The following is a 72089-nucleotide window of genomic DNA, read 5'->3' on the forward strand; positions in this document are numbered from 1 at the left end:
GGTTCATCAAAATAAAAATAAAATTGTGAAAAATAAAAACTCTTAAAAAAACGATGCTTTTACGCTTTTCACCCTTTTACTAACCACTAACCCAACCACCCACCTTTAGCCCAAGCCTAACCCTTCACCCAAAAAGTCCTCTTGATATTTACAAAAGTATATAGTTAAAAAGGAGGAGGATTGATTGCTTGGCAAACTTATAGTAGGAGTAAGTTCCATGCCGCTCTCAAGTGATTCACTAAAAATACACATTCGGCCGAGTGTTGAGTGATCCCCCGTGAGGTATGTGAACTTGTATATAAATGGAATTTTAAAAAGGCACTTATGCCCTAATAAGTAATTTATCTTATGAAACGTTTTTAATAAATCATGACGAATAGGATTGTAAATAAATAAAAATAAAACTTGATAAAGAATCTTGGAGATCCCGACACTCTATGACAAGCCCAAAAAAATAAAAAAAATAAAAACTTCTCTTCTACCCATTCCATTTGGGAGTGAAAAAATCACATTATAAAGAGTTTTGCTTGAGGACAAGCAAAGATTCAAGTGTGGGGTTATTTGATGTGCACAAAATGCAACATATAAATTACATCAATTATGGCATAAAACTAACCCTTTTTAGTACTAATGTTGGAAAAAGTGTGCTTTTGTCTTCCTTTTGTATTTTCAGGATTAAATAAGCTCAAATGAACAAAAGAAGCAAAAAGACAGCTAAATCTAACATAAATACAAGAAAAGGAACAAAACGTGGCATGCCCGACCTCCCGACAGCATCTTCCCAAGCAAAACAAGAAGACAGAAGCCTGAACACGCCCCGTGCTCAGCGAGCACGAGGGCGTGCCCAAGTGTCAGCAGAAAAGACAAAGTGGTAGAAGATTCCATCGCCCACCACGGGGCCGTGCTCAGCGGGCACGGGCCGTGCTCAGCGGGCACGGGCCGTGCTCAGCGGGCACGGGGCCGTGGTCAACTATAAGATTCGCAGAAACAAGGCAAATCTTGACAGTACAGATATGCTTCTGCACACGGGGTCGTGCTCAGCGGACACGGGGGGCGTGGTCAACTAATGCAGACAAACTGCATTTAATGAAGAAAGAGAGGAGGATGGACACGGGGCCGTGTCGAGCGGACACGGGGCCGTGCCCGAGCTTCTGTTCAGCCTATAAATAGGAGTGCTTGGAGCTCTTGCAACTCATCCCTTGGCACACCACCTCTCTCACACTTCACCCACCACCCACCACCATCACAACACCATCATCCACCACCATCATCCATTGTCCATCATAGAGTGTGTGAGTCATCTCGGGATCCAAGATTGATCGTAAGAGTTCTTGACAATCAAAGGCCATGTTTGCCTAAGTCTCTTAGATCACTTGGTGAAGACAAGTGTTTAGTGTAATACTTTTTTATTTTTAATCTTTTGCACTTTTTAATTGGTTTTGTATTAATGACTTTAATTACTAGTTTCTTATGTTGAAGGTGATTCTTCCTTATCGTTTGTCCGTGGTGTCTTGGCATTATTTTACTCTCTATAAATAATAAAAGATTTTCACCATTCATATCTCCACGGTCTATATGGAGGTATGTTGGCTACCTGGTCGGGGATTAAGGGAATGGTTTGGTAAGAGTCTTGCCATTGTTCAGTGTATAGATCCTGCAAAGGACCTGGGTCAAATTTAGTCGGACCTCCTTCAATACCCAACGGTATTGGATGGCGGAGGTCCAAACTCTTTGATCCCCTCATAAGTTAAACTACTATTAAAACTTTAACCCGGCTACTTAGGACTGTATCCTTGCTGACTCAGACTACTTAGCCGAGGGTAACGTCGCCTTCAAAAGAGGGGCCTACCACATTATGCATTAATAACTTAATTAATTATCTTTCAATAATCCGACCCTTTAGGATTGTATCCTTGCTGACTCAAACTACTGGGTTGAGGGTAACGTCGCCTTCAAAAGAGGGGCCTACTACAATAACTAAAATAATCTCTTAAACAAGTGCAAAAGTGCGAAAATAATCAAAGGTTACACTACACACGAGTCGGATCCAAGTGATTCATCTTGTCTATATGTTTTTATTTTTATTTTATTTTCAGCATTTTAGTTAGTTTTATTTTTCTAGTTTAAAAACTTTTTTCTGACATTTTGATTTGATTAGACGTTGAGGATAAACCGGTACTAAAAGCTCTTGTGTCCTTGGACGACCTCGGTATCTTACCAACACTATACTACGTCCACGATGGGTGCACTTGCCGATATGTGTGTTTAGTGTTAGTGAATATCGTGTTTATAAATTTAAAACTTGGCTAAAAAAGTGTAAAAGGGGCTTAAAATATACACCTAAAAATATACACACTTCACGCACATCAATTAGCATTGAAACATAAACAACATTTCAAAAAAAAGTTAAAAAAACTCCATTGAAACAAGTAAATAATGACAAACGTCGTATCTGTTGCATATAGATAAAACGCCATTGAAACATAAACGTCATTAAAAAATTACTTTGAAAAAAAGGCCATTGAAACAAGCATAAAGATCAAAACGCCATTTCTATTGAAATTTTGTTTGGAACGGAATCATAACGCCATTATTTAGGGGAAGTGGACAATGACAGTCGTACCCCTGCATATCCTTTAGCGCACTATACCACGTGGTCAGCCAGGATCCGTTTTTACACTTTTCACTGTTTTCTCCTGATCCTGTTCCTATATATATATATATATATATATATATATATATATATATATATATATATATATATATATATATTATGTTATAATAATAGTTAAAGTAAATTGTTATTTTCATCACTTTGGTTTGACAAAATTTGTCACTTTCATCCGGTATATGTGAAATGATTGATATACCCTTCATTTAACTAAAAAATTTGGATGACGTTAGTTGACCGGATGAAAATGAGAAGATTTGGAAAACACGAGGACTCGGATGCGAGAAAAACAAGTATTAGATGAATGTGATAATTTTCACTAAACCACAAAGACAAAAAATAACACTTTATTGTTATAACCTTTTATATAATTTGATATTAGTTAACTTATTTTGGTATAAACACTCAATTTTGTTCAAAATTGATTGTCTGTTAAACATTGCTAAGAACCCTCATTTCGTAAGACCAGGTAACCGAGTAATGACAAGTCAAACGACATGGATAAACTGCATGAATGACGTGACTAAAAGGAAAAAGAGTGAATGTGTGAGCTTCTTTGTGACACTTCGGATCTTCCCGGACAACCTTTCAATGTAACATGTGTGTACGTAAACTATTAAGTGAAAAATTATGAATTGCTTGTTATTACGTGTTGTGTGCATATATGTACGTATAGATATATATATATATATGTGTGTTATATATATAGGAGCCGAAACCCGACTCGAGACCCGGGATGGTCTCGAGTGAACAGTAAATTGGGCCGGTTAGGGCCAAAGCCCATCCTCAACCCACTCGATATATATACCGGCCAACCCTCACCATTCTACCATTTTTGCAACATTTTCTCTCATACTCTCCTCTCATCTCTCTCACCAAAACCCTAAAACCCTCACAAAGAATCACCTCCCTCCCCTCCCTTCTCCCTCTCGGATCAACCAACATCAAGAGCACCCTCGGTTCGAACTCGGAATCATCACTCGAAGGCTTCATCCTTGCACCAACTTGAACACCTTTGTGTCTCACTTGAATCGGTTAGTGTTATTATGTTCACTAGGTGTTTGTTGCACAATGTTGATAAATTGCCTTGAAATGTTTGCATGATTGATTGGTTATTTAGTTGTTATTTGTTACTCTTGTTTGAGAAAATAGAGTGCTTTCCGGTTGTTATAATGTTTGGTTAGATGTTTGGTTAGATCGATTGTTGTTATACGTTTCGGATCATGTTAATAAAAGATATGTTATATTGTTTGGGTTGAATGGTTTTTGTTATCCGAATGACATTAAAGGTTTGGTTAGAGGGTTTATACATAAATTTTGGGTTGTTTATTGAGGAATGTGGTTTGAATGTTGTTTGAATAAATGAAGAACACGTATGAAGATTTGATGAACATTCAAATATGCTAAGTTTGATCCAAATTGTGCACAAAACAGACAGGAAAACATGTTTAGTGGGCATAGTACGATGTTTCATGAAAATGCAATATCATTGGTTAGTACAGGTCAGGTTCTAGAAGATCTTCAGTGCACGTAATCACGGTTGCGAGTCGCAACCTTTGGTTGCTACTCGAGACCACAGTAAGTCTTGTCGAGATCTCCCGGTTGCGAGTCGCAATCAACGTGTATCGAATCCGGTTGCGAGTCGTAACCACTGCTGCTAAGTCGGAACCGCCGGTTGCAAGTCGGAACCTCTGGTTGCGAGTCGTAACCAAAACGTGATGAACCGAGACCTCGGTTGCGAGTCGTAACCTCGGTTGCGAGTCGCAACCACCCTTGTCTCGACTGGACTATTTTGGTGTTATTGGGCTTGACTGTTGGGCTTTCTGGTGACTGGGCTAAGTGTTGTTGCTGCTGATTGTATGTTTAGGACTGACCCAATAACCCAACTGTTTGTTGTTTGTATGCATGCTAAGTGTTTATACATGTTTGCCATACGTGTTCGCTATGTGTTTATTTGTACCCGACTTGACCCATACTTGGTAACCATGCTAGGACGTGGTGACCAACATACTTGACCGAGTAACGTAACATACCGAGCAACCCAAGGTGAGTTCACAACCTAAAAGCATGCGTCCCGGTGGTTTGGGACACGAGACGAAACAACCCTATCCCCTTGTAAAGGGGATACCATTCACTTTCCTTCCCTAGTTACTGGGAACAAACTTACTTTCTCTTCCCTTGTATTGGGGAAACCTTTTCGTTAATTACTGTTTATACGGAATGCAACCAAACGGCACTAAACGCAACTCTATCACTCAAGTCCCTACTACATAATACCGATTAGTCGCCGGGGCCAGGCGAACGGGTTATTAGTTGATAGCGCTATTTAGGTTTTACCAACCTCACACCGTGCCATGGTATGGGATCGGTCGTGAACTAATGTACTCAGGCATCCGTCAATGATGATAGAACATTGACATCGGGGCATCCTGCGGAAACGCAAACGGTTACCTAGTGTTCGGTATTGGAAAAACAGTTTAGTCGCTAACTTTTGGGGTAGCTCCCCATGGCATGTATAAACGGATAAATTAACTGGTGAAACGAGTTTTTGGTAATTAAAACTGGACAACTAGTGAACTCACTCAGCATTATTGTTGACTCCTTACTGCATGCTTTGCAGGTGGCCAGTGACTGGAGCAGCTGCTTGGGATGTGTAGTGGTCGTCTGCCCGTGTGTTGGGCATTTATCATGCTTACCTTATGAACATTGTTTAAAACTGTTTATTTATGCTTCCGCTACTTTTCACTCTGAACTTGAAACATTGAACTCTAAACTTTACACTTGCTAATCGTATGGTTAGTAAGCACTATTTGAATATTAAATTTAATCATTCAGTATGATTGGTGGCTGGATCCTGGTCAGTCACGCCCTCAAAGCGGGTGATATCCGCAGGTGGATTTTGGGGGTGTGACAGATTGGTATCAGAGCCATTGGTTATAGTGAACTTGGTTTTAAAAAGGGGAAAATCTTTTTGAGAAAAACCAGACTATAACCCGTGACTCGTGACGACACTACACTCCAAGTGCAAGGCTCGACTTATCTGACCTCATAGCTCGGACCCATATTTGCTTGCTTGTTTGTCTTATGCTTCTGCTTTACTATACGTACTAGTTTGCCTGATTAGATAGATACGCCTCCCCTCTTCTATCTTATTCTCGCTATGTTACGACACCACACTCATACTATGTTTTCTAGTTATGAAGACAATGAGTGGACGCGGACGAGGAAACGTCAACATGACTCAGGCTCAGTTCACTAACCTGCTCAACACGGTGGCTGCAGCTTTCGCAGCTCACCCTATAGGTCAGCCTGCGCCTGTGCAACCATGTGTTTGTACCTTCAAGACCTTCATGGATTGCAAGCCTCTTCCATTCAGTGGCACTGAGGGTGCCATAGGTCTTCTGCACTGGATCGAGAAGGTCGAAGCTGTTTTCGCTGTCTGCGAGTGTCCCCCTGCTAATTGGGTGAAGTTTGCTACTGGTACTCTTGAGGGAAGCGCACTTTCATGGTGGAAGGCGCAAATTCAAATGCTTGGTTTGGAGACTGCAAACGCTACTGCATGGGAAGATTTTAAGGATATGATCAAGGAAGAGTACTGTCACAGGGATGACATCCACAAACTCGAGGACGAGTACTATGAACTCAAGATGGTTGGGTCAGAGATTGAGACCTACACCAAGCTGTCCAACGACTATGCTGCTCTTTGTCCAAACATGTCCCGACCCATGTACCGAAGGATCGAATTGTACATCAAGGGTTTAGTCCCGGAAATCAGGAGCCATGTAACCTCGGCCAACCTCACTGCCATACAGCCCGTGGTTCGTCTTGCCCACAAACTCACTAACCAGGCCATGGAGGAGGGCAGGTTGCCCAAAAGGATCAGTGCTGCGGAAGGAACTTCCAGTGATGGTAAACGAAAGTGGGATGGAAATCAGGGCAAAGATGCTAACTCTATTCAGGCACCAGCCCAGCAAAGGAAAACTGACAACAACAAGGGCACTCAGCAACAGGGTGGCTACCGGGGAAGCTACCCTAAGTGCAATAAGTGTAACAGGCACCACAATGGGGCATGTAACAAGGGCCAGTGTCAGCGATGCCACAAGATGGGGCACGAAGCCAAGGATTTTAGAAGTCAGTTCCCAGCAAGGCAGAATCAGCAACAACCCCAACAGCAACAGCAGCAGGGAAACAACCGGGCATGTTTTAAATGCGGGGCAACAGGGCACATGCAAAAGGATTGCCCTGAACTGAATCAGAATCGCAACAATCAGGGAGCTGGGAACAATGAGCAAAACAACAATGCTGGGAATGGCGCAAGAGGAAGAGCTTTCGTGATTGGAGCTGGAGAAGCAAGGAACGATCCCAACGTCGTGGCGGGTAAGTTCCTACTTGATGATCATTATGTTTCTGTGTTGTTTGATTCCGGTGCCGATGCCAGTTATGTATCCCTTCGCATTAGTAAGAAACTTAAGCACCCGCCCGCATTATTAAGTTCTAAGCACATCGTCGAGATAGCTAATGGTAAGAACATCGAGGCCACGCACATGATCCACGACTGCACACTAGAACTGTCTGGCCACACGTTTAGTATCGATCTTTTCCCCGTCAAACTTGGAAGCTTCGATGTCGTCATTGGTATGGATTGGTTATCCAAACATCGCGCTGAGATCCTCTGTCAAGAGAAAGCAGTTCGTATACCTCGTCGTTCTGGCCAACCCCTCATCGTTCAAGGCAACAAAGGTGGAGAAGTCACAGGCATTATCTCGCTCCTGAAAGCCCAGAAGTGTTTACAAAAGGGGCACACCGCTATCCTAGCACTTGTCACCGACACCCACGATAAGGAAAAGAGGATTGAAGATTTTCCGGTAGTACGCGACTATCCCGAGGTATTTCCTGAGGAACTACCTGGACTCCCTCCCCACCGTCAGGTCGAATTCCAAATCGAGCTAGCTCCTGGAGCAGCACCCATAGCTCGTGCACCGTACCGTCTAGCCCCTGCAGAACTAAAAGAACTCTCCACGCAATTACAGGAACTATTGGATAAAGGATTTATCCGTCCCAGTACATCACCCTGGGGAGCACCAGTACTTTTTGTCAAGAAGAAGGATGGCACATTCCGAATGTGCATCGACTATCGTGAGTTGAACAAGGTTACCATCAAGAATCGTTACCCTCTCCCGCGTATCGACGACCTATTCGATCAGTTGCAAGGATCGAGCTACTACTCCAAGATTGACCTGCGATCAGGCTATCATCAGCTGAGAGTTCGTAATGAAGATGTCTCCAAGACTGCGTTCAGGACCCGTTATGGTCACTATGAATTTCTCGTTATGCCTTTTGGAATGACTAACGCACCTGCGGTTTTCATGGATCTCATGAACCGAGTGTGCAAGCCTTACCTCGACAAATTCGTGATTGTGTTTATCGACGACATTCTGATCTACTCGAAAAGTCAAGAAGAGCATGAACGACACCTACGCCTTATTCTGGAACTCCTTCGCAGCGAGCAGCCGTACGCCAAATTCTCTAAATGTGACTTCTGGCTTCGAGAAGTCCATTTCCTCGGCCATGTAGTTAATAAGAACGGAATTCATGTTGACCCAGCTAAGATCGAATCGATAAAGAACTGGCCTACGCCTAAGACTCCCACTGAAGTTCGCCAATTCTTGGGTTTGGCAGGCTACTACCGCAGATTCATCCAGGGATTTTCAAAGATTGCACAACCCCTCACTATACTCACTCAGAAAGGCGTCGCCTACAAGTGGAATGAAGCGCAGGAATCTGCTTTTCGGAGGCTTAAGGGTAACCTCTGTAGCGCTCCTATTCTCTCGTTGCCTGAAGGCACTGACGACTTTGTGGTTTACTGCGATGCGTCTATTCATGGGCTCGGTTGCGTGTTAATGCAACGCGAGAAAGTTATCGCTTACGCCTCTCGACAACTCAAGACACACGAAAGGAACTACACAACGCATGACTTGGAACTGGGAGCCGTGGTTTTTGCTCTTAAGATATGGAGACATTACCGGTACGATACCAAGTGCACTATTTACACCGATCACAGGAGTCTCGAGCATATCTTTAGGCAAAAGGAATTAAACATGCGACAACGTCGATGGGTCGAACTCTTGAATGACTACGAATGCGCCATCAAGTACCATTCGGGCAAAGCCAATGTCGTGGCAGACGCCCTCAGCCGAAAGGACACTGTACCGAAACGCGTGCGAGCATTGCAACTTACCATCCAGTCTAACCTCCCTACCCAGATCCGAAATGCTCAAGTCGAAGCATTGAAGCCGGAAAACATCAGGGCTGAGTCTCTGCGAGGGTCGAGGCAGCGACTAGAACAGAAGGAGGATGGCGCTTACTATGTAACAGGGCGCATTTGGGACCCTCTCTATGGAGATTTACGTGAACTCGTGATGGATGAAGCCCACAAATCCCGCTACTCAGTACATCCTGGTTCGGACAAGATGTACCACGACTTGAAGACTACATATTGGTGGCCTGGTATGAAGGCCCACATAGCAACATATGTCAGCAAATGTTTGACGTGCGCAAGAGTCAAGACAGAATACCAGAAGCCAGCGGGCCTACTCCAACAACCAGAAATCCCAAAATGGAAATGGGAGCAAATTTCCATGGATTTTGTTACAGGACTACCTAGGTCTCAACGCGGAAATGATACTATTTGGGTAATAGTAGATCGATTGACCAAGTCCGCACACTTTCTGGCCATTAAAGAAACTGACAAGTTTTCTACCTTGGCGGAGGTTTACTTAAAGGAAGTAGTTTCGAAGCACGGGGTGCCAACCTCAATCATTTCCGACCGAGACGCTCGTTTTACTTCGGAGTTGTGGCAAGCTATGCACAAATCCTTTGGCTCACGTTTGGACATGAGCACTGCTTATCACCCGCAAACGGACGGACAGTCCGAACGCACCATCCAGACCCTAGAAGACATGCTTAGAGCGTGTGTGATCGATTTTGGCAAGAACTGGGAGAAGCATCTACCGCTAGTAGAGTTCTCCTACAACAACAGCTACCACACTAGTATTCAGGCAGCACCTTTTGAGGCATTGTACGGTCGTAAATGCCGGTCACCTCTTTGCTGGGCAGAAATCGGTGATAGTCAAATCACGGGCCCAGAGATGGTGGTAGATACAACGGAAAAGATTGCCCAGATCAGACAACGCATGGCGGCAGCTCGTGACCGTCAGAAGAGTTACGCTGATAAGCGTAGGAAACCATTGGAATTCCAGGTCGGTGACCGGGTTCTACTTAAAGTCTCACCCTGGAAGGGTGTGGTTCGCTTTGGTAAACGGGGCAAGCTTAATCCGCGTTATATCGGACCATTCGAAATTACCGAGAAAATCGGTAAGGTTGCTTATAGATTGAACCTGCCTGAAGAACTGAGTGCGGTACACAACGTATTTCACGTATCTAACCTGAAGAAGTGTTTGTCAGATGAAACGCTCGTAATTCCTTTCAAGGAACTAACTATCGATGAACAGCTACACTTTACTGAGGAACCGATTGAGATCACGGATCGAGAGATCAAAATCCTCAAACGTAGCCAGATACCTCTTGTACGAGTCCGTTGGAACTCGCGGCGTGGCCCAGAGTATACCTGGGAGCGGGAAGACCAGATGAAGCACAAGTATCCCCGGCTATTCCCTAACGAAAACCCCAGCACTGAAGCTACAACCGAATTTCGGGACGAAATTCCAAACTAACGGGGGGATGATGTGACACCCCGTTGAAACGCTTTTACTTACACTAGCTTGACAGTGGCTGCCTTAACTTTCGGGACGAAAGTTCTCAAAACTTGGGGATAATGTGACCCTTCGGATCTTCCCGGACAACCTTTCGATGTAACATGTGTGTACGTAAACTATTAAGTGAAAAATTATGAATTGCTTGTTATTACGTGTTGTGTGCATATATGTACGTATAGATATATATATATATATGTGTGTTATATATATAGGAGCCGAAACCCGACTCGAGACCCGGGATGGTCTCGAGTGAACAGTAAATTGGGCCGGTTAGGGCCAAAGCCCATCCTCAACCCACTCGATATATATACCGGCCAACCCTCACCATTCTACCATTTTTGCAACATTTTCTCTCATACTCTCCTCTCATCTCTCTCACCAAAACCCTAAAACCCTCACAAAGAATCACCTCCCTCCCCTCCCTTCTCCCTCTCGGATCAACCAACATCAAGAGCACCCTCGGTTCGAACTCGGAATCATCACTCGAAGGCTTCATCCTTGCACCAACTTGAACACCTTTGTGTCTCACTTGAATCGGTTAGTGTTATTATGTTCACTAGGTGTTTGTTGCACAATGTTGATAAATTGCCTTGAAATGTTTGCATGATTGATTGGTTATTTAGTTGTTATTTGTTACTCTTGTTTGAGAAAATAGAGTGCTTTCCGGTTGTTATAATGTTTGGTTAGATGTTTGGTTAGATCGATTGTTGTTATACGTTTCGGATCATGTTAATAAAAGATATGTTATATTGTTTGGGTTGAATGGTTTTTGTTATCCGAATGACATTAAAGGTTTGGTTAGAGGGTTTATACATAAATTTTGGGTTGTTTATTGAGGAATGTGGTTTGAATGTTGTTTGAATAAATGAAGAACACGTATGAAGATTTGATGAACATTCAAATATGCTAAGTTTGATCCAAATTGTGCACAAAACAGACAGGAAAACATGTTTAGTGGGCATAGTACGATGTTTCATGAAAATGCAATATCATTGATTAGTACAGGTCAGGTTCTAGAAGATCTTCAGTGCACGTAATCACGGTTGCGAGTCGCAACCTTTGGTTGCTACTCGAGACCACAGTAAGTCTTGTCGAGATCTCCCGGTTGCGAGTCGCAATCAACGCGTATCGAATCCGGTTGCGAGTCGTAACCACTGCTGCTAAGTCGGAACCGCCGGTTGCGAGTCGGAACCTCTGGTTGCGAGTCGTAACCAAAACGTGATGAACCGAGACCTCGGTTGCGAGTCGTAACCTCGGTTGCGAGTCGCAACCACCCTTGTCTCGACTGGACTATTTTGGTGTTATTGGGCTTGACTGTTGGGCTTTCTGGTGACTGGGCTAAGTGTTGTTGCTGCTGATTGTATGTTTAGGACTGACCCAATAACCCAACTGTTCGTTGTTTGTATGCATGCTAAGTGTTTATACATGTTTGCCATACGTGTTCGCTATGTGTTTATTTGTACCCGACTTGACCCATACTTGGTAACCATGCTAGGACGTGGTGACCAACATACTTGACCGAGTAACGTAACATACCGAGCAACCCAAGGTGAGTTCACAACCTAAAAGCATGCGTCCCGGTGGTTTGGGACACGAGACGAAACAACCCTATCCCCTTGTAAAGGGGATACCATTCACTTTCCTTCCCTAGTTACTGGGAACAAACTTACTTTCTCTTCCCTTGTATTGGGGAAACCTTTTCGTTAATTACTGTTTATACGGAATGCAACCAAACGGCACTAAAGGCAACTCTATCACTCAAGTCCCTACTACATAATACCGATTAGTCGCCGGGGCCAGGCGAACGGGTTATTAGTTGATAGCGCTATTTAGGTTTTACCAACCTCACACCGTGCCATGGTATGGGATCGGTCGTGAACTAATGTACTCAGGCATCCGTCAATGATGATAGAACATTGACATCGGGGCATCCTGCGGAAACGCAAACGGTTACCTAGTGTTCGGTATTGGAAAAACGTTTTAGTCGCTAACTTTTGGGGTAGCTCCCCATGGCATGTATAAACGGATAAATTAACTGGTGAAACGAGTTTTTGGTAATTAAAACTGGACAACTAGTGAACTCACTCAGCATTATTGTTGACTCCTTACTGCATGCTTTGCAGGTGGCTAGTGACTGGAGCAGCTGCTTGGGATGTGTAGTGGTCGTCTGCCCGTGTGTTGGGCATTTATCATGCTTACCTTATGAACATTGTTTAAAACTGTTTATTTATGCTTCCGCTACTTTTCACTCTGAACTTGAAACATTGAACTCTAAACTTAACACTTGCTAATCGTATGGTTAGTAAGCACTATTTGAATATTAAATTTAATCATTCAGTATGATTGGTGGCTGGATCCTGGTCAGTCACGCCCTCAAAGCGGGTGATATCCGCAGGTGGATTTTGGGGGTGTGACATTCTTAACGGGCGTGAGGAAGGTTTGAGGTTTCAATCAAGGGTCCTAATAATAATAGATGGAAAAAACTTATTTTCACATGGTGTATACGAGCCGTATAAGGTTATACGACCCGTATAGAATTAAATAAACTGACAAAATCTGTGCTAGCAGACTTTGTCAGATTATTTAATTCTATACGGGCCGTATAACCTTATACGACCCGTATACACCATGTGAAAATAAGTTACCTGGTCATATACAATGTATACGATTATTGTATACGGGCCATATAATCTTATATGGCCCGTATTCCTCGAAAATGGGATTTGTCTCAAAGTAAAAAAAAAAGTCAACTATAGGACGGGAGCTATCAACGCGGGGATGTGTAAAAAAGGGTAAAAGATGAGATTTGTTTCAAAGGGGCAAGTTTACTTTAGATTCAGATTCAGGAAGCAGATGTGTTGATAACTTTCACTATTTGTTTGTTTCAAGTTTTGATCATTTGTAATGATGTATTGATATGATTGATTGAATTAAATGCATGTATGGACTCAAGATAAAGCAGTTGGTATGTGTTTATATCAGCGTTGTTTTACATTTCGAATAACTACACAATGTAAAAGTGGAATTTGTAATAATGTTTGGGAATTAAACGCATGTACATGACCAACTGCTTGAATCCCTTTCGTTTCTCATGTTAGGGAGAATGTTTTCGAAATTGAAGGAAAAGGAAAAATGGTTGCTGATGGACTCAAGATAAAGCAGTTGGTATGTGTTCTATCAGCGTTGTTTATCATCCTGTGTGAGCATTAGAAGCCCGACAAACAGTCTTGCAATTACTTCTTAGGGTAAAAAACGATTATATCTTGGACGAGGTTTAATATCTTTAATCTATTAGAACGATCCTTGTTTTGTCACGTTCATGCGTTTAATTCCCAAACATCATTACAAATTCCACTTTTACTTTGTGTAGTTATTCGGAATGTTTCAGATCATCTTTAGTAGTGTTTGTTTGAGAACCTGATTCGGATTTAAACAATGCATGCCTTATTTCATCTTTTTTACTTTTTTCTTCGATTTCAACAAATCTTTTCAATAATCAGCAAGCAAATACCCAATGGTTGCGGTTTACACATTCAATCTTCATTGCTTCATTAAAATTAACAATGCGGTCTCGATTGCATATGATTGTCTAAAGAAGCGCTTTTATCATGTGTCATATGATTGTCTAAAGAAGTGCTTTTATCATGTGTCATCTGATTGTCATTCCGAATAAATAGAAGAAGACGTGTCGGGTTCTTCTGCTAGTTATTCAGAATGTTTCGAATCATCATAGAAGATGTGTCGGGTTTGTATTTCCCATAGCCACCGTTTCCGTAGTAAAAAAATGGTTGCGGTTTGCACATTCAATCTTCATTGCTTCATTAAAATTAACAATGCGGTCTCGGTTGATGTGTCATATGACTGTAATAAAACAGAAGCTATCAACGCGGGGATGGGTACAGAACCCGACATGTCTTCCTGAATCTGAATCTGAAAGTTAACTTTGACTCATAAAACCCACTAGCAAAAGAATAACTTTTATCATGTTAGGGAGAATGTTCTCGAAATTGAAGGAAAAGGAAAAATGGTTGCTGATGTTTTTCAGTATTCGGAGTTTGTTGGTTTGTTTCCAGCTAGGGTTTAGAATGGTTGAATGAATGTTGGTGATTCTATAATATTCATGTGGCTGTTAGCTGTACCCATCCCTGCATTGATAGCTTTCATTTTATTACAGTCATACGACACATCCCCGCGTTGATAGCTTCCGTTTTCTAACTAAACCCTTGAATCCCAATGCTTCTCTTAAAATATTTGTTTCTTTCCTTTTCATGAGGTAAAACCAGTTTCAAGTTGAATCCACGATCAATGTATGTTGGTTAATTGTAAGTATTGCTTTTGCGTTAACACGCCTCATTTCATCTTTTTTACTCTTTTCTTCGATTTCAACAAATATCTGCAATCTCCACCTGTACACTTTCAAGATCTTTCACATCTTTCAACCTACTAAAACACCTTAAACCCCTTCTTTTCTTCCCAAAACCAACCCGCAACAAATTTGACAACCGTGACAGCTTATTATCATGTGTTGTAGTTTGGAAAGATGACCGAATATGGATCTGAATAACAAACGATTGCGGTTTGTATTTCCCATAGCCACCGTTGCGGTTTGCACATTCAATCTTCATTGCTTAATCTGATTGTCATTCCGAATAACTAGCAGAAGAACCCGACACGTCTTCTTATCAGATTGTCTATTCGGTCATACGACACATGACTGTTTAATCTTTTTAATCTATTAGAACGATCCTTGTTTTGTCACGTAAATGTGTTTAATTCTCAAACATCATTACAAATTCCACGTTTACATTGTGTAGTTATTCGGAATGTTTCGAATCATCATAGAAGACGTGTCGGGTTCTTCTACTAGTTAAAGCGTTAATGAGGCGTGAGCCCTATTGTCGGATCTGTGACTCCATGGAAGATGTGATTAAGGTAAGCGGAAATGGTGATTTCCCATAGCCACTGTTTCCGTAGTCAAAGACGGTTGCGGTTTGCACATTAAATCTTCATTGCTTCATTAAAATTAACAAGGCGGTCTCGGTTGCATATTTTACAGAGATCTTTAAGTACGGATCCTACAGCTGCATTTGGAACAAGAAGTCCAATAATCCGTTCATTACCTATTGTTGTCTCAACAATATGAATGCACGCAACGAATTTGACAACTGTGACAGCTTACTAAAAGTACAAATCACCACCAATCCTTTCCTGGTCAAATCACACAATATAAAGTTTAAAGTTATCGTGTGTTGTAGTTTGGAAAGATGACCGAATAGAGATCTGAATAACAAACTGTGGAAAACTTGTTTGTGTCGGGTTCTTCTGCTAGTTATTCAGAATGTCTCGGATCATCATAGAAGACGTGTCGGGTTCTTCTGCTAGTGGTTTCTATAACCAATTTCGAGAACATTCTCACATAGATCGTGGATTTAACTTGCAACTAGGGGTGTGCATGGGTCGGTTTTGACCAAAAACCATAACCATAACCGTGATGTCGGTTATTGGATAACCATAATCGATCGGTTATGGTGGTTATGATTATTCAGTTTTGATGGTTATAGTGGGACGGTTATGGGTGGTTAACTGTGTATTTAGCTTAGCTAAAAGTAGCTTAATTTTTTTAACATGGAATAAATTGTTATTGCATATTTGTATATATTAGTATATTACATAGTATTAAAAAATACATATAATCTATAATATTAATACCAATTATTATCGAATATTCCGATAAAGTGATATGATACATTCCATAAATTCAAATAAACATTCAACCAAAACCACAAAATGATATGAAAAACCAATAAGTACTAAAAATCTTCAGTCAAAACATCAAATACTAAAAATATGATGAAAAGTCCTAAATCCTACAAAGATTTATTACATGCCGGTTCGGTTTGGTTATGGTGGGTATGGAAAAAATGATAACCATAACCGACCCGCTACATTCGGTTTTCAAAAAAACCATTAACCGACCCACTGGTTTTTTATTTGGTTCGGTTTTTTCGGTTCGGTTTTGTCGGTTCATTCGGTTATGGTTTGGTTAATTCGGTTTTCTGCACACCCCTACTTGCAACATACATCAAAGCTTCATGCAACCGAGACCGCCTTGTTAATTTTAATGAAGCAATGAGGATTGAACCGATTTGGAATTGGAGAACCGTTGTGTATTTGCTTACTGATCTAGAATTGGAGAACCGTTGTGTATCTGAATCAGGTTCTCAAACAAACACCACTAAAGATGAGTTGGTATTGAACCAAGAATATGAAGATCACGGTGCAGACACGTGGGAAGAAAGTCACTGGACTGCCGCAGATAAAGTCAGATGTGATCAAACTTGGACATCAGACGTAAATCTTGAAGCAAATATGTGGTTCCCAATTGGTTATAGAAACCACTAGCAGAAGAACCCGACACGTCTTCTATCTAGTCTAATACTTGAAAATGGATATGATCGTGTGAAGATCTTTATCTATCATGTCATCGACCAACTGCTCGAAATCCCTTTCTTTTCTCCCACTGACAGGGGTGCTGGTCTTTTCTCCCACTGTGCAAACTTCCTAAAACAACATTCAAGTAAATGAAGTTTCAGTCTGCACACATTCTCACTCAACGAATGTTAAGGTTTCGTTTCTTGATTTCAGCAAGTTTAGGGCTTACAACTTTCATATCCATCGTTTTTGTGTTGTAATTATAAGGCTACGCTTTCTGTTTGATAACTGCTACTTTCAATTTCACTTATCGTGTGTTGTAGTTTGAAAAGATGACCGAATAGAGATCAGAATAACAAACTGTGGAGAACTTGTTTGTATCGGGTTCTTCTGCTAGTTATTCGTAATGTTTCGGATCATCAGAGAAAACGTGTCGGGTTCTTCTGCTAGTGGTTTCTGTAACCAATCCATTATCACCCTTGGTGGTTTCTGTACCCATCCCCGCAAATAACTAGCAAAATCGATAAATAACCAACATGAAGATCTCTACGATCGCTAAGGTTTCCATCAACGGACCGATCGGTAACGTTACTCTACTTGTGCTCCGATTTAAGCGGTGTGTTCCGATCAACGTTTATCGACATTGTTAAAGGTGATGAAGAGTTCAGAAACCCTAGAATGATTGTGTTTTTATTGGAAAAATGGGATAGTGGAAAAAACAACCTTATATACGGCCTGTATACAGTTATACGGCCCGTATACATGTGGTAACACCAAAAACTATGAAAAAACCTCACAAAATAAATCCATTTGGTCGTATACATTTTACAGAGCGTATACAAATGTATACAGGCCGTATAACCTTACACGGGCTGTATACTATTAAATCAAAAAACATTCCCTGCGCATTCTACTATTCAAAAACATTCTATACAGACCGTATAATGTCATACGACCCGTATACAATAGACGGTGTGAAAATAAGATATAGGGTGTGTGTAAATAAAAGGAGCCTTCAATCAATCACACTATGCCTCTTGATTTTTTTATTATATTTTATGTGAAATTATTACACACAAATAGAAAAAAAAAACCCAAACCATAGATAATATAATATAACTAGGTTAGAACCCCGTGTATTACACGGTTGAATAAATGTAATTTTATATATTAAATAATAAAGAATTATATCTTTATGAACCCCGTATATTGTACGGGTTAAATAAATGTAATTTTATATATCAAATAATAAAAAAGTTATATCTTTGAAAACCATGTGTATTACACAGATTAAATAAATGTAATTTTGTATAATAAATACTAAAAACGACGTATCTTTAAAAAACCCGTATATAATCGGGTTGAATAAATCTACCAAATAATAAAAAAGTTACATCCTTAAAAACCCCGTATATTACACGTGTTGAATAGATCTAAAAAAGAGTTATATCTTTAAAAACCATGTCTATACACAGATTAAATAAATGTAATTTTGTATATTAAATACTAAAAACATCATATCTTTAAAAAAACCCATGTATAGTCGGGTTGAAAATCTACCAAATAATAAAAAAAAATATATCCTTAAAAAACCCTGTGTATTACACGTGTTGAATAAATCTAATTTTATATAGCAAATGATAAAAAAGTTATATGTTTAAAAACTTCGTGTATTACACGGGTTATATAAGTGTAACTTTGTATAGTAAATAATAAAAAAAATATATTTATAGTAAATAATACAAAAATTTATATTTTTAAAAACCCCGTGTTTTACACGAGTTAAATAAATATAATTTTGTATACCAAATAATAAAAAAACTATTTTTTAATAAATTAGCATAACACTTAATGTTAATCTATTATTTATATATTTAATATAAGATAAGTAGGAAAGAGAGGTATTTGTTTTAAAAATATATTAAATTAACAATTTAGATTTGAGGATAATATTTATTAAAGTACGATAAGATTTAATATTAATTGATTATTTATTTATTTATTTAATATAAGATAACTATAGATTTGAGGATGTCTTCAATGAATGACACGTGTCCAAAACTTGGTTTCTTTTATTATAGTAGACTAGCGGTAAGACCCGTGTGCAAACACGGGTCGTTTCTTAGAAAACCATGCATAACACATATCGACAGAACATATAGATATGTGTATAGATATTGTAACAAAACGTGTTATCTATTATAGCTAAAAGACAACTATAACTAAATATAAAAGATATTTAACAAACTTAATAAAAGATGTCTAAAGGATGTCTAACAAACTTAATAAAATTCATCAGTTACATATGATTATTTCAATTCTCTTATTCAAAAAAGAGAGTACATATGAAAGATGTCTAACAAACTTAATAAAATTCAAATACAACTTAACTTTAACAAACAATAACTAAGAATATACGATCACCTGCTTAAACAACACACATCAAACCTCATTCAAGAATTTGTTACGCAGCAACATGTCCTTCGCTACATGTTGTGATCTGGTTAAATATACTACTGCAAACAATGTAACAGATGTTGATTCAACAATCTCCCTATACAACAGATGATATGAAAACCCTTCTTTATTACGGATTTTTATTTCTCATCAACATCTCCCTAATTTGTCCTTTGAATTGTAGTTCAAAGTCCATGGAGAACATGTCTTCTTCATCATCCCTCTCAAGTCGAAGGTCCAACAAATATTGGAGATCGTATGCATTCAGATTATATGCACTATCTATTTTAATCTCTTCAACACTACCATCTGATCTGATCAAAGTCAATACTTGGGTTTTTGAACATGACTTCCACTTTAATATTTTTGGATCAGTTGGTTTTCTTGGGCAAGGAATTATTGAAGATGAGTTTGGTGATTGTGGTCTGCTAACTAAATTTACAATTGATTCAGACAAATCAGATGATGAGAGAAGGTTTTTTAGAGTACCGATTTTTGAAGACAGAGCAGCAGTTGTAGGATAGACTGACTTTTGAAGAACATTTGAATGTTCAGCTCTATCTTCTTCCAGCTTTTTATAGGTCTCAACAATTTTCAGTTTAGACCATCTGGCAATGGATCTAACTGGACCATAATCAGCAGCCACAAGCTTTGCTCTCATTCTTTTAAACTTCAATACCTTATCTGAATCCACTGTTTTGACTTTCTTCCAATTAGATTGAGTTGGCTTTACCAGAGGATCATTGTTCATTTTTGTGATTCTATCAATATGAGTTTTTCTCTTACGTGTGGAGATGATTTCTGGTGAAGGATAATGTTTTGGTAGTGAAGATGAATGTATGGGAAATCTTTGTGACGTTGGAGATGCTTGGATTGTGGTTGGTGTAGTAAAAATGATCATGGCAGATGTTTGAGAAACTTCTGCTGAAACAACTGGTGTCTCAGCAGCTGTTTGGTAAACATCTGCTGATACTTTTGTGTTCCCAACATCTATTGACAAAATGGGTGATGATGGTGTGGAAGGTATTTTCTCCTTCTTTTGTAGTGGTTCTTTTGGAGAAGGTTGGGATTTAGGTTGAGCAGGCAATACAATTTCTGTAGGATTAGCTTTTGAATCTGGTGGCAACTTTCTCAATGAATCTTTCTCCCCCTTTTTGGCATCATTATCATCATCATCATCTTTCTCAAAGATTGATGTAGAAGTGGAGCCAGTAAGTTCCAACAGATGTTCCTTAATGTTCATAATGTCTGCTTGTGTGTCTTTATACCTGGCATCAACCAAATTTCTGATAAATTCTAAACTGAAATTGCAGTTACTTTCAGCCAAATTCCTCTGAACTTGAAAGATGGGTTGAATAGAATTCCAAAGCCCATTGGCAATTTCCTGTCTGCTAAGTTGACTTTTAAAAAGCTCTATCATCTGCTTAATCAATTATTTCATTTCAGCAATATCTGTTTCAATGTTAGACACTCTAACCGTCAAATCCTTATAAGTAAATTCATCACCTACTTTAATAGGATCATCTGAATTGCCACCTGTAGTGATTGTTTTTATTTTGATAATAGGAGAAGTCTCCATATCATCAGAAACAGATGCGCCTTTTTCTTCGTTCTGGGGACTTCCCAGTGAAGCAGAGATTACAGTTGTAACCTCATCAGTAGTTGCCTTCAAAGGAGTCTTAATGATGTAACCACTGTCCAACTGATCACCAATGGGTTCAACGGTTGTAGTCGCTGCTCCACTTAAACTACCACCAAGAGTTTCATAATACTCAACGGAGATAACCTCCTCAACTGTTTGTAGAACAGAAGATTTAATTGGTTCAGACGCAGTCATTTGTTGCGATCTACTATCAGTAATGTGTGCATTAGAGGAACTGTTTTCTTTCTGAAATTCAATTGCTTCTAACAGAGGTAATATTGGTAATGGAACTTCAGCCGAGGTTGTAGTGTAGAAAGAGTGATTGCCCTGGGAGAGGGACTTTTAAACATACTTTCATATGAAAGCTCTACTTCATGTTGTGGTGTCCCTGTACTTACAACATGATCCTTTTGTGATGATACATGAGGAGTTTGGATGGGTTGAGATCTTTCCAATAACTGTGAAGAAGTAGCAGCAGTGGTTTCAAGTGACATTTGTGTTGTCACTGCATTAACCTCTGGGATCTCATCTTCCAGAGGAACCTTTTTATTTTGTTTAGTTTTGATGGACGTTTTGGATGTGACAGCTTTCTTTTTGCGTTTTCCTGGTGTGTGTTTCACAACACCGGTTGTGGTGTCATGATCAGCATGAGCAGTTCGCTCAACAACAGAAGTTTGAGCAACTGATGCAGACGCATCTAAAAGAGGCTCAACTCCCTTTGTTTCAGTTGTTGAAACTTTTGACTCTTTATCCATAAGTTTAGTAAAAGTTTTACTTGTAAGACTATTTATTTGAAAAGCTACACCTTGTTCAAAATCTGTTTGTGACACTTGTTTTCGTAGGTAGAAGCTTAGAAGTCTTGGATACAACAAAAAAGCATTACTACGAACACCTTTTTTTCAAATTTTTCACATTATTCAACAAATCAGAAAATAGTGCTTTTGATAAATTGTAATCAGATTTTGTTAAAATAGCATAAGCCAAATACTGAATGTTCAAAGGTATCTCATTAAATGCGGTGGTCTTGGCTGAGAGACAAATTAAAAGAGTATGAAACAAAAATTTCATTGGTGGAGGGAAGTTTCGTTTGTAGATAGTAACTTCCTTTAATTGTGCATCATACCCTCTTTCAATGAACTCTGTATGAAGTTCAAATTTTTCAAACTTGTTCTTACCTGCCAAGTCGTCCAATTCAAATGTAGTGGAAATTGTAAAGGGAGAAATTCGTACCACACTTTCCCTGGCCTTAGATGTGATGGCAACTGGATTATTATCTTCAACCTATATTTCAACATTAAACCAAAATTGTCGGAGTGTTTCTTTATGAATCGGAGCATCAGCAGTAAGAATTGATTTTATTTCGATGACGTTAAAAGGTCAATTATTGAGTGATAACTGGTATTTTTGCTAGTTTTCTCGAAGATGGGGAGGTAGTTATGAGGGTTTTTGATGTTCAGAGACATGATCGGAAAAGAAGGTGATTTGGGGATAAAACAGGATTTAAATGGGAGGGTTTTTAATATGTTGGAAACTGTTTTGAGAATTTTGAATTCGAGACTGCAGTGGTAGAACCATGATTTAGGGATGAAACAGCTTTTATAAAGAGAGAAGAAGTGAATGCTGGCGTGGCAGTAATTACAAATATTTGATGGCTAAGATCTCTCCACGTGAGAAGCTCTCTTGCGCCAACCGATGACAGTTGTTTGGAAACCTCTGTTGGTCGTTGGGAATAGTGTAAGTCAAACAGTCGTTAGATAAACAGAAGTTATGAGAACAGGTGATAACTTTCAGCAGTTGTTTTATTTTTAGCTAACATCTGCCCACGTCAGAACCTTTGTTGTCATAATGGATGACAGTCAGCAGTTTAGTAAATCAACAGTCATTAGGATAAACAGAAATTATGACAACATACGGTAACCTTTAATAGTGGATGTATTTTTAGGCAAGTAGAAGTTTCAAAAACAGTTTTTTTCAATCGGTGTAACTCAACAGTCGTAATTCTAACATCTGTTATTAGCCCAACCACTGTTAGTATCAAATCCTCTGTTAAGCATTTTAAGATTGAACATCATTTGTTGTTCGTTAACATCTGTTGACCCATAGCAGACCTTTGCATCTTCAGACATTTATTCATCAGCAGATGCTCTCTTTTGTCAGACTTTAGCTACAACACACATTTTATAACACAAAAATATACGGTAAATCCTTCCAAAAATTGTTGTTGATAAAAAAATTATATAATAATACTTATAGCAGACGTTATATAATAATACTTATTCATCATTAGCCCAACCACTGTTGACCCATAGCAGACCTTTGCATCTTCCGACATTTATTCATCAGCAGATGCTCTCTTTTGTCAGACTTTAGCTACAAAACACCTTTTATAACACAAAAATATACGGTAAGTCCTTCCAAAAATTTGTTGTTGATAAAAAAATTATATAATAATAGTTATAGCAGACGTTATATAATAATACTTATTCATCATTAGCCCAACCACTGTTGACCCATAGCAGACATTTGCATCTTAAGACATTTATTCATCAGCAGATGCTCTCTTTTGTCAAACTTTAGCTACAACACACCTTTTATAACACAAAAATATACGGTAAATCCTTCCAAAAAATTGTTGTTGATAAAAAAATTATATAATAATACTTATAGCAGACGTTATATAATAATACTTATTCATCATTAGCCCAACCACTGTTAGTATCAAATCCTCTGTTAAGCATTTTTAAATTTAATATCATCTGTTGTTCGTTAACATCTGTTGACCCATAGCAGACCTTTGCATCTTCAGACATTTATTCATCAGCAGATGTTCTCTTTTGTCAGACTTTAGCTACAACAAAAATTTTATAACACCAAAATATACCGTAAATTCTTCCAAAAAACTGTTATTGATAAACAAAATTATATAATAATACTTACAGCAGACGTTATATAATAATACTTATTCATCATTAGCCCAACCACTGTTAGTATCAACAGTCGTTAGAATATACAGTTGTTTCATCATTAGCAAATGTTCTCTTTTGCCAAACTTTAACTACAACAGACCTTTTACAACTCGAAGTATTGACTCTCTGTAATTTGCAGGAGCATAAATTCTTCAAAAAAACTGCTATTTCTGATCAAATTCTAAACATTTGTTTTATCTTTTTTGTCATCTGTTCACCATCAAACCAACCCTTCATACTATTAAACCTCTGTTGACTTACCAAACAAATGTTCAAACACAATTCAACATGAACATAATCTAAATCTTACTCAAACACTAAATAACTAAAAACAAAACACAACATGTTCAAACACAATTCAACATGAACATAATCTAAAAGTTATTCATTTATTCATAACATTAAAACTAAAACTCCAATACTGAACAACATTAATTTTCAAATCTAACAATAACAACAAGAATTAAGAAACTTTAGCTTCAACTCCATCGATTGCTGAACCTCTCGATGTATGTCGTTCAACATCGCCATGAACTCCACGTCTCAATCACCGCACTCTATATTACTGACAACACAAAGCTCACGAACAGAGGTTGAAGGCATCCACATAAGATCTCTGGAAACCTGCTCTCTAGTGAACAGGCCAACTTGCAATCCATCAAAACATCTCTTCAACTCTTGAAGAGTAGCCCTATCTTCATACACATGTTCCTCGATTTGCCTGACAAAACGCTGCTTGAAATCATCTGATTTTGCATTTGTGAATGATGCCATTTGAATAAACTATATTACTCGACTTTCCTAAAATTATGATATCTTCGTAGGAAACGTGATGAAAAAAAGGTGAAGTGACTATGAGTTTATATACTGAAATTTGGTATTATGAAAACGTGTACATTTAATATAAACATATTAATTAATGTATATTTCAAAACAACAATCTTTTAATGCAAACACCTTTCCAAACCCCAACTTTTATAGGAAAACTGTAAAATTAAATACCAAGAAACCCAAGGGACAAAATTTCGAAGTTCAAAGAACTAAAGCAGATTATCACAATTACAATTAACCTCTTGATTTACCATGTAGACGCGTTTTTAAACTCTATAAAAGACCGATGATTACTTTTGATTCAAAACATCAACAAATTGTCCTACAAATCACTTTCTGTCAAAAATTGTTCCAAATCAGAAAACCAACAAAAAATCTACATGGCAAACTTCAGCTTCTACCACTGGTCAGACACCAGCAATGTTAAAACACACTTCTCCATGTGGTCACTCAAAGAACAAAGAATAGACGAAGAACTAAACAGGAAAGTCGACATAATAAATGACACTAATTACAACAAAACCTGGAATAGCATAGCATTGCTCGATGAAGTCCTCCACTCTCCTCCATCAGATTTCCAGAAGAATGCAGAGGAGTTTCTGACACAACTTCTAAAACAGGATCAGAAAATCTGCAACATGCTAACTGACCTGAAAACCAAAAAAGAACATGAAATCACATGGAGAAAGGCCAGAGTCTATGAAATCCTAGCAAGTGTTAACTCTAGCGTGTAATCCTTTATAAATATTTCTTTAAATTTGTATTTTTCTATGTAATAGCTCGTTTTAATAATATAAACATGCATCTTAAAATATTCTAAAATTTCAGTGTCTATAAAAACTCTCAACATCATCAACAGTTAATCAAAATAAGAAACAAACCTAACATGCAAAGGGCGAAACAGAACTGTTGTACTACATCTGACTTTTCACGATATTGCACGAATCTATATATACTTTCTATAAAACCATGGAAGTCTCCCATCGAAGAAGATATCACATGCAACTATTCACGATGTTGCAACAATGATACTGCAACATCGATACTGAAAGGTTGATGTGTGATGGGAAGCTTCATTGAAACGACGATGTTGGAACAATGATACTGGAACGATAACATGTAAACATAATCACCAAACATTCGAACAAAGAAGTGTAATCGGATATTAGCGGCTGAATCACGAGAAAGATGCATTTGAGAGGGAGAGACACGCTCATAGATGTGAGCGGGAGAGATTTGAATGTGGAGCCAGAATTTTAAATCTCAACAGATGTTTATTGGCGAGTGACATGCATTAATTGAAAATTACATATCTCCATGCATTTTAAAATTCAAATTACCCGCAATTTAGCCACATCTGCTGCTAGGTATACGTTTACCAAAGGAACCATCTGCTACTTTCTTGTAGATGGGCAGTGGTTTACCCTTTGGAATGTGGGTCAGACCTTTAACACTTGAATACACAAGGCACTGGTTCGATAAAACATTAAATGTCTTTTAAAGTGATTTATATATTAGGCTTTATGATGTAATAATAAGATAAGAAAAGCCTTGTTGAACATGCTCTCTAGCTGACACATCAGCTTTTCTTATGTCATTGAGATTTCTTCTTTTATAGAAAGTATAGATAGATTCAAAACTTTTATAAATTAATTTTTAAAACCTATTTTGTTTTGTGCATTTGTGCAAAGACTTCTAAGGCATTCTTGTTTCAAAAAGTTTAAAAAGTAGTTACCGGCCCAAAACCTACTCCGGTTCAGTCAAAGACACGTGTCTTCAATCGCTATTTTTAATCTATTTTATAGTCTCATGTTCTTCAGAAGCTTTCTGTTCTCTGTGCGTTTCTTCTTAAAATCCCCCAAAATAAACCTACCGATCCCACTTATAAAACACCAAACCCTAACCTCGTTTCAATCGTACGAGGAAAATCCAAGCTTTCCTCGACGAGATTATGAACCATGTTCGAGAAATCACAAATTATTTCCACTACAAAAACAGTGAAGCCGTAACAAAATCACTAAAACTAACCCTCCTCGTCTTCTTAATTTTCTCGATCTCATTCGTCGTTCTGTCCACTTTACTCGGCCCACCGTCTCGGTGGGCCGCCGCGTCTCCAGGGTGTCTTCTCAACACCCCGGAAACGACCTCCGAACCACCCGATCCCTCCCCATCAGTAACCGACCCGCCTACCGAAATCTCACATGTGTTGTTTGGTATAGGCGGGTCGGTTCGCACGTGGAGGGATCGGAAGCGGTACTCGGAGCTCTGGTGGCAACCGAACGTCACCCGCGGGTTTGTCTGGTTAGACGAAAACCCCGACCCGGAACTGTTCTCCCACCCGGGCTCGCTTCCGTACAAGGTCTCGGAAGACGTAACCCGGGTGAAAAATGCCGGGTCCGGACCCGCGGTCCGAATTGCGAGGATTGTATTGGAGTTGTTTAAACTTGGGTTACCGGATGTGAGGTGGTTTGTGATGGGTGATGATGATACGGTGTTTTTTGTGGAGAATTTGGTTTCGGTGTTGTCGAGGTATGATCATCGGAAGATGTACTACGTTGGTGGGTGTTCGGAGAGTGTTGAACAGAATGTTATGCACTCGTACGGTATGGCATTTGGCGGTGGTGGATTCGCCGTGAGTTATCCGTTGGCTGAACAGATGGCTCGGATTTTCGACACGTGTCTCGGTCGGTACAGTTACTTCTACGGTTCTGATCAAAGGGTGTGGGCTTGTGTGACCGAACTTGGCGTTTCCTTAACGAAAGAACGTGGGTTCCACCAGGTAATTTTGATGGTCGTTGTGGGTATTTTTGTAAATTGGCACTTGTTGTTGAAATCATTGTGTTTTACTTTTAAAGTAAGTAATTAAAGGGTATAGTGGTCGGATCGATTTGGGGAACAGGGTGAAAATCATCAATGATAGGAACTTGGATATATATTTATGTGACTAAATCAAAGTAGCATCTTTTTTTTAACAACCAACAAATGCCCGATCATCCGGGTAAATTTGATGGCAACAGCCACCCATGCTCGTGAATTTAGACGGTGCTGATGATCCGACTTGTCACCGTTTCAGATAAATGTTAAACGGTTTTATGTTTTGATTTTGGTATATTGTATTTATTAAAAATAAAATGTGAAGCTTGAAATGTAAAAAATATGAGGTTAGAAATGGAAGAAAATATGATTTGGAAAAAAATTAATAAAATTACCGTTATTTTTATTATTAATTTCATATACACCCTTATAAAGTTTAAAAATTTCATATAGACCAAACGAAAACTAAAAATATCATATATGTCTTTGCAAAGTAGTTAAAATATCTAATATACTCAATTTATTAAAAACAATCTAATAAATGATCATTTTACCCTTATTTTTATTACTTCAAGTTTTCATATATGTTTATCTTTTAACTTCATATTTTTATATAACAAACTTTTAGCTTAAATTTATTTTTACCCATTTTTATTTTTTTACCAATAAATACCAGTATACTCTATATATAATATTAAGCTAAATAAATTATGCTAGTAATGAGTATATATAATATTTGATGTTAAAGGTCATGTATATATGAGTTTCAAAGTTTTAGAAAAATAAGGGTGAAATTGTCATTTATTAAATTGTTTTTATTGAATAGAGTATTATGATATTTCATCTACTTTGTAATTGTATATATGATATATATAGTTTTGCATGGATATATATGATGAGGAAGGTTAACGTACATTACGGCTTAACGTACATCACGTACGACAGGTAATTACGCACGTTCATTTTAAAATCACGCACGTTATAACTCAAAAATCCAAAATCACGCATGTTGAAACACAATAATCACGCATACTGAAAACATTAATCACGCATGTTATATAACAAATCACGCACGTTGTTGTACGTGAAGTATGTTAAGCCGTAATGTACGATATACTTTTTCTATATATGATATTTTCCATGTCTTTAGAGATATATATAAAATTACCTTTTATTATTGGGTTTAGATTTTTGAAAATAAACTCAATTAACCGAAAACTGAGTAACCTATTCGGTCATATTTTAGATTTGAGATGGTTAGAAATATAGAACAAGGAACATGGTGAAACATAGAATATGATGTATGAATTGTAGGAACCGTTCGCATAAATTAAATAAAATAAACAAATTTTATTACTGATTACAATACAAAGAAAGCAGAAAAAGAAACAATACTATTACAACTGAAAAATCCAAAATACAAGAAAGGTGTAGAAGCAGAATTTGACTGAGGCACGTGTTCAACACGCTTCCCTTAAAACAAATTCCGAGTCTCCCAAGAGTACTCGTTTTGTTTCCCAGGGTACAACAGCCGGAGCAGCGTACTGCCGGAGAAAGCCTACAACCCGAAGGCTACCTTGAAGAATGCTGGAGAAGATCTTAATTTTTGTAGAGAGAAAGTTGATTGCTGTTGTTGTTGCTGGTTTTTTTTTCTGAAGTGGGTATGGAGCTGTATTTATACAGCTCCTAGGTTGAAACAGTCAAAATGAATTAAATGAGAGGTTTAAATTGCATTAAACGTCTTCAATGCAATTTAATACGTCATTTAATTCTCAGTCAAAGCCTATTAACTCGTCAGTTACGAAGCTGGACTGAAACTGCCCTGTCATTCAATGCTGGAAGCTTCTGCGCGCGCGCGCGCCCATGCGCGGTGCGCCATGCGGCGTGCGGCCTCTTGGCTCACTGTCGTGCGGCGTGCGGCCTCTTGGCTCACTGCCGTGCGGCGTGCGGCCTCTTGGCTCACTGCCATGCGGCGGTGCGGCCTCTTGGCTCACTGCCGTGCGCGGTGCGGCGGTGCGGCTCAAGTCCGTCCATGCGGCGTGCGGCGGTGCAGCTCAAGTCCGTCCATGCGGCGTGCGGCGGTGCAGCTCAAGTCCGTCCATGCGGCGGTGCGGCGTGCGCCACGTCACCTTGTGAGTCTATACATGCGCGCCACACAGTCGCGCCGTATTGGCTCACTCTGGTGCGCCGCGCACGGCACAGCAGAACCCATGCACCATGCGCCCAACCGCGCGCCTCGTGTACCCGCGCGCGCATGCGCATGACTGCCACGTCATGCGCCGCATCACCTACCACTTGGTCCTTGCAACCCTTGTGCTTCACCACGCGCGCGCGGTCAAAAATACAAAGGCGGCTCTCGGCGATGCGAGCGTGCGAAGTGCAAAGTGCGCCATCAAAGCGCCACATTGCGCCTCATCGCCCACGCCACGCGCGCGCGCGCGAGCATGTGCGAGTGCGAGTGCGAGTGCGAGTTAGGGTGCTCCGCACCCTTCGCGAGGACACTAGAGTGTGCTTCCATGAAACAATAAGGATGGAGAGTTCCACCTTAAATACCCATTTAAGTTCCATCTCTCCTCCTATGTGGGACAAGGTGCTACTTTCCCTTTAGTTTCAACATTGAATGTTCCAAACACCCAACTTTGAGCATCGATATCTCATTCATCTTAGCTCGGTTTTGGACGCGGTTTAGTTCGTTGCGAAGCTCTTCCAACATAGAACACAAACCCACAAATAAATACATAAAACCCGCTCATTTTATTATATTTATTTCTAGTCCAAAATAGGAAAAAATTATTTTCCTATATTTGTGAAAAATGCTATTTTCACCTATTTTTCCAACAATCCCCCACATGAAAAATGCTATTTTCATCAAATTTCCAACAATCCCCCACATGTATGGAAATGGATCTTTTCCTTACACTTTTCAGAGATAAACTTCGACAGTTGAGTATTGCAAGATAGGTAGGTTGAAGCCTTTGAACCTTCTTTTGTGAAGCGCACTTAGCTTACTAGCGGTGTGTAGACGCGATGTCCTTGAACATACCCCCCTTTGTGTAAACGACAATACACTTCACACAATACTCTCCCTGGTTTGGCCAACTCCTCATTGTCGTGTCCTATTATGGTCCTGGAACACTGGCCTGGTTCTGCGAGAGCTCTAGGATTTGCGCACCCCACAAATCCATTTGAAGCGACCCCACTTCTCTCTAACATAGGTGATTCCCATGAATCATTAAAAGCATCATGGTTATTTGATTTCCCGAAATCATTAACCTTAATATGCTTAACCTCACTTCATGTCACTGATTGGAATGGACTAGGAAGTATATGTAACTCCCTTTTATTTAGTTTGGGGTACTCCCCCACAGTGACTCCGTTTTGGTAATATGATTAAGTTGTCCTATTGAACTTAGATCTTGGGATCTCCAGTCAACTAAGTTAGGTTTCCCTCATATTCCCATTAACCACGGGCTTTAGTCCCATTCCTCTTGACGACGTTTCTACTAACTCTCTGCTTAAGCCTTTTGTAAACGGGTCCGCAATGTTATCCGCTGATCTCACATAATCAATTGTGATAACACCCGTTGAGAGTAGTTGTCGTATCGTGTTATGTCTACGTCGCATATGCCTTGATCTGCCATTGTACATCAAGCTTTGAGCTCTACCAATCGCTGATTGGCTATCACAATGTACACATATGGCTGGCAAAGGCTTTGGCCATCTTGGAATATCTTCCACGAATTGACGTAGCCATTCCGCCTCCTCGCCTGACTTATCCAAGGCGATAAATTCAGATTCCATTGTGGATCTCGCTATGACCGTTTGCTTAGAAGACTTCCAAGCAATAGCAGCTCCTCCAAGTGTAAACACGTAACCACTTGTTGATTTGGAATCTTTATTATCCGATATCCAGTTTGCATCAGTGTATCCTTCGATCACTGCTGGTTGTCGGGTATAATGCAGTCCATAGTCTCTTGTGTATCGTATGTATCTAAGCACCCTCGTGATAGCCTTCCAATGATCCGCGCACGGATTGCTGGTGTATCTACTTAGCCTACTCACCGCGTAAGCCAAGTCGGGTCTAGTACATGTCATTAGATACATTAGACTGCCTATAATTCTTGAATACTCTAACTGAGCAACTCCATCTCCTTTATTCTTCTTGAGATGTTGGGAGGTATCAACTGGAGTTCGAGCGACACTCGTATCTCCCGAGTTGAATTTTTCAAGAATTTTATCCACATAGTGAGATTGACTTAACACAAGACCTTCTTGGGTTCTTATGATCTTTACTCCAAGAATCACATCCGCTAACCCCATGTCTTTCATGTCAAATCTCGCTTTCAACATGCTTTTAGTAGCTTTGATAATTTTATCATTACTCCCAATGATAAGCATATCGTCTACATAAAGGCATAAGATGACATAACCTTCATTTGTGTCTTTGAAATAAACACATTTGTCGCACTCATTTATTTTGAAACCATTGTCAATCATGACATGATCAAACTTTTGGTGCCATTGTTTTGGTGCTTGCTTCAAGCCATACAAAGACTTGACGAGTTTACATACTTTACCCTCTTGACCTGGGGCGGAGAAACCTTCAGGTTGCTCCATGTAAATTTCTTCTTCTAAATCGCCATTTAGAAATGCGGTTTTAACGTCCATTTGGTGAACTTCCAAATTTCTTAAAGCCGCTATAGCAAGAACCAATCTAATCGAGGTTATGCGCGTCACAGGCGAGTAGGTATCAAAGTAATCTAGACCTTCCTTTTGTCTAAATCCTTTAATCACCAACCTAGCCTTGTACTTATCAATACTTCCATCAGTTTTCATCTTCCTTTTGAATATCCAACGATATCCAAGTGGTTTGCAACCAGGTGGAAGATCTACTAACTCCCAAGTATGATTTTGCAATATAGAATCTATTTCATTTCTTATTGCTTCTTTCCATTGAGGTCCTTCTGAAGAGGAAACCGCTTCGCGATATGTATTGGGCTCGCCCTCAACCATATAGCTAACGAAGTCTGGACCGAAGGATTTTTCAACCCTTGGCCTTTTACTTCGCCTACGATCGGTTTCTTCAACCTCAGGTTGTTCATGTGTCTTATCATGAACCACCTCATCAACTGGTGTAGATGAACTTTCACCTACTTCAAAATTGGGTGTTGATGACGTTGCATGTGTTTGTCTTCTCAAAGGAAACACATTTTCAAAGTAAGACACAACGTTAGAATTCACCTCCATAATAGTGTTTACGTGTACATCAGGATTCTTGGACTCATGTACAAGAAAGCGATGTGCACTACTTTGATGTGCATACCCAATAAATATGCAATCAACAGTTTTGGGTCCTATCCTAAGAGCCTTAGGAGGTGGTACAGTCACCTTTGCTAGGCACCCCCACACTTTCAAGTATTTGTATGAAGGTTTCTTCCTTTTCCATAACTCATATGGAGTTTCGTCTCTCTTTTTGAGTGGTATCCTGTTCAAAAGATAATTAGCCGAGAGAATGGCTTCCCCCCACAGTTCGTGGCTCACCCCAGAACTTATCAACATGGCGTTCATCATTTCTTTCAATGTGCGGTTCTTTCGTTCCGCCACGCCATTTGATTGTGGAGAGTAAGGAGGTGTACACTCATGTACAATGCCACTTTTTGCGCATAATTCCGCAAAAGGTGCAACATATTCGCCTCCTCGATCGCTTCGCAAAACTTTTATCTTCTTTTGAAGTTGATTCTCAACTTCATTTTTATACAAGATAAATTTACTTATTGCTTCATCTTTACTTTTTAGTAAATATACATAGCAATATTTAGTACTATCGTCAATAAACGTGATGAAGTACTTATTTCCACCTGTTGTGGGTACCGCTTTTAAATCACAAATATCAGTGTGAATTAAATCAAGGGGTTCGGTTATTCGTTCAACCGATTTTGATGATGTTCTTGTAAGTTTGGATTCAACGCATGTTTCACATTTATAGTGTGAATCAATATGGAATGTTGGTATACAATTTAAATTGATTAAACGGCGTATTGAATTAAAATTTACGTGACCTAATCTACCATGCCATTTATTCGATTCAGAAAACTCAAGCATATAAGTAGAAGTAGTAGCAATTTTATTCATGTTCTTGACAGCCATTACATTCAATTTGAACATTCCATTTTGGGCATAACCCTTGCCTACATACGTTCCTCGTTTAGTTAGTACAAATTGATCGCTCTCAAAAACTAAACGAAATCCAAACTTGTTAAGCAACCATCCCGAGACTAGATTCTTTCGCAAGTCTGGGACATACAACACGTTGCTTAGAGTGAGCTCCTTCCCCGAAGTCCACTTCAAGATCACCGTTCCTTCACCCATGATGTCAGCGGTGGCTGCATTTCCCATATACAGCTTCTCTTCTCCCGAAAGCGCCTTGAAGGTGGTAAAGAGACTTTTGTCTGCACAAACGTGACGGGTCGCGCCCGTATCAACCCACCAACCTTTTGGAGTGTTGGTCACAGTATTGACCTCATCCATCATTGCGCTTTTGTCGGAAATCATTGCCACCAAAGGCATTCCGTCTTCATCCACCATGTGCGCACGCTCACGCTTTGGTTTCTTGCATTGGTTAGCCCGATGCCCCGGCTCGTCACAGTTGTAACAAGTCCCTTGGAACGTTTGAGGTTTCTTTTTCACAACCCCTTTCTTCGGTCCAAGGTTGCTAGCCTTTGCTTTCCCTTTTCCTTTGTCCTTTTTCCCCTTGCTCTTCGCGCCCTTTGAGGATTGCCCATGCTCAACCAGATTTGCGCTAGCACTAGGCTGCACAAGGCTGTTTTTTAGGGCGATCCTATTCTCCTCTTCTATACGAAGACGAAGAACAAGGTCCTCCACCGACATTTCCTTCCGCTTGTGTTTAAGATAATTCTTAAAATCCAACCAAGCAGGAGGTAATTTCTCAATCATGGCTGCCACTTGAAATGTCTCGCTAAGTATCATTCCCTCGGCATGGATGTCATTTAGTATAATTTGCAACTCTTGGACTTGATTCATAACCGGCTTGTTATCAACCATTTTGAAGTCCAAGAAACGGGCGACAACAAATTTCTTTGTTCCCGCATCCTCCGTTTTGTACTTTTTCTCCAAGGACTCCCATAATTCTTTGGAAGTCTTGATATTATAGTACACATTATACAAAGCATCCGAGAGACCGTTGAGTACATAGCCTCGACATATGAAATCCGAATGCTTCCACGCATCTACCGCGCTCAGAGCCTGAGCGTCGGTCTCCCCTTCCGCAGGTTGGGGAGCGGTTTCCGTCAAGAACCTCGCAAGGTTCATGGTGGTCAAGTAGAAGAACATCTTCTGTTGCCACCGCTTGAAGTGTAGACCCGAGAACTTCTCAGGTCTTTCAGCATGATTTGCCACTGTGGACGCTCCCACAGTGTTGGCAGGGGTTCCAACTACAACATTCGTATTGTTGTTGTTTGAGGTCGACATTCTGAAAAAATTAAAATTAAAATTTTTAGTCAAAAAATTCTGATTTACGCACAAACCAGAAGGAAACTACTAAATTTTAATTTTACCACAATTTACTGTTTTGGCTTCTAAGTCCAACTTTGAAGACCAAAAAACAGAAATTTTATAAATTTTAGAACTTACTGATTGGCTTCTAAGTCCAACTTTGAAGACCAAATCAGAAAGTTTTAGCAAATTTAGGACAAGTTTAAATGTAACCAAAAATAGTTTTCAACCAAAGTCGCTCCTTTGAAGATGAAAACTAAAAAAAATCTGTTTTTAAAACACAAACTGAGTGAAATCAAAACTGGTTTGAATCACAAACAGAAAGGTTTTGATTACACGAACGGTTTTAAAAAATTTGTTTTAAGATTGTAGGAACCGTTCGCATAAATTAAATAAAATAAACAAATTTTATTACTGATTACAATACAAAGAAAGCAGAAAAAGAAACAATACTATTACAACTGAAAAATCCAAAATACAAGAAAGGTGTAGAAGCAGAATTTGACTGAGGCACGTGTTCAACACGCTTCCCTTAAAACAAATTCCGAGTCTCCCAAGAGTACTCGTTTTGTTTCCCAGGGTACAACAGCCGGAGCAGCGTACTGCCGGAGAAAGCCTACAACCCGAAGGCTACCTTGAAGAATGCTGGAGAAGATCTTAATTTTTGTAGAGAGAAAGTTGATTGCTGTTGTTGTTGCTGGTTTTTTTTTCTGAAGTGGGTATGGAGCTGTATTTATACAGCTCCTAGGTTGAAACAGTCAAAATGAATTAAATGAGAGGTTTAAATTGCATTAAACGTCTTCAATGCAATTTAATACGTCATTTAATTCTCAGTCAAAGCCTATTAACTCGTCAGTTACGAAGCTGGACTGAAACTGCCCTGTCATTCAATGCTGGAAGCTTCTGCGCGCGCGCGCGCCCATGCGCGGTGCGCCATGCGGCGTGCGGCCTCTTGGCTCACTGTCGTGCGGCGTGCGGCCTCTTGGCTCACTGCCGTGCGGCGTGCGGCCTCTTGGCTCACTGCCATGCGGCGGTGCGGCCTCTTGGCTCACTGCCGTGCGCGGTGCGGCGGTGCGGCTCAAGTCCGTCCATGCGGCGTGCGGCGGTGCAGCTCAAGTCCGTCCATGCGGCGTGCGGCGGTGCAGCTCAAGTCCGTCCATGCGGCGGTGCGGCGTGCGCCACGTCACCTTGTGAGTCTATACATGCGCGCCACACAGTCGCGCCGTATTGGCTCACTCTGGTGCGCCGCGCACGGCACAGCAGAACCCATGCACCATGCGCCCAACCGCGCGCCTCGTGTACCCGCGCGCGCATGCGCATGACTGCCACGTCATGCGCCGCATCACCTACCACTTGGTCCTTGCAACCCTTGTGCTTCACCACGCGCGCGCGGTCAAAAATACAAAGGCGGCTCTCGGCGATGCGAGCGTGCGAAGTGCAAAGTGCGCCATCAAAGCGCCACATTGCGCCTCATCGCCCACGCCACGCGCGCGCGCGCGAGCATGTGCGAGTGCGAGTGCGAGTGCGAGTTAGGGTGCTCCGCACCCTTCGCGAGGACACTAGAGTGTGCTTCCATGAAACAATAAGGATGGAGAGTTCCACCTTAAATACCCATTTAAGTTCCATCTCTCCTCCTATGTGGGACAAGGTGCTACTTTCCCTTTAGTTTCAACATTGAATGTTCCAAACACCCAACTTTGAGCATCGATATCTCATTCATCTTAGCTCGGTTTTGGACGCGGTTTAGTTCGTTGCGAAGCTCTTCCAACATAGAACACAAACCCACAAATAAATACATAAAACCCGCTCATTTTATTATATTTATTTCTAGTCCAAAATAGGAAAAAAATTATTTTCCTATATTTGTGAAAAATGCTATTTTCACCTATTTTTCCAACATGAATGTATCCAATGTGATGTCGGGACATCTGTCGTATTGAAGCATGGTTACGTGTCGTCAATCTAGGAATCATTGTTTTGTTTTGTCAAAGGAACCTTTACCTAACTATCAACAATATTTAATTCTAAGTTGAATATATAATTATTATATAAATCATGGTTACGTGTTGTCAATCTAAGAATCCTCGTTTCGTCTAAATTCTTTACTTTTTATTTTTTTTATAAAATGAGTACAACTTTTTTAAAAGGGTTGTACAAAATGTCAATTATAAAAATGGTATGTGTTACAGCTTTGGAGGCAGGAGTTATTAAAGTGGTCCCATGTACTATATTAATAAATACATTCATGCCTATACGTGTCCTCATTTCCACACTTCACATATTTTTTTTATAACATTCCAAATTTACCCCTGGTAGTTTAAGTGAAATGACGAAAATGTCCTTATGGTTGTTATGGTTGTTACAGTTGGATGTTAGGGGAGATGCTTATGGTCTACTAGCAGCACACCCTTTGACACCACTGGTGTCATTGCATCACCTAGACTATATCAAACCATTATTACCGAACCGGACCAAGTACGAGTCGTTGAACACCCTCATCCAAACCTACCGGCGTGACCCACCTCGAGCCATGCAACAGTCGTTTTGCTTCTACAACACATGGTGGCACAAATGGTCCATTTCGGTCTCATGGGGTTACACGGTTCAGATCTATCGGTCTTTGTTGATGCCTCATGAGCTTCAAACGCCATTGCAAACGTTCCTCACGTGGAGGAGCTGGAAAAATGGGCCGTTCACGTTTAATACACGGCCCTTGTCCACCAACCCGTGTGAAGTTCCAGCGACTTACTTCATTAGCCGGGTTCAGGACAAGGGAAATGACACCGTGACCACGTATGTACGACATGATTCGGCCAAGAAATGCAAGAAGGGCGATTATCCACACACAATTGAGACGGTTGTGGTGTTGGCATCAAAGATGAACCCTAACTATTGGATTGAGGTAAACATTATTCATCTCAGGGGCGGAACCAGGGGGTCAAGCGGGTGTGTACGGAAATTTGTTGAATTTTTTAAAACATAAAATTTAAATTTTTTAACGAAAAATAAAAAAAACATGAGTTGGATTCTCGTTCCGTCACTCTTGATCCTTAAGATGACTGACTAATAAGTTTTGGTTCCGTTAGTGTTGATCCTAGTGACATATTTTGGGGGGACTATAACGACAAGTGGTAAAATGTGCAGGGGCCGAGGAGACAATGTTGCGAGATCAAGGGGTGGAAGTATAATAGTATGGAAGTAAGAGTTAGGAGTTGTAAAGATGGAGAGACTATCACTAGTTAGAATGTTAGTAGTCTTGGTGTTTATATGAGGTGTTCCTTTTTACCTTCCGGTTGTTGGAATGGTTATATATGCGGGTATAATGCAACCTTTGTTGCACATATATTATATGCAAGTGTTTGCTTCCAAAATGTTATTTTTAATTCGAGTTAAATGTCATTTTAGTCTATGTGGTTTGGGCCATTTTACTAGTTTAGTACAAAGGTTTCATTTTTCGTTTTTCGTTTGTGACCCAAATCATATGGACTAAAATGACATTTAAATCTTTTAATTTATATCTAAAATGGGTTTGTGTTTCCATTTTCAAAGTCACACAATTGTTGGAAAGGCTAGCATAATGTTTGCCTGTTAGTAACGGATCCAGGATTTTTTTGTCAGTTTTGATAATATAACATCTTGGACAAAAGCCGGTTGGATGAAATGGATCAATAGTGGGTCGGTTAAGATAGATCAAAGTACAATGTATGCAATTAAGATGCGTAACAATTATGAATCAAAAAGAAATTTAACATAGTTATTGTATCACAACCAATGCTTGTCAATTAAATAAGTTGAGTTGCTGATATGTAAATTTCATTTTTTTGTTTCTTCTTTATCACTTTGTGATGCGTAACAAGGAAAGATTATTTCTTCATCATTATACTCGGTAAATCCCATTAATAGCAAAGTTAAGATAGTCAGCTAGGGTTTAAGGAGGGTAAGATGTAGACAACCTTACCTCTACCCTGTGGGAATTTAAAGGTTGCTTCTGGTGAGACTCCCAGCTCGATAGTAGTTTTGCATCAAGCCTTGGATATAAGACACATAACACTCATCAATTAGGACAAAGGCCGATTAATGCATGTACCCCCTTGTCTTTCGGCTATCAACACCACTACACGATACATGATTAACTGTCCCCTGTTTTAGCGTTATTTTCCAGAAATTAGTAAATAATCTTAAAATTAAATTATTGCAATTTCACTTTTGCTCACAATGGTCCGCACATATATAAATTATATGCACATACCGGAAGTGGGGCGTAAAAGTAATATAACTATAGGACCAATGTATTAAATATAAACGTAAGCCCGAGGTCTTATTAAAAATACAAATACATTTTCAAACATCTACCAAGGTTTTTATTTATAGTCCTTGGTTTCTAATAAAATCCGCCGTTAAAAATATATTTAGTCTAAAAATATAAAGATATCTTGTAACTCTTTTTTCTTTGCAAACCGTTTGACCAAGTATATATTGTTAAAAGTTCTTGAAGAGTGACAACAGGTTAAAGTGAATAGTAAATTAGCAATATCGTAAAAATCACTCAAATTGCTATCTAGTTAAACATCAATTTTCTCATTTGATGCATTCTCAAAGTTGTTGAAATGTTCTCAACTTCTCAATACTTGGAATAAATCATAGTGATCAAAACAATAGTCTCAAAAGCAGATTAAAAAAAAAAAAACTCAATATTAACAATGACGACGGGCTAATGGATTGCTCCATTTACCCGTCTTGGGCTATTACCATGCAGGCCCAGCAGATAAGGCCCAAAAAGCAGTTTAACTTGCCCACTAAGGTTTTCTTTATATGAAAACGGGCGGGAAGGAAAAGATCAGAAAACACAGGGCTGCATTTAATGCATGACATAAAGAGGATCTTTTGGCTGGCACTGTACTTCTTAGCCGAAAACATTAAATGATAAGGAAATCTTACCGTTGGGGGTCAGACACGTGTCTGAGCCCCCCGAAGATCGACAGAATCCGTTTGATCATCTCACTGATATCCCACATGTGAGATAAGGTCTCTCAATTATATAAGGAAGAGAGGAGACGATCAAGGAGGCAGGTCGAAGGTATCACTAAATGCTCCCACATTTATTCCGACAATTATTCTCATACAATAAATACACACACATATTTATTAGATTCACACCATTGAGATATATTCCGGTGATCACGCTCATCGGATAAGCTTCTCATCCTCTCCGGCAAGTTACTTATTCTCACGCCGGAGCTTGGTTACGGATCCCCCCCCCCCCCCCCGGGCTCTCCATAACGAGGGTAACAGTTTACTTTTTTGTAGCAACGAGAGCTGGGATATTCCGACGTCAGCGAAGACCCTTTAAACGTCAAGAGAGATTTAGGTATTCGACAAACAAGATGTGGCCTGATAAACATACTCAATAGTCTCAATAGCAAAAAAAAAAAAAAAAAAAGAAACAACAGAGATTTGGGTATTCGACAAACAAGATGTGGCCTGATAAACATACTCAATAGTCTCAATAGCAAAAAAGAACAAAAAAGAAAGAAAGAAAAACCTCAATAGCAAAGTTCGAACATGTTTACTAGCTTTTTGCGGTTTCAAGCCTTTATAGTATAAAGTTTAGGCTTATTGGATTTTATTACCCCTAATTATTGGCTATTTGCCACTGTCACCCCCAACTATCACTTTGACGCCTGACACCCCCAACTTAACACTTAGTGTGTTCTGTCACCACGTCGTTAACTGATCACCAACTTTTGATTCTGTTACTATATATTTGGGGTGTCCTAAGATCCCTAAAACCTTCCTAAGATCCCTATGACACCCCTAAAAGTATAGTAACGGGATCTAAAGTCAGTGATCAATTAACGCTTTGGTGACAGAACACAGTAAGTGTTAACTTGGGGGTGACGGACTTCAAAGTGATAGTTGGGGGTGGCAGCGGCCAATAGCCAATAATTTGGGATGATAAAATCCAATAACCCTAAAGTTTATACTATCTAAGACCACCCATAATGGTTAATGCTTTTTAAGGAGTATTTTCTGCTACATCGGGATCATAACGTCCCTTCAAAAAATATAAAATGGTTAACGTCCCTTAATGTCCTAATTATTACTTTCCATTTTTTTCGCCTCATGTGATTATACTAGAAACGCCTATCCCTCTTCATACCCCTATTACCCATAGCCTAATTAAAATTTAATAGCAGTTAAAAATCATGGTAGGATTGTTTTTGTCAATTAAATAAGTTGAGTTGCTGGTATGTTAATTTCATTCTTTTTCTCTTCTCTATCACTTTTGTGTTACTTAACAATGAAACACTAATATAGCTAAATACACCTATGTATTAAATGCAGACATAAGCTCGAGGTCTTATTAAAAATACAAATACATTTTTTAACATCTACCAAGGTCTTATTAAAGATACACCTGTATGAATGTGTGTTCAATAGAACTGAGGGCTTCTGTTTAACTGGAATTATTAGTTTGTTAGGGAAGACTTACGATAGATTGAGAATTGGGCTTCACATGGGCCTTTTATTAGAATATAAAAGGGCCTGACTTATTTTGACTTAAGAGTAAACTGCAATTATATTCTTCTATGGTTTAAGCCAATTGGTACTCTGACCCCTCCTTGAAAAATATTGCAATTTACCCCCCCCCCTCCCCCAACATTGTTGTTATGTTGCAAGATTACCCCATGTTAACAGTCAACGGTTGTTTGACTGTTATAGGTAAGGGTATTTTGATAATCTTATCCCATATTTATTATTATTATTATTATTATTACAAAAATACGAATCTAGTCCAGGTTACACCATCATCATGTTGAACCTTGTTCATCACCATTATCATATTCATATGCTTTTTAATGAACCACTAACTGTCACACCCCAACCGATGACGGAAACATTGAGGTGAGACACTGAGCGAAACAGATTGTCCAGGAGAATCCATAACAACTAAAATTACCAAATATTTAACGTCATGTCCCATACCATAACATATCAAGTAAAACAGTTATTACATACATAGTTTCTCAAAGACAATAACATTGTTCCGACAACTCAAATTTATTTCGTTTGTTTCTAGACTCCCCTAGCTTGATTCCACAGAAGCAAAGCATAGCAAGCATCCTAAACACCTGTCATATACGTTAAAATATGTTAATACACATAGTGTAAAGGTGAGCATACAAGTTTAATCGTATAATAGTAGCGAAAGCGATTTACGCATAACCAGCATGTAACACATAGATATGTGAAGCTAGCAGGTTATCGACAATGAAAAAAAGAATGACTCACATTGCAAGTTTAACTGGATAGAACTTTGCCTACTGATTTAGCCTTGTAACCTAGTTAAATAACAATGCACACGAAACTAGGCCAGTAACTTAATACAACATGTACGATAAACTCACAAAATCAAAACCCTCACGACGAATGACAAAGTATAGCCCGAATTCGGGCAGCACTTAAACATCCATCGGATCGGTTTCAATCGATCGGACATTGTATCGTAGCAGTGTTCGAGTTAATACCCTGTACTCGTAGCAGCGTTTCCCTATGCAAAATACGCGGCCCGCGCGGGCCACCTAGTCTACGATTAGTGCTAGCGTGTCACAGGTAGGTTCGCCACGTGGCCTGAACACTTGTCCGGTGATCTTTGATCTGTCGCAGCCCGCGTAGACTATTCTTAAGTCTTACGCGGCCCGCGAGCGGCCAGAAAATCCAAATTTCTTGATTTTTGTTATGGATTAGGGTTTTAGGGGTCCGAGATACTACTTACGGGTCGTTTTGGGACATTTTTGCAGGTCCTTACATCCTCCCCACCTTATTTAAATCTCGTCCTTGAGATTTACTGAAATAAGTGAGGATACTTTCGCTTCATTTCCGATTCCAGTTCCCACGTGTACTCAGGTCCTCTTTTCGAATCCCACTTGACTTTAACTAGTACTAGTCTTTTGTGCTTGAGAAACTTGACCTTTCTGTCTTCTATTTGGAGTGGTTTTTCCACAAATTTCAACTTTTCATTTATCTCTATATCCTGAAGAGGTACTACCAGGGATTCGTCAGAGAAACATTTCTTGAGGTTGGATACATGAAATACGTCATGTACCCCGGCTAACTCTTCTGGTAGTTGTAAGCGATAGGCAACTGGTCCTATTCGCTGGATTACTGGGAATGGTCCTACGTACCTTGGACTTAACTTTCCTTTCTTTCTGAACCGAACTACCCCTTTCCAAGGAGAAACTTTTAAGAGTACCTTATCTCCGATTTGAAATTCTAATGGCTTGCGTCGATTATCTGCATAACTCTTTTGGCGATCTCGAGCAGTTTTCAGTCTTTCCTTGATTTGAGTTATCTTGTCGGTGGTTTCTTGTACAAATTCAGGACCTGATAATTGACTTTCTCCTATTTTTGCCCAACAAACTGGAGTTCTGCACTTTCGCCCATACAGTGCTTCGAATGGGGCAGCTTCAATGCTTGCATGATAACTATTGTTATAGAAGAATTCTATTAAGGGTAGGTGGTCATCTCAGTTTCCACCAAAATCTATTACACATGCCCTGAGCATGTCTTCTAGGGTTTGGATCGTCCTTTCACTTTGTCCATATGTTTGGGGATGGTATGCAGTACTTAGATTCAGTCGGGTCCCCAATGCTTCTTGGAAACTTGTCCACAAATGTGAAGTGAAACGACTATCTCTATCCGATACTATGGAGAGTGGAACTCCATGTAAGGATACTACCTCGTTTACGTATAATTTTGCTAATCTTTCCATGCTGAAAGTTTCCTTCATGGGTAGAAAATGAGCTGATTTGGTTAATCGATCGATAATTACCCAAATTGCATCATTTCCTTTCCTGGTTTTGGGCAATTTAGTAACAAAGTCCATTGTTATTAATTCCCATTTCCATACAGGCATTTCCAATTGTTGGAGTAACCCTGAAGGTTTCTGGTGCTCTGCCTTAACTTGTGAACAGGTCAGACACTTAGAGACATATCTAGCTATGTCCTTTTTCATTCCTATCCACAAGAAATTATTTCTTAAATCTTGGTACATCTTGTTGTTTCCAGGGAGCACGGTATATCTAGATTTATGGGCTTCCTCCAAAATCTTATCTCTTAAATTTCCTTGCTTAGGTACCCAAATCCTCTTCTTGTGGAATCTCCAAATTCCATCAGTTTCTTGTTCTAATTCTTTTATCCTTCCTTTCATTCCTTCAGCATCATCCTTGATTGTTGTTGCTTGAACATTCTTCAGTTGTTCCATTAAATCTAATTGTAGGTTTAATCTAAGAGCACGAACTCGCTTTTGCTTTTCATGATACTTACGACTTAGGGCATCTGCAACTACATTTGCTTTTCCTTCGTGATATTGAATATCACAGTCGTAATCACTTAAAATTTCCATCCATCTTCGTTGTCTCATGTTTAATTCTTTTTGCCCAAATATATATCTTAAACTCTTATGATCCGTATAGACAGTAAACTTACTTCCATACAGATAATGTCTCCCAAATTTTAAGGCAAAAATAATCGCTCCTAATTCTAAGTCACGAGTCGAATAATTTTCCTCGTGGTTTTTCAATTGTCTTGAAGCATACGCAATTACCTTCTTGCGTTGCATCAACACACATCCTAACCCTAACTTAGAAGCGTCACAATAAACTTCAAAATCTTCCGTTCCTTCGGGTAAGGCTAGAATTGGGGTGTTTGTTAACCTTTGTTTTAAAATCTTAAAAGCCTCCTCTTGTTTAGGCCCCCATTCAAACTTAACTAGTTTACAGGTTAGCTTAGTTAATGGTACTGCTATCTTAGAAAAATCCTTAATGAAGCGCCTATAGTACCCAGCTAATCCTAGAAAACTTCTAACTTCTGTAGCGGATTGCGGGACCTTCCAGTTTGTGATCGCCTCTATCTTGGAGGGGTCCACACGAATACCTTCGTGATTCACCATGTGTCCTAAAAATTGTACCTCCTGAAGCCAAAATTCACACTTCGAGAATTTGGCGTAAAGCTTTTCTTTTCTTAACAGGGTTAAGAGTGCATGTAAATGCTCACAATGCTCGTCTTGACTTTTGGAATAAATAAGTATATCGTCGATGAAGACGATTACGAATTTATCCAAATACGGTTTACAGATCCTATTCATCATATCCATAAATGTTGCAGGAGCATTTGTTAGTCCAAATGGCATAACCGTAAACTCGTAGTGACCATACCTAGTTCTGAAAACGGTTTTAGGTATGTCTTCTTCTTGTACCTTCAACTGATGATATCCGGAGTGTAAATCTATTTTAGAAAAATATCTAGCTCCTTGAAGTTGATCAAAAAGATCATCAATCCTAGGTAATGGGTATCGATTCTTTATTGTAACCTTGTTCAATTCCCTATAATCAATACACATACGCATTGAACCATCCTTCTTTTTTACAAACAAAACTGGAGCTCCCCAAGGAGACGAACTAGGTTGTATAAACCCTTTACTGAGCAATTCATCTAACTGCTTTTTCAGTTCTAACATTTCGGCGGGTGCCAACCGGTAGGGTGCCTTGGCTATGGGTGTCATTCCAGGAATTAGATTAATTTAAATTCTACTTCCCTATCCGGAGGTAATCGTGGTAGCTCTTCTGGAAAGACATCCGGGTATTCTGGTACTACAGGAATTTCCTTAAGTTCCTTACCCTTAGTGCTAATGATTACCGAAATCATATACACTATTCCTTGTTTTCGCTCGTAACTAGCAACTTTCATTACCGAAATGAACTTTAATGGTTTACGCGGCTTATCTACTGAGATCACAATTACTTCTCCTACGGGTGAATGAATTTCTATAGAATTCTTATCACAAAGGATTCGAGCATGGTTGGTTACTAACCAATCCATTCCTAATACGACATCGAATCCAGCTAAATTCATAGGTAACATATTTGCAGAAAATTGATGACCTGAAAGTTCTATCTTTCCTTCCCGTAGAACCTTATTTATGCTAACAGAATTTCTGTCTGCCGTTTCTACTGTATAAATCTGCCTAAGTGTGGTTAAGGGTAGCTTAAGAGCTTGGCATAAAGAAGTATTTATAAAACTTTGGTTTGCACCAGAGTCAAATAATACTTTTGCATAAATGTCGTGTACCAGAAACGTACCAGCTATTACGTCGGGAATCAGTTCGGCTTCCTGCGGGGTCAATTGGAAGGTTCTTGCGTTCTTCTTATTAGTTCCTTCAGCAGGTTTGGCCTTGTTATCTGCTGGTTTGACCAATTTAGGGCATTCTGGTCTGAAATGCCCAGCTTCTCCACAGTTTTAGCAGATCTTTAATTTCTTTTTTGCATTCCTCCTCCCGATGGCCCGAAATTTTGCAGAAATTACAATTTTCTGTACATTTTCCAAAATGTTCCTTTTTGCAATTTCATCAAAATGACGGGGTGGAAGAGGACCCAGTTCCCTTCCTCTTGAAGTTACTATTATTACCCACACGAAATCCTTGGGTAATCTTTTGCGCTAACTCCTTTTTCATGTTTTCTTCCCGAGTACGCACCAGTATGTCGGTCAAAGTATTGGCTAATTCCACCGGATCGTCGATGGTGCGGGGTCTCGCAGCTTTGACGATATCACGAATCTCGCTAATTAAACCCCAAATATAGCGAGAAATAAGCACCTGTTCTGGCGAGGCCAGGTTTGGTACAATTCTGGCATATTCGAAGAATTTCGAAGTATACCCTCGACAGTTAACATCCACCATTCGGTGGTTCAGGAACTTATTTACCATTTATTCCTTTTCATATTCGGGGCAGAATTTTCTTTCCACTAAACGCTTAAATTCTTCCCAACTCATGGCATATGCCATGTCACTTCCCTTGGCTTGCAACACCGTATTCAACCATTCCAATGCCTCTTCCTTGAAAAGCTGAGAAGCATACATGACCTTATCCTCCTCGGCACATTTACTGATTTTAATTACTGTCTCGGTCTTTTCCAACCAACGCAGTGCGGCAGTCGCCCCTTCATTGCCTGCAAATTCGACAGGTTTACAAGCAAGAAATTCTTTATAAGTGCAATCAGGTGTTGCAACTTTCATTATCTTGAGTATTAGGGCTTGAATCACATTATTATCATTGTTGTCGCCTCCATTTACCCTGTTAATAAAATTATCGTCGCGCGTGCGTTTACTGGGGTTGGCTTGCGAAGGCTCAACTGGACTTTTAACAGCAGCGGCGATTGCTGGGATAACATTAGCTATTCCCTTAGCGACGATGTTTTCTATATCTTGCTGATTTAGAAAGTGATCCTCATTATTTCGTTCAGATTGATTAACTTCGTTGACTGGTTGGTTTTCCATGTTTTCCATCTGAATAATAATTAACAATATATTTATAAATTACTGATACAAATTAAATCACAACCAAACATACTAAATCAATCACACATAATCAAGTTAACATGTATAGCCAAAATTGTCGACTTTGCGACTTTCATACTTTTATATATTAGTATGCATCGATACACACCAGTTATCTTACAAAAGTTTTATTTTGAGTTATTTTACATGATTATATTTATTTATTTATTTATTATTATATTATTATTATTAAACACATAGCCACACAATCACACAACCACAGTCAACTGGCATTTCAGAAACGACGCTCCCTCTCGTCGTATTTCCATGAGATCTGTTCCCCCACTTCTCGGATTCGATTTCCTGCGTCCACCAGTTCCTCACCATAGTGGCGGAGTTTAGCCAAGTTTTCTGTGCTCATAGGTGGGTTTGGTGCAGGCTCAGGGTCAAACTGGGGAAAATAGGCGTTGGGGTTATTCATGAAATTCTGAAATTGCCAGTCGCTTGTCCACCATTCTTCCAGCTGGCCTATAACCGGTTGGGGTTTGATAATAGGATCTGGGGTAGCAGGTTCCAAATTAACTGGGAGTTGGGTTTCAGCGGGGTAACTGAAGAGGTTTTCATCGGCAGGTCCGATGAGGTCACAATTTGCTAGTTTGCGATCCAGCACCTACAATGGTGGCATTTCCTAGGCTTGCCCGGAACTTTCCCCAATCTCTTTTCCTTCTCCCTTATCCTTCGGATCCTCAGTCTTTTTAACCTTTTGTGCAGCTGGTTTCTTCCTACGCCCACGTTTCCAGTCCAAGATTCTCCTCCTCCTTTTCGGCTTTGGTTTCTCATGCGGTTGGGCCTGGAATACTATTGGCTCTTCAGTATCAGCCTGGTAGCCAGTTAAAGTCCCGGTGGTATCCATATCGGTGCTATGGATAGTAAAGTTTCGGAGCGCCCCCAACAATTCATTCATGATGTTAGCACACATAAAGATACACACAAATTTAAGTTATTATTGTAAATTAATTTTCACAAAATCACAAAATGGCAATCAGAAAAAAAATTAAGTATTTCTAAATACTTAATTAGCTTAAGTAACGGCCCCCGACCAGGTTTTACCCGTTTCAGGAGCCGCGAGACAGAAAATCCGTGGTATTGTTTATTTTGGCAACGGAAGTTTTAATAAGATCTTTTTAAAACTGAAAATGCCAAATTATTTTATTTCACATTTTGGGACTAACCCCGTAATTTACAATAAGGGTAATTTCACTGGGAAATTACTGTTTTACAAAAACATGTTTATTTATTTTATTTACTGAGCCATTGTCTTCAAGCTGGTGGATTAACCGACACCTTTCCTGGTTCACAGTAAATCACCTGAAACATGTTTAAAAATATTTTATCAGCGGGGAAATACTGGCGAGTCATTCAAGTTTCACAAAAGACACATTGTTATAAATTTACAGCATTAAGGGTTTTTATATTTGCCCCTATCATATAATTTGTTGGTTCAGCTGTCACTCGACCGAATCTATGACTGTGGACATATCACTAACTAGGCTCGTCCACCTAAAGTGATAAATCGTTAGTAGTAATGTGCACAAAACCCCCACATACTGCCAGTAATTAAAGATTAGCAAAGACTTAATCACTGCAAAATATAACGGGAAAACATTTAGGGTTTTGTAAAGCACTTTGATAAAAAGAGAATGACTCACATTGCAAGTTTAACTGAATAGAACTTTGCCTACTGATTTAGCCTTGTAACCTAGTTAAATAACAATGCACACGAAACTAGGTCAGTAACTTAATACAACATTTACGATAAACTCACGAAATCAAAACCCTCACGACGAATGATAAAGTATAGCCCGAATTCGGGCAGCACTTAAACATCCATCAGTTCGGTTTCAATCGATCGGACATTGTATTGTAACAGTGATCGAGTTAATACCCTGTAGTCGTAGCAGCGTTTCCCTATGCAAAACTATGAATTTGAGCGATATGTTTCATCTTTTGGAAAGTTTTACGAACACGGGTGAACAGGCCATGCTCGGTTCAATTTACAGCTGATTTTTAGGTTTTACGCGGCCCGCGTAAACCTTAACAAAATCTTATGCGGCCCGCGAGGGCCACCTAGTCTACGATTAGGGCTAGCGTGTCACTGGTAGTTCGCCACGTGTCTGACACATGTCCTGAATGCTTATCCGGTGATCTTTGATCTGTCGCGGCCCGCATAGACTATTCTTAAGTCTTACGCGGCCTGCGAGCGGCCAGAAAATCCAAATTTCTTGATTTTTGTTATGGATTAGAGTTTTAGGGTCCCGGGATACTACTTACGGGTCGTTTTGGGACATTTTTGCAGGTCCTTACACAACCCCAGTCCACGACAGGTGCTGAGTCCAAACTATAGTACTATCGTTGCTAAGGTGTCAGGCAACAATCACTGTGTAAACATAACATACAAGCATTCATCGAATAACACGTATAACATGCAGAGCGGTTAGCATATAAAAGTGTTTGCGTTGTGTGATAGATGTGATTTGGTATAAGTAACGTATGTAACACCCAAAAGTGCGTTAAGCAAAAACGGATCGAGTATACTCATTGTTTGTGTTTAAATAAATAAACACAAGCTTGGATTGAAGGGAGTGCTTGAGAGATTAGCCTGATCAGATAACGACAATATAAGCGTTGAATAGTGCGTTAAACAGTGTTGAGTGGAACGAGTGATGAATCAGTGTTTCGATCGGATGACCGCCGGACGGATGACCATTCGGTCGGAGGGTCATTCGTTGGGGAGGATGTGTTTGTGTATTGTTTGAACTTTGAAGTTTTCATTGTAGCATTTTAAAAGTGAGAAGTGTTGCTACTTATCAGGTCGTCCGGTCGGACGGTCATCCGGACGGATGGCCGTTCGCTCAGATGGTGATCCGTTTAAGTGGAACGTTACAAAGATTCAAGTCTCATGGTAGGATAATCATTCGATCGGATGGTCGTCCGATCGGATGACTATTCGTTTGGAACTGATATTCTTGGAAGTTTTTGTAAAATAGTTTAAGTGTTTGAAAATCACAAGTCACCTAGTCGAATAGTCGTTCAATCGGATGGTGATCCGATCAGACGGCTATCCGATTGAGTTAACTTGTTTCGTTTGAAAAGAACTTGTAAAACTTGTTAGGTTGCAAATTTGTCGATTTTTACAGATACGTTATGACGGCGTGTTAAACAACGAAAACCGCGTCAGGTCCAACTCATCCGGTTGGACGGAAATCACCCCGTTCGATCCGAACCAGCTGTCCATGGCGGTGTTTCATGTTCAACCCGTGAATCGGTTGTCTCTTCGACAGTGATCCGTTCTCAAACCGGCACTTCACTAGAAAATGAATAGAAGGCCCGAACGAGCTCAGATTCTATCGGTTTTGAGCGAAAAGTTGAGAATGTTGAAGAGAAGTGGAAATCAGTTGAAAAATGTTTAGATTTGGTGAAATCAGTCTTTCAACATTGTAGAAATCCATTAGATCTAAGTTATTCTTGGTGAGTTGAGGTCACACTTCAGTGTTCATAAGAACACCATGATGACGTCACCTTAGAACAGCCCGAATCCGTGGATTGCATGTTGGAAATGCAAGATTCGATGGTGAAGAAGATAAGAAAGTGTGTGTAGATGATAGAAGTACAAGATTCAGATTGAAAACTTACAAGAATCGCGAGAAATCGAGGGAAAATAGCCTGAGAACGCGCTGGGTCGGAGGGAGCTGTCGCATCAGGTGTACAGTGATGTGACAGGTGAGGTATTTATAGTGAAAGGAGAAGAAAGGCGATGAAGGTTTGAGGGGTCGGATGGTCCTTCGATCGGAGGGCCTCTGCGAGTTGGTTTTCCGACTTTTTTTCGTGCGTTGAGCGTTGCGTTGCGTTTTAGCGAGTTGCGAGCAAGCAATGCGATAGTTTTAAATAATAGTTACACAAATAACCTAACTAACATACAACAATATAAGTAACCTTGCGTTCCCAGTTCGCGATGAGATTGTGTTGCGACAGAGTTGCAATTGCTTTTGCGAATAACACCTTTAAACATAACATCAGCACACACAGGTAAAGCACATAATTACACACACACGTAAAACAATATCCATAACTGCGATTCGAGTTGCGATGCGATAGCGATGAGATAACATTAAGTTGATTAGCGTTTAATTTCGTTTATCGCATTGTTACTTCACATATTACAAATCGTAAATTAAATCAGTGTTAACTACAGTATAGATTATCGAGGTTCGAGAGTACAAGCAATAATCAAGCAAGAAATGTCAGATTTGATTAGCAATCTTTTCTTCCTTTGACTTTGACTTTGACTTCAAAAAGTCGGGTTATTACACTAACAGCCACCACCACCTTATATTCATATGTTCCATACAGTAGATGCAATCGAGTAGGCTCTAACTGACACCATCTACGAGAAGGTTCCATACAGAAGACCAATTCGGTTTCTTCGAATACTTGCACCTAAAAAATGACCTTGGTAGATCCAATCGGTTACAACTGTTTTGCTTATTTGTATGGAACCAAAACACTTTGAACCAAAACCTTCTTGGTAGATCCAATCGCCATTCCCTTTAACCTACTGTAACCAACATTAAAACCCTAGCCACCACTTGAATTGGGGTTGTTGACTGCCGGTGCGGTGACCAGACAACCCTGTACAACAATCGTTGTTGCAAATTAGGCCGGCACTCCATCTCTACATCTCTAATAACCCGGATCTGGAATAGGAACCATCTCACTCTGTTTCTCTCTCTAAATACCCCGCCATTGCCTCTCTCTACAAACTACGACCGCGTAGGGTTTGGAACAGGAACATGTACATATTCGCCACTATAGGTGGCAAGGGTTAGAGTTTGGAATAGGAAGGAGGTGGTGGCTGAGTTGATGGTGGCAGTGGTGAGAAAGGGGATGCAGGTGGTGGCTGAGTTAATGGTGGCGGTGGTCAGAAGAGGAGAAGGAGGTGGCGGTGGAGTTGATGGTGGCGGTGGTCAGAAGAGGAGAAGGAGGTGGTGGTGGTGATGAACTTGAGAGTATAAATCTGGGAATGAAGAATGAACTGATGATGATGATGAACTTGATGTAATGGATTTGGTTGATTCTTGATTTTATATAATTTTAATAAGATAGGGGCAAAACGACTTTTCACACGTTATTAACAGTCAAACAAATGTTGACTTGACAAAGTTGGGTGCTAGGGGTAAGAGTGCAGCGTTTCCCATTAGTTGGGGGGGGGGGGCAAATTGCAATATTTTCCAGGGAGGGGTCAGAGTGCCAATTGGCTTAAACCCCAGGGAGGTAAAATTGCAGTTTATTCTTGACTTAATTAGTAAAGAATTTCAAAATTAGTAAAAAAAAAACTATTCACAGCAGGCTGCAGTTATTTCTTAATCAACTTTTGTTCTAACTAAACATAACTAGTATGATGTCGGGCGTGTTGCGCCGCAGGCATTATGTATACTGACTATTTATATTTGAAACTTAATACTCGAAATATACTGAAAACCCGATTGATTACATAACAACTTCGTACTAATTCTTATATAATAAAAGCTAATACACTCATTTGTTCTTAAACCACTACATGACGCTACATTATACACCAAAAAGTTTCAAAACAATTAGCCTATTGTTTTAAGGAAATGTTAGAACACCAACCGGGTTCTTGTGTACTAACACCACCACCCTTTCCCGGTGTTGTGCTAGCCTATTTTTCCAACCCTTGGTTCTATCCAAGTGGAGGCACACACTTGAGTCTCGACTACGACCCTATTCATAGGAAATGATAATTGTGGTGATAACATAAAGTATCAGAGTAGTTGGAACTTCCACATTCGGTGCATTGTCAGCAAGGGATATTGGGTTGATCGTGGTAGTGAAACCTTATTAAAGGTCTCTGATTCAAGCAATACTCAGCCACATAACCAACACATAACTAAATACCTGATTAAAGGTTGTAACTTTACAAATCATATATACACCTCAACCACATATCATCAACTATGCATTAGGACAACAAAGTCCTACTAAAAAAATCAAAGACCTAAACCATACAAATCCACCAAAACATCATGTATATGGCTACAATGCTCAAAACACACATCATTGCCCCTGCATTCCGATAAAAGAGTTCGATTCAACCAATGCTCCGACACATAACAAACAAATACCCAAATACCCGATTAAAGGTTTTAAGTTAACAAATCATATACATGGCTCAAACACATATCATCGCCTCTGCATTCGTAAAACAAATTCTGACTGAGACAACTATAAAAAAAGATCTAAACCAAACATATCAACAAAAACATCACGCAGATGGTTCACCAAAGGATCATCTCTTCTGCATCTCGAAAGTAACACACATTCATAGCATAATAAAGCCATACAGAACCGTAGAACGAGTCAGGAAACCAAAATTTCAATGAGAAACTCGTATTCAACGAAGGTAGGATTTTGAAAACAACACAAAGAAACCAACGTTCAAACAAAAGATCAAGTAATACGTGATTACAATCAAAGACAAACAACATCCGACACAAAGTCACCAATAAGATTCGAGACAGAGTGAGAGGACCATGTGCGTAGTTGAGAGAAAAAATAGAGAAGTCGAATACAAAAGAAAAGAGGGACACCCCCCCCCAATTTACGTGTGGTAAAGTATATACACGGGCCCATCACTCCTAAAAACAAACACCAAAGCATATAGCACAATACCACATTGCACAAAACACAAAAAAATGCATATAGTACAACCAAAGCAAGCCAACCAAGGTTGGCAATTAATATTATATAAATAATATACTAAAGTTTTACGGTCCGGTCCGGTTTATACGACCCATTTCAAGTGTAAACGTAAACCAAATCGTTCACTATGGTGTAAATTGTTTGAAACCAACCCACCAAAAGTTAAGAAAAAAAAAACAGACCATTAAACCAATCTGATGTTCGATTGGGACGTTTCACAATAATCTGTGACAAACCAAATTGATACCAGTTGTACAACTTCAGTAGTAATCTATTTTACGGTTTCTGGTATACATTTCGTTAAAAACTTAATTGTATTCACAATAGAGTATCTTTTTGTATCTTTCTGATACGGTACCCTGACAAACCACACTAATATCGTACTAACAATATCGGCACCATGCCAATTATGTGTGAACAATGTTGGTACCCATATTGGTAGTATCAAATAAATAATAATTGTTTCTATGGTTATCGATCGATTTGTAACACGTACGTGTTGATATCTTTCTAAGCATATTACGACTCTATTCTCTGGGTTTTGCTTCCAGTTTCCATATCAAGTACATACATCATATTAATATTGTAATGAACCAAACTGATACTGACATAGTGATGGCAAAAAAGCCCAAGCCCGACGGGTATACCCGAAACCCGAAACATATGGGTAGGGTATACCCGAAGCCCGATGGGTATGGGCCGGGTATGGGCTTAAAAAAGGAAAATATTCGGGTACGGGTACAAGTATGGGATTTAGTGATACCCGGCCCATTTACCCGAATAATACCCGAAAGAATCATATTGTAAATTTCCATATATGTAAACATACTACATGCACTTTTTACTATTGGACTAAGATCATTGCTGAACAAATCGATTCTTGTTCACAGATTAAGTTATTTTTCATGTTAGTTTGTCATCTTGTTCGATGTTGTTGGCATGAAGAGCTTTACACTCTTGTTCACACAAGATTGCTTAGTGTTAAAAGATTATTTCTTAAAATCTAGTTACTAAATTTGTTTATGTAGGTTACAAATTATATTCACAGATTGTTGCTTATAGATTGCATAAAAGGATGATAGTTTACTGTTACATTTGTTCACCGATCGAGTTGTTACTAACTTGTTACCTTTGTTCATAAAAGATAAATTCTTGCATTATTTTTTCATGTACATTTCAGATTTTTTTTTTCTCAATTTGGTTAAATTCATATCGATTTTGAGTTATTTGAATTCGAATCGTCTCAAACTCGATCTGTGAACAAGTTGCACATTTGTCTCAACGGGTATTTTTAAGAAATTAACGGGTATACCCGATACCCGACGGGTAATTACCTGACAAATACCCAACGGGTAACGGGCCGAGTATGGGTCAAAGAATTACAATCGGGTACGGGCCTGGAATTACCAATACCCGACTCAATACTAGCCCATTGCCATTCCTATACTGACAGAGTTTCTGTCCCAACACAACACAGATGGGAATTTCACTCGTTTATATAAAAAGTAATGATTTCAATGTTGATGATTTGAGATAAAATCAATCGAGGCCACAATGTAACAGTGATGGCGAAGATGTGGCATGCACCCATTATGGCAAACAAATGTTGCATCTGATTGTCAAATATGTCCCCACTTATTATAATAGTAATATTCAAGAGGTACACTAATCCAAAGGTTTGTTTATGTTTATATTTTTCTAAATATATTTTTTAATTCAAAGTTTTATAGTAAAAGAACAGAAACTTAAAAATTAATACAAATCTCACATCAACATCACCAACAAATCTTTCTATAAACTTTTGTCAAACTGTAATTTTATTTCATAAACATTCTTACATTTTACACGATTATCAACGTTTAAATCTATTTTTAGAGTAAAATGCTAAAATCGTCTATGAGGTTTGGGTTACTAGTTCAGTCTGCTTTTTTTGTTTTTCTGAACTCGACACCTGAGATTTGCCATTAGTTTTCGCAATAGGGATATAAATTAATTAGGGTATCAAGTATGAAAATACTAAGGGGCTGTTTGGTAGCCTTTTAATGATCATTCAGATGCTAACTCTTAATGGTTTAAAACCTCTGAAGGAGAGGTAACCTCAAGTCTGAATGGTAAATCATCACATGTCACATTCTTCTACCTTCTCATTGGTAAAATTCTTAATGGTTCCATTAAGAGTTAGGGGCTGTTTGGTAGCCTCTGAATGGTCATTAAGAGGCTATCTTTTAATGGAATCATTAAGAATTTTACCAATGAGAAGATAGAAAAATGTGACATGTGATGATTTACCATTCAGAGGTTACCTCTTAACCATTCAGACTTGAGGTTACCTCTTATTCATTCAGAGCTTTTAAACCATTAAGAGTTAGCATCTGAATGGTCATTAAGAGGCTACCAAACAGCCCCTTAGTCTCTTATTGACCATTACCAAACAGCCCCTAAATTATATTGGTGTTTAAGTTTGTAGATGTCATATGTTACACCTTACCAACTCCATCGGTGCATTTTGTACCAAAATCGACTCCATTACAATAACTTCTCAGAATGGATCCGAATTGAAGCTTGAGAAAAGTTCTCAAGATAGAGAACAAGTTGTATGTTCTAAAGATTCCATTCCCACATGTTCATCCTCCCAACGGATCAAAAAATGCTTGGAGGAAGCATATTCATGACTTAGGTGAGGTTTCATTCCTCATGTTATCAACCATATCTGAAAAGATCCAGAATGAGCTAAAGTACTTTTATGCCTACAATCACATTTTCGAATTAAAGGAAAGGTTCCAACCCATTAGTAACTGGCGCTTTGAGATTTCATTCCTCATGTTATCAACCATATCTTAGGTGATAACATATTCATGACTTAGGTGAGATTTCATTCCTCATGTTATCAACCATATATATCTGAAGTTCTATGTCAAAAAAAGATTGGAACGTAAACATTCGAATATTTTAAGATATTTGGTGATTATGAGAACGGGTGTTACATATAGACAAACCTTTAAACCTATTTCAATAAAACTAGTGATAGCATGACTTCTTATGATTTAAGGTTCCTAGCCTAGTGCTCAAGGCATTTAACAAACCGAGCGAATTACTAATACAAAGGTGAGGCATTTAGAAAATCATAATTAGTTTCCTGTTAATCGAATTCTTCCTGTAAGCAGCACATATGTCAAACCAACTATGATGATTAATTATCTATTACCGAGTAGATATGTTTTTTCTGAACTACTGAACTTAATTTAGATATGTTTTTTTAAACTACTGAATGATATTTTAGAATATTAAGTTTTGAAAGTTGTGCATTAATTTTTTCACTCTTAACCAAGCCGAGCTCGAGCTTAGATTTTTAGCTCGGTTTCAAATCTGAACCGAGCCAAGCTGGCTAGGTTTATAATCGAGCTAAACCCGAACTTACCTCTGGCTCGGATCAGTACGGCTCGTAAGCAACACTACCACATTTAGGCCATGCCATTTGTTTTAATTATCTTTTTAGTAAGTTATTATGCATGTTTATTAAAAGTTATTATCATCTGACCTATTGAAAACAAGCTTTCTTATCTGAATTTCAGAATATTACCCAACCATCGTGATCACTAACAAAATCATCGTGTGACTCGTAAGGACATGAAATTTGTATGGAAAGAAGAGCAAGAAAAGCTCTTTCAAACGTTGAAAGAAATAGTTGTTGAGTATGAAGCCACTTGATCAAGTGGAAATCAGAAAAGCTTCTCTGATTACAGAATAAGAGGATAAGGGGCAGGGGCCATTATTCACGGATCTTGTTTTTTCTACTTCTTTCTCTTTCTTCAATCTCTATATAAGAGATTCATATGTATTGTAATTCGTTGTACCTCTCCAAGTATTATAAACTCCTAGTTACCGGTGGACGTAGGTCAGTTTAGACTGACCACGTAAATTCTTTGTGTTCTTGATTGTGGCAGATTGTGTGAGAGCGTTCGATCCTAAAAACTGGTATCAAAGCTCAGGCTCGTGTTGCTGAACCGAACAGAAACGAAGGTGTAGAAGAAGAAGATACCTGAAAGTGCAGAAATCTGAACTAGGGTTCCGATTTGCATCAGTTTCTACTGGATTTTTCACGTCAGCCATTTTCTGTTTGAAGCCGTTGCCGCCCACACCGTCGGGTTCCGTCAGAATCACGGCCACCGCCGTCAGAATCACGGCCACCGCCGTCAGAATCGCGGCCACCGCCATCAAAACCGCCTCCACCGCCATCAGAACCGCCTCACGGCCATCAGAAACCGCCAGAACCGCCGCCGCCTCCGTACTCTTCACCCTCACGACTAGGGTTTGCTGACCTAGTAGCCTCCGTTACTTAGGGTTTTCAATCTTTGTTTTTTCTGGGTGTAGATTGCATCCAGAAGAGAAGAAAAGAAGGGGAGCAGAATTTTGTTCTACGGGGAAGAAGAAGCACAGTCCTGCTTTATTCTTTTTTTTTTTTGTGGAAAATTGAAGTTTATCAATTTGACCAAGGAGGCCCCTCAACTTTAAATAAAAAAGAAAATTGGGTTTGGTTCTTTTTTTATTTAATCCTTTGGCAGTAGTAGCCAAACTTTTATTTGTCAAAGAACTAAGTTTTTTTTTTTGGGGCATTAGGCAGAAGGTTTAAAATTTCAAGATCAGTTTTTTGACCGGTTAAACCAGCAAATTTTCAGAGTATCGTTTCGTTGAAGATCGAAGAAACAGAACCGTAGACCAGTGCTTGCTTCGGTTGTTTCAGTTTGATTTTCGGTTTATTTTTCGATTTCAGTTTCGTTTAGTCGTGTTTTAGTTATCATGGCAGAAGACGGGAAGGTGCAAATTGATATGTTTAATGGTACAGATTTTAGCTGGTGGAAGATGCAGATTGAGGCATTATTGGTTCAAAAAGATCTTGATATTGTGTTATCAGGAGTTAGACCAGAAATGGTGGAACCAGCAGATTGGGAATCAAAAGGCAGGAAAGCCAGGGCAGTTATTACATTGGCGTTATCAAAGACTGTGGCATTCAACATCATGAAGGAAACCACAACGAGTGGCATGATGTTAGCCCTATCTAACATGTACGAGAAGCCTTCAGCAGCTAATAAGTTCTTTCTGATTCGAGAGCTGGTGAATACTAGGATGAGGGAAGGCAGTTGTCACACCCCCAAAATCCACCATACGGAGTACCACCGCTTGGAGGCGTGACATGACCAGGATCGAGCCACCAATCATACTGAACAACGTATTTAAGTAAATAAAGCCAACCACAATACGATTGGTGACCAAAAGCAAGTTAACCAAGTTTTAAATTAAACAGCGGAAGCATAAACGTAAAGTCCAAAACATAAGTCCATAGTTTATAAATTAAAGTTCAAAACGCAAGTTTAATAAATTCATAAGGATTTAAATATTAAGCACGGAACATAACAGTCCGTACACCACAACAACTCCTTCCTCGTGCAAGCTCCAAGCATTTAGCGACCTGTAAGGCATGTAACAACGAGTCAACAACAAAGTTGAGTGAGTTCACGTTTGGTTGTTTAGTTTTAAGTTGTTTCCGAAAACGTGGTTTGTCTTTCGTTGGCGTAATTGCCGTGGGGGTTACCCCGTAGTTGAAAGAAAATTTAACCAATGCATTCTTTATTACCCATACCCTGTCCATGATTAGTGGGGGCTTCCCCATGTGAACTACTAGACCGTATGATATCGACTACTACGCAAGTAAGTTGTGCCCTACATCAGTGTCTATCATCACTGATGGTTTGCAATAGTCCATTAGTACACGCCCATCCGACTGGCACGGTGTGAGGTTTGTTAAACCTAATAGCGCTATTAACTAATGACTCGCTCGCCATTGGCCTCGGCAATTAAGTCGATATAAAATGAGGGACTTATGATAGAGTTTTGTCTAGTAAGTTTTAAGGTTGTTGTCCTACCCAAGGAGGACGAACGTACGTAGTTCTCCCAAACAGAATACGCAGGATTAATACTGGCATCCTACCCGAGGAGGATGGCCGTATATATCCTACTTAAGTAAGATATGTAGATTCCGTTTTAATTCTTTAACCCATTCCCAAACCACCGGGAATCCCATGCCTTAGAAAGTGTGTGAACTCACCTTGGTTTGCACGGGTTAGATTCTCAAATATAGCTAACAGTCGAGGTCGGTCAATCGCGTCCTAATATAATTACCAGTTAATCATTTAGTGGTTTTCAAATAGAGCACAAAGTTCCTACACGTATCTATCACACAACATGCATTACTTTAACGGTTTATGCCCATATAAACTCCCCATCTATTCCCAATCACAAATAAACATACGACATTGCACATAACACTTTTATCGACACATAACATGTTAGATCATTCACAGATAACATATTCGACATTTAGACACGCAAATCACTACTTATGTCGTTTCAACTTAATTATCCGAAACTGGGCTGTTTTCGAGCATTTTAATAAAATAGTTATCTTATTTCAAAAATTCCCAACTTTTAAAAGAAGATGCTAAATGACCCAAATATTATTGTGTAAAAATCTCGGGATCTAATTCATCACCATTATTTTATTAAAAATCATTTTCCGGACTGCACTCAGATTTATTATTTTCTGACTGCAGCCCACGGAATAATTCACTAAAAATTCATTGTATGTCGGGTTGACAAAATTCCAGTGGGACAATTACTACGACATCAGTGTCCATCTACAGTAGAGATTTCATGGGCTGATTCGACACAGAACTCAAGTTATGACTAAAAACATATCGCCAATTTTCTGCAGAAAAATGCAGCTCTAGCTGCTGTTATAAATCGGGTCTTTAAAAATAGTAAACGAAGTCCAAAAATTACGATTCCAGTGCCATTAGAACCGTATTTCATAGTACATAAATCTAGACTTCAGAAAATACATTTTTCATTAAGTTATGGTCCTGTTACAGCCAGTTAAAGGCGGCTGGAAATGCAGATCAGCAAGCTGTTTTCAGTCTTTTAACATTATAAAGTGTGTTCGATTGATTCCGTTAACATGTTTAGCGATCACAACAACATCAAACATCAATATTAACCAACAAAATCATCAGAAATCAACAAGAATCATAACCACACAAGATCTACATGATTTACACCAATAGTTACTTTTTATCCATCAAGTTTATCTTTCATTCAAGACTTTTAGTTTTAATCTTTAGTGTTCTCGATTTTCATCATCAAACAACTATTAACCACTTAAATAACATGAAGAATGAACGGATCTAACTTCTTACCACTAGCTCAAGGCTAGGGGAGTTCGAGTGTAGAAAAGTGGTGGTTAAAAGCGAATAGAGAAGTTCCTTCAACTTCCGAGTGCACCAAGCTTGCTTGTTGGACCTCTTGCACCTTTGGTTGTATGGAGAATGGCTTGAATGAGAGTTGATGGTGGTGATATGGTGGAGGGTGTTGGCTGCCGAAGGTGGGGAAGGAGAGGAAGAGAGAAGTTTGGTGTTGGATGTTGGATGAAATGAAGGTGGAAGTTCTAGTGTGCAAATTTATAAACCAACTTTCTTATTATCCACCATATATTATGTCACCTAGATATCAAACATTCTTTAATAAAATACTCAAACAATTGTGGGGTGTTCCCCACACCACAAAACCGTAGAAGGAGGGGGGAGGGGGGGTATGGTTGGGGTGTAATGCCATAGTTAGGATCTAGTTGCAATCTAATGTTATTTAGTTAGCATGTTTAGTGTGTTAATTAATATAAGGGGTGTTAGGGTGTTCGGGGACCCTAACTAGCTTAGAAAAGTATAAACAATGTTATTGGCAATATTTTTTTTGTTTCGGGTAAAGTCCGGTTGTTCGGTTTGATACTGTTCCATTAAAGTGCTTAATTAATCCGTAAAGTGTCATACATATATATATATATATATATATATATATATATATATATATATATATATATATATTTGTAACGTTTTTTATTTTCAATAATCAGGAAAGCATAACGGACTATTTAATGACTTTTCTGTACACTATTAGTATGTTGACAAGTACAGGTAAGTATAACACAGTAATCAGAGAGCAGTTAAGTAATTCCACACAGTCGTCAAGAACTTTAATTATCATTAATAAATTGTACGGAATACATGGGATTTTGAGGGTTGTCACATTCTCCCCCTGTTAAGAAAATTTCGTCCCGAAATTTAGCACGTGGTTACTGAGGAAGCTAGTTATGTTGCGTTGGTTTCCTGGTTTTCCTGGGGTGTCACATCATCCCCCCGTTGATTTGGAATTTCGTCCCGAAATTCTGCGGTAGCTTCAGCCTCAGTAGTGGTTGCATTTTTCTTAAACAGCTGGGGATACTTGAGTTTCATTTGGTCTTCTCGTTCCCAGGTATACTCTGGGCCACGACGAGAATTCCAACGAACTCGGACAAGAGGTATTCTGGTGTGCTTGAGAATCTTAACGTCTTGATCGGTAATCTCTACTGGTTCCTCAACAAATCGCAGCTGGTCGTCGATAGTGAGCTCCTTTAAGGGAACTATGAGGGTCTCATCTGACAGACACTTCTTCAGATTTGACACGTGGAAAACATTGTGAACTCCGCTGAGTTCTTCAGGTAGATTCAACCTGTAGGCCACCTTGCCAATCTTCTCAATGATTTCAAAGGGTCCAACGTATCACGGGTTGAGTTTGCCTCGTTTGCCAAAACGAACTACACCTTTCCAAGGTGAGACTTTGAGTAGCACTCGATCCCCAACCTGGAATTCGAGTGGTTTTCTGCGTTTATCAGCATAGCTTTTCTGACGGTCACAAGCTGCCGCCATTCGTTGTCGTATCTGAGCAATTTTCTCGGTTGTATCTACTACGAGTTCTGGGCTAGTGATTTGGCTGTCACCAACTTCTACCCAACAGAGAGGTGATCGGCACTTGCGTCCATACAATGCCTCGAACGGAGCGGCCTGGATGCTGGTGTGGTAGCTGTTGTTATATGAAAACTGCACTAACGGAAGATGCTTTTCCCAGCCGTTACCAAAGTCGATTACACATACCCTAAGCATGTCTTCAAGGGTTTGGATGGTGCGTTCAGATTGCCCATCTGTCTGTGGATGATAAGCGGTGCTCATATCTAAACGTGAGCCAAAAGATTTGTGCATAGCTTGCCACAATTCAGAAGTAAAACGCGCATCACGATCAGAAATGATGGAGGTTGGCACTCCGTGCCTTGATACCACTTTCTTTAGGTAGATGTCTGCTAGGGTAGAAAACTTATCCGTTTCTTTGATAGGCAGAAAATGTGCAGACTTGGTCAGTCGATCCACGATCACCCAAATGGTATTATTTCCGCGTTGAGATCTGGGCAGCCCAGTAACGAAATCCATGGATATTTGCTCCCATTTCCATTTAGGTATCTCTGGCTGTTGGAGTGGGCCTGATGGTTTCTGGTATTCGACCTTGAACCTAGCACAGGTCAAGCATTTACTGGCGTAGGTTGCTATGCTAGCTTTCATACCAGGCCACCAGTATGTAGTCTTTAGATTGTGGAACATCTTATCCGAACCAGGATGTACTGAATAACGAGACTTATATGCTTCATCCATCACAAGCTCGCGTAAGTCTCCATAAAGTGGAACCCAGATGCGTCCGTTAACATAGTAGGCGTCGTTTTCCTTTTGTTCTAGCCGCTGCCTCGATCCTCGTAAGGACTCAGCCCTGATGTTCTCTGCTTTCAATGCTTCAGCCTGAGCATCACGAATCTGAGCGGGAAGGTTGGATTGGATGGTAAGCTGTAACGCACGTATACGCCTAGGTGTAGTATCTTTTCGGCTGAGGGCGGATGGTACTTGATAGCGCATTCATAATCGTTCAAGAGCTCGACCCATCGGCGTTGTCGCATATTCAAGTCCTTTTGCTTAAAGATATGCTCAAGACTCCTGTGATCGGTGTAAATGGTGCACTTGGTACCGTACAGGTAATGTCTCCATATCTTAAGCGCGAAAACAACTGCTCCCAATTCCAGGTCGTGCGTAGTGTAGTTCTTTTCGTGGACTTTAAGTTGGCGCGAGGCGTAGGCAATGACCTTGTCACGTTGCATCAACACACAACCAAGTCCTTGGATGGAAGCGTCACAATAAACCACAAAATCTTCTGTGCCTTCGGGCAATGAGAGGATAGGTGCACTACAAAGTCTATCTTTTAGGTGCTGAAATGCGGATTCTTGTGCATCACCCCAACGGTAGGTGACACCCTTCTGAGTCAGTGAAGTGAGAGGTTGCGCAATCTTTGAGAAATTCTTGATGAATCTTCTGTAGTATCCTGCCAAACCTAAGAATTGGCGGATTTCTGTTGGTGTACGGGGTGCAGGCCAGTTCTTGATTGAGTTAACCTTGGATGAATCTACATGAATCCCATCCTTGTTTACCACATGGCCTAGAAAGTGGACTTCGCGAAGCCAGAAGTCGCATTTCGAAAATTTGGCATACAACTGCTCTTTTCGGAGAAGTTCCAGAATAAGCCTCAGGTGTTGCTCGTGTTCTTCTTGACTCTTAGAATAGATCAGGATGTCGTCGATGAAGACTATGACGAATTTATCTAGGTAAGGTTTGCACACTCGGTTCATGAGATCCATGAAGACCGCAGGTGCATTTGTTAACCCGAAAGGCATAATCAGAAACTCGTAATGGCCGTAACGAGTTCTGAATGCTGTTTTGGCGACGTCCTCCTCTCGGACTCTCAGCTGATGGTAGCCTGACCTTAGGTCAATCTTGGAATAGAAACTCGACCCTTGCAATTGATCGAATAAGTCATCAATACGTGGAAGAGGATAACGATTCTTCACGGTCACCTTGTTGAGTTCGCGGTAGTCAATACACATTCTGAAGGTACCGTCTTTCTTCTTCACGAATAACACTGGAGCTCCCCATGGCGAAGAGCTAGGACGTATGAAACCATTTTCCAAGAGTTCTTGTAGCTGCGTGGACAGTTCTTCGAGTTCTGATGGAGCTAGACTATAGGGTGCTCGAGCTATGGGCGCTGCTCCAGGAGCTAGCTCAATTTGAAACTCGACTTGGCGATGAGGCAGAAGACCAGTGTCACACCCCTAATTTCCACGTGTCACCGGTGGGCCCGGTGGGGAGTATCGTGACGTAATTGATATCATCATAGTCAAACAACACAACATATAAATGCACAGCGGAAGCAAAAGATGTAGATTCATTTCAACTGAATAAATTGTAATGTTTAAGTATCACAAAACATTCGAAACAGATCCACAGGCGGATCAAAATAAAAAGGAAAACTGTTCACAGACTTTGACATCTAAAGCTTGCGAGACTTGAGTACTGATGCCTGGAGTAGCCAGGCTATTTCGTCTAGTACCTGCACTTAGCCTTTTCGGAAAATACGTCAGTTTGCACTGGTAAATACAACTTAACTGACTCATTTTGAAAAGAGTTTGAAAATTTATTTAAATGCACTTCGGCAAAAATATTTTATAACTTGGGACAATTATTCAAAATAATCTTGTATACAATTTTACTCATTTGTCGTCCATTAGGGCCGGTTTGTAGGGCCGGACTTAAGTTAACTGACACGCCACAGGTATAATGCCCACAAGGTCGATTCCTTATAGTGGGATACCAGTTTTTACATAATGCAACTGTCAGGTGTACGCCTACACCCCGTGCTTAGGTCGTGGCCATTTCATGAATGATGCCAAGGATATCCGGGACATGGTCATTTAACCCCCAAGGGCCATACACCAAATAATACATATCAAACAGGTTATGTAAATACATCAATCACAATACGATTTAAATGACTACATACACCCGACCAAACGGTACTTTTATAGTACCGTATCCCAAGCCCGTATAGGGAAAATAAGTTAAGGGTATTTACCTGAGCAAAGTATAAATCAAATACAGCAAGTGCACGTAGCTTTTACTGGGCTCCTAATCTGGAACGAAGGTTTTTAATAACCTATTAGAATCCTAACGGGTCTTTAATTAAGCTTAGACTTAGACCGGTTAGTTTTCAAAAGGAATACACGGTTCAAACGCATGATAAAGCGAAGACCGGTTTAGAATGTGGTTTTGACCCGACAAGCTTGCATGCTTGTTTAATATGGGTAACTTAAACACATTCTGGATTTTGAGACAAAAACGATATGGTTTGACCCGTTTCGGCTAATATATGCAAACTAGTTACATACGCCGATCCGAACGCGAAACATGCGTAACGGGTAACCATAAGAGTCATGAACAAGTTCTAGAAGTTAATATGCCTTAAATATGTTGTGACATCAGTAGGATGTCTTCTATTATGCCCCAAAATAATTTTAAACTCAAATTACGCCTCGTAAGGGTATTTTGGTCATTTAAAAGGTTATAAAAGGGTTTAAATACGTTTCTGTGTTTTGGGTCTGATGTAATCAGTAAAAATACTCAATTTACTAAGTTATATCAGTAGGGTATAACTTATATGTGAAATTTATCACTTATAACCAAACTATACATCTTAAGGGCATTTTGGTAATTTCACATAAGCCTAAAAGGTCAGAATCGGAAATCTGAGCTTAAGACTTTTGCTTACTGTTAGAATGTAAATATTTACTAAAAATTTCAGTAAGCATCAAACCTTATATTTATAAAATGGTTTTAATACATACTATGCGTTAAAACGCTTAAAAAGGCGATTTGGAGCCATTTCCGGGTTTTCAAAGGAAAGCTGATATTTTTTTATTATTCCTAGAAGGCTCAAAATACTTTATTTATCATATTAGATCAGTAGAAAAAGGTTTGGGGTCAAAAGGATTTGTAAAACTCATGTTATAGCCCAAAAGGGCAAAACCGGCAATTACCGAATCAAGCTTAGAATCCTAAGGTATGCTCAGCCTAAAAATAAATAAAAATCTTCAAAAATCCCAAAATATTATATTACATCAGTGGGTAATAAGTTTGGTATTAAAATTTGGGTTTAGATAGGCTATATGCGAATTATGCGGTTTATTTACTTAAAAGCTTCTTAATTACGCTAATGAGCATAACTCTTAATCTAGACCTCAAACTGATGTCAAATTCTAGGAACAAGTTTATAAATCAGTAGTGAAGGTTTCTATCCTTTCACTTTTTCAAAAATCACATTTTAAGGTGATAAGGGCGTAATAGTCAACATTTAAGCATTTAACGGAATCATGCATATGAATTGGATAACCAATGAACCAAGTTGTATAATCACAGAAGGTTATACTTATAGGTAACTTGGTCCTATTAAAGCTCTAAGGCATTCCTAATTCATGCTCAAACGGGTCAGAACTGAAAGTCAAAGTATAAGTCAAACTATGCGGCTTTCGGTCCCGAACCGAGCTTAAACTGAAAATTGTCGAGTTGAACATGTTTAGACATGTTCTTATATTAATTACCAAGTTATATGAGTGTCAAAACAGGTTTCATAGCTTACACATTAATAATTATGTGTTTATTTACAAAATAGCTTCCTGTTGACTTTTTGTAACTAAGTTTGACTCGACAATTAACCTAGTTAGAGTGGGAATCAGATGGTGCCCTTTTAAGGGTTTAATGCCCACATAATTACGAACTCATAGGTACTTTCATAGTGGAAATTGACTGCAGCAATTAAGATTAATGACGAAGTCAAATCTTAATTACGACGGTTTGACTTTTAGGAATATAAGCTAATTAAAATGACTAAACAAGTATTAGAACTCTTACTTAAGGTCCTTGCTATCTTTTCTACACTTCCAAGTCTTCTCCTAAAGCCAGGTAGCTCCGGAAACCAAGTTGTGAAGTTGCAAGTGAAATGAGCAATTGAAGATCACAACTTCATGTCCTTATATAGGTTTCTTGAATCAATTTGATCATGCCAACAAGGTCTACAAGTGATATGGGATCATTCCAAGTGTCCCTAGGTTCCTTAAAACCATCAAACAAGCTCCAAGTATTGAAAACCAGGCTTCTAAGTCGGTTAAACCGGCTGTAACAGGCAGTTGTCAACATTTTCTGTATCTGGCAGTCCCAGGCGGCCCGCGTAAGATGTATGGGAGATCTTACGCGGCCCGTATGGCCCTCCAGCCAAACTTCCAAGTTTGCTATATTTACACTTTTGGCCCCTGATCCTTCCAAACTTGATTTTTGCTTCATATCTTGCACTTTTAACCTCCAAACTTGACTTTTAAGGACCCCAAGTCATAAACCAACTTTGTTAGGTCCCCGGTAATTCAAACGTTCACCAAAAAGCCTTGAATTTCAACGTTGACGCTTTTAACCCCTCGTATACGAATATTGTCATAACTTTCTCATACTTTATCGAAACCTTGTGAAATTTTTATCACACATTCTTATGAGTATAATTTATCATTACAAAGCTTCGGGTCTGCTAAAAGATCACTCAGAGGTATACTTTAAACATGTTGACACATTTAGCCCCTGTAATTTGTAATTCCTCACTTTCTTTCACAATTAGCTTCGTATGATCCATGACTTATTCTTTTGAAGGTATAAACATCTTGTAGGGCTATTTTAAAATATATTTATCCATTGTTGACATTCTGGATCCTTATATTCACACAGTTTCCTTGTTTGTCAACTTTAGCCCTTCTAATTCAGTCATTTACACGTTTAAAGTCCATGACACGTGTCGATATAATATTGGACATGAATTTTCGAGGTGTTACAACCAGGTAATTCCTCAGGAAAAACCTCGGGAAAGTCACGCACAATAGGAATGTCTTCTATCTTCCTTTCTTCCGCGGATGAATCTGAAACGAGGGCCAGAATAGCGGTGTGGCCCTTTCGCAAACACTTCTGGGCCTTAAGGAAAGAGATGATGCCTACAACAGCACCACTCTTGTCGCCACGAATCACGAGGGGTTCTTTATCAGAACGAGGGATACGGACGATTTTCTTCTTGTAAATAATCTCCGCTTGGTGTTGAGATAACCAATCCATTCCAATGACGACGTCAAAACTACCCAGAACAATAGGAATGAGGTCGATAGAAAAGGTCTGATCGGCAAGGACAAGCTTGCAACCCTTAACTATATATGCAGCCTCTAAACTTTTACCATTTGCTAACTCTACGATGTGCTTGGTGTTCAAAAGTGTTGGAGTGCGTTTAAGCATTTGGCTAACTTTTAAGGACACATAACTAGTATCGGCACCCGAATCAAATAACACAGTAACAAAGAAATCATCCAGAAGAAACCTACCCATCACAACATTGGGATCGTTCCTTGCTTCACCTTGACCAATCACGAACACCCGACCTTGGGCGCCATTGCCATTATTGTTACCTCCATTGTTGCCTCCGTTGTTGCCTCCATTGTTGTTTCCGTTTCTTTGGTTGTTCTGATTCTGGTTTTGGTTCAGCTGGGGGCATTTCCTTTTAAAGTGGCCTTCAGCGCCACACTGAAAGCAACCTTTATTGCCCTGCTGATGCTACTGCTGGTGGTTCTGTGGAGCTTGTTGTTGTTGTTGGCGATTCTGATTCGCAGGACGTGGGCTCCTGCAATCTTTGGCTTCATGGCCCAGCTTGTGACATCTCTGACAACGACCCTTGTTGCACTGGCCGCTGTGGTGCAGATTACATCGATTGCACTTAGGGTGATTTCCCTTGTACCCACCCCGTCCTTGATTTCCAGAAGACTGCTGACTGGGACTCCTGTACTCATCTGTCTTTCACTGCTGGGATTGGGCTGAAGTAGAACCCTTGCCCAAATTTCCATCCCACTTGCGCTTATTATCGTTGGGAGCATCAGAAGTAGTAGCGCTAATACGTTTGGGCAGCCTGTTCTGCTCAACTGCCTGATCAGTGAGACGATGAGCCAACTTGACGATTTGCTGAATGGTGCCAAGATTAGCTGAGGTTACGTGGCTTTGAATTTCTGGCACCAAGCCCTTAAGGTACAGCTCAATGCGCTTGATGGGAGGGTCCACCATTGTGGGACACAGGATGGCCAGCTCGTTTGACCTCTTAGTATACGCCTCAATCTCAGACCCTGTCATCTTCAGATTGAAAAATTCCACCTCCAGCTTGTGAATATCGTCACGACTGCAGTACTCTTCTTTGATCAGTTCTTTGAAACCATTCCATGGGGTGGCATTAGCAACCGCCAACCCAAGCAGTTGAACCTGTGCCTTCCACCAGGTTTACGCAGCTCCTTCGAGTGTTCCAGTAGCATATTTCACCCTACGATCTTCCGGGCAATCACACATCTCGAAAACGGACTCGAGCTTCTCGAACCAGTGAAGAAGGCCCACAGCTCCTTCGGTGCCGCTGAAAGTGATAGGTCGGCAATCCATGAAGGTTTTGAATGTGCACACAGGAGGCTGTGCAGGTTGACCTGAGGTGCGAGAATAAAAGACAATGTTAAGCACGAGGGTTGGTTTGCGAAGGCAGGATCTAAACGTCCTAAGATGGGTTGAAGTAGCAGGTTATACCTCCTGCAGGAATAGCTGCGAGTGCCTCAGCAACTCGTTCGTTGATCAGAGCCGTCAACTGGGCTTGAGTGAGGTTGATACGTCCTCCGCGTCCGCTCATGATCTTCACAACGAATCAACGTAAGTGAGAAAGGTGTCGCAAAAGTGCGTAAGTGTGGGACGACAGGAGAGAGTAAGCACACAAGGTTCAAATAGCAGTTATCTCGTTAACTAATGCACAGTGTGAACTATCTAACCGACAATATAACGTAAATCATACCACCTATTGTGTCGAGTCTTGCATGTGGAGCGAAGCGTCGTTGTGGATCGTTGAGCACTGTACAGGTTATAGTCTGGTTTTTACCAAAAAGCTTTTCCCTTTTTAAAACCAAGTTCACTATAACCAATGGCTCTGATACCAATCTGTTACACCCCCAAAATCCACCATGCGGAGTACCACCGCTTGGAGGCGTGACATGACCAGGATCGAGCCACCAATCATACTGAACAATGTATTTAAGTAAATAAAGCCAACCACAATACGATTGGTGACCAAAAGCAAGTTAACCAAGTTTTAAATTAAACAGCGGAAGCATAAACGTAAAGTCCAAAACATAAGTCCATAGTTTATAAGTTAAAGTTCAAAACGCAAGTTTAATAAGTTCATAAGGATTTAAATATTAAGCACGAAACATAACAGTCCGTACACCACAACGACTCCTTCCTCGTGCAAGCTCCAAGCATTTAGCGACCTGTAAGGCATGTAACAACAAGTCAACAACAAAGTTGAGTGAGTTCACGTTTGGTTGTTTAGTTTTAAGTTGTTTCCGAAAACGTGGTTTATCTTTCGTTGGCGTAATTGCCGTGGGGGTTACCCCGTAGTTGAAAGAAAATTTAACCAGTTCATTCTTTATTACCTATACCCTGTCCATGATTAGTAGGGGCTTCCCCATGTGAACTACTAGACCGTATGATATCGACTACTACGCAAGTAAGTTGTGCCCTACATCAGTGTCTATCATCACTGATGGTTTGCCATAGTCCATTAGTACATGCCCGTCCGACTGGCACGGTGTGAGGTTTGTTAAACCTAATAGCGCTATTAACTAATGACCCGCTCGCCATTGGCCTCGGCGATTAAGTCGATATAAAATGAGGGACTTATGATAGAGTTTTGTCTAGTAAGTTTTAAAGTTGTTGTCCTACCCAAGGAGGACGAACGTACTTAGTTCTCCCAAAGAGAATCGCAGGATTAATACTGACATCCTACCCGAGGAGGATGGCCGTACATATCCTACTTAAGTAAGATATGTAGATTCCGTTTTAATTCTTTAACCCATTCCCAAACCACCGGGAATCCCATGCCTTAGAAAGTGTGTGAACTCACCTTGGTTTGCTCGGTTAGATTCTCAAATATAGCTAACAGTCGAGGTCGGTCAATCACGTCCTAATATAATTACCAGTTAATCATT

At 39.6% G+C, this 72089-nt stretch overlaps 1 protein-coding gene across 1 annotated transcript; it reads left to right on the top strand.

The window, feature by feature from the left end:
* The first annotated feature begins 26583 nt into the window (after positions 1-26583).
* LOC110913006 lies at positions 26584-38499 on the top strand. The gene is made up of 3 exons (XM_022157865.2): positions 26584-27553; positions 37466-38002; positions 38245-38499. Exons 1-3 carry the CDS (start codon positions 26726-26728, stop codon positions 38341-38343), a joined length of 1464 nt encoding a protein of 487 aa, XP_022013557.1. The 5' UTR covers positions 26584-26725; the 3' UTR covers positions 38344-38499.
* Positions 38500-72089: the final 33590 nt, after the last annotated feature.

This window comes from Helianthus annuus, chromosome 15 (genome assembly GCF_002127325.2).
Source record: "Helianthus annuus cultivar XRQ/B chromosome 15, HanXRQr2.0-SUNRISE, whole genome shotgun sequence".
Classification (NCBI taxonomy): Eukaryota; Viridiplantae; Streptophyta; class Magnoliopsida; order Asterales; family Asteraceae; genus Helianthus; species Helianthus annuus.

Bases quoted from the DNA above. Each gene is read 5' to 3' on its own strand.
- LOC110913006 (XM_022157865.2), top strand. From the start codon at position 26,726: ATGAACCATGTTCGAGAAATCACAAATTATTTCCACTACAAAAACAGT. The intron at 27,554-37,465 runs GTAATTTTGATG...TGGTTGTTACAG, and splicing joins AAGAACGTGGGTTCCACCAG to TTGGATGTTAGGGGAGATGC. The intron at 38,003-38,244 runs GTAAACATTATT...TAAAATGTGCAG, and splicing joins ACCCTAACTATTGGATTGAG to GGGCCGAGGAGACAATGTTG.